This window comes from Ziziphus jujuba, chromosome 4, assembly GCF_031755915.1.
Source record: "Ziziphus jujuba cultivar Dongzao chromosome 4, ASM3175591v1".
In the NCBI taxonomy this organism is placed as follows: Eukaryota; Viridiplantae; Streptophyta; class Magnoliopsida; order Rosales; family Rhamnaceae; genus Ziziphus; species Ziziphus jujuba.
This window is the reverse complement of record NC_083382.1, coordinates 7,552,759-7,615,639: the sequence shown is the minus strand read 5'-3', so window position 1 is coordinate 7,615,639 and position 62,881 is coordinate 7,552,759. Positions and strand designations below refer to the sequence as shown.

Genomic DNA, 62,881 nt, shown 5'->3' with positions numbered 1-62,881 from the left:
TAATATGGACATATAAAAGGAAAAAAAAAAAAAAAAAAAACACTCATATATCTCCTAATACAAATAAATGATTTTTTTTCCTTTTTCTTTTTTTTAAATGTGGTCTGCCATTTGCCATATCTAAAAATTCGGCAATTTGTACTTTTAATTTTTTTTTCTAACAATATTAAACTCATTACAGTTATAAAAAGTAATATCATTCTAATTAAGTTTGAACTCTAAATTTAAAAATATATTTTCAATAATTTTTGCCATCGCGACAAATCTACAAATACAATTTCCACGTTGCGATACAGCAGCACTATTATTATACTGCTATTTTGTTAAGTCTCCCAGGTTCAGCCTATGGAATGTGACAATCTATAGATTTTAGAATGTGAAAAAAATCTAATTAATTTTTTGTATGGTAAATTATACAAATATAGTATTTTTGTACGGCTTAAGGTTATTTTATCATTATTATTTTTTTATATTAATATGTTTCGTTTTTTACCTATATATATTTGTCACACTTCTGCCACCATTGAGATCAAAGGGACAAATTGCAAAATCGAAGCCACATCGACCCTTGATGATGGTGATACATGACTGTCTTCTCCGGCAACATCAAGAGTAAAGAATATGGGTTGAGTTTTAAATCGGCCCTTTCCTAAACTTGATGGTTGCAGCGGTTTGACAAACATACGTCGGAGAAACATAGTGCTGGTGGTGGCTAGGATTTGTTCTATGTACAATTAAATTGAAACTACAGAGCCTCAATTGTAACAAAAAATTTTAATAATAACCCATCTGGCATAGCCAGTCATATGCAATGCATCGTATTTTGGTAATTCCAACAGAATTTAAGGCAGAAGAGTGTATTAAACCATAGAACAAAACTTCAATTTGTGGTAACAACAAAACTTTTCACTAACTATAAAATCAAAAATGACATTATGATATGACGGTCAAATAAGAAAATATTAATTGGAAGATAACAAAGTAGGTGACGACAATCTTAGAGATATCTTTCAAGGACTCCAATTTTTATTTTTATTTTTAATAATTAAGGACTCCAATTGGTCTCCTGGTGGTAATCAACAATTGATCAAATTAAGTTATAATTATTATTATGTTTTTTGAAATAGAAGGTGAGAAGATTAGGGATTGGGGGATCCCGAGGGAATAATTTGCTTTACCATTAAACTGTTCCAAAATGATAAATTAATTAATGCTTAAGAGAGAGAAACCGAAACACAAAAAGAAAAAAAACACCAACTGCGAGCCCATAGAAAATACAAGAGGATAGATCTATATAGTAAAAATTAATGAAATTTTCGGAAGAACTTGCAGAAAAGATTGATATAAGAAGTTACTGGCTTCATCATTATAAATCTAATGGAGATGGTCCCTCTCTATATATTGTACCCCTATATATAGTATCGAGAAAGGTGGCTGTCATCTTCCTGCTAGCTACCTTTAATTATACGCACATCATATTATGAAGAGAGAGACATAGAGAGTGACAAAAGTAAAAACAACCCTTTTAACTTCCTCAAACTAAAGGCCGTTTGTACCTAAAAGCTTCCCAACTAAAAGTGGAATGATGTGAAGAGACAACTCTATGATCCAAACTTTAAAAACACATATTTATAAAAAAAATAAATAAATAAAATAAAATTAAAAACACATTAACATTTGAGCATTTGAGCATTAATAGCTCGTACGAGACACTGGATTATATTGTATTAAATATGAGCGATCCTATCCAATGCAATGCGGTTGGCTAAGTTTATTTTACTTTTATAAAAATCAAAATCGAATAATTTGAAGCATTGATGTACTTGAGTCTTAGTTCAATATAGAATCACTCAAAATATGCATTTAAATTGGATTCAAAATTTGAATTAGGTATCTGTTGCAAAAAAAGTAATAATAAAAAAAATAAAATAAAAAAGAACGATCATGCAATATTAGTATGGTGAGATTTTTTACCAGAACTAAGTCTATGATAAGTACTTATCATGAGATAGCTAGCTTTTTTATATTGATCAATACAATTAATGGCATATCGTTATGGATTTAATTTGGCATGTGGTTTTGTATAAAATTTGATGAAAAATCAATATTATTATCAAGTACATTAATTTTGCTTTTTTATTTCTATTTTTCGACGTTATGTAAAACTAACACCAACCTTCCATTGTAATAATTTATCCTAGTTACCACCTCCAACTAACTGCAAAGAAGGCCCAAATATGCGATTGCCCCTATATATATCTTGTAATTAATAATAATTAAACATCAACATCTAAATGTGCCTTAACTTTCTATATAAACAAGTTAGACAGCCATCTCACATCATCTGAAAAAAAAAAAAAAAAGAACCATCTCGTATTGTCCGTCACATACTGGAGGCCCCCATCTACAAAGGAAAATCTGATTTAATGGCTAGGGTAATTAATTAAAAAGAAATTGTTAAATTCCTGTTTACATCAAATCAGCCCCATATGTTAATATAGTTTTGATCTATAGTAACATGTTTTCATTTTGTAGTGAGAATCATACTACTTAGTCAGCTCACATCACATAATTACTTAAAACTAAAATATAAAATGACAACTTTTGACATTTATCATTTTAATAGATTTTTATCACAAAGAGAGTAGCTTTCAATAGCCGGTAATCAAATTGTATATTTGTATACAACCAAACTTACATTTAATCTCTTTTGGTTGGGCCCCAAGGACGGCCAACAAGTTAGCGCACAGGGTGGGAAAATGGGCAGCCAACCAAAATTTGAGTGGCCCAATTGACCCTCATTGGTTATCTTTCCCTTGTATCCAGTAACCAGTGTGAGACTCGGATAGTGCACTTTTGGAAACTTTCTGAGTTTGGATCAATCTTTTGGTTTCATTGTAAAATTAAATAAAAAAAGAAAAAAAAACAAGAAACTCACATTCAACCTAATAGTTTTATCATCAAGAATTCATTTATTAACCATTAGATCGATTCAAAATATAATATTTTAAAAAAATAATATTTTCCATCGTTGTACCTATATATTTGGTGATAATTTCAATAATTATCACTGAAAGATTTATTTTTTATAAATTTGGTATAAAAATAATAGAATTAAATGATATAATTAAAATTTATTACATAAACTAGTAATTGACAATAATAATAACAAATAGTAATATTTTATTTAAAAATATGTTCATGGTTCATTGAATTTTTATAGATTTTACATTTTATAAATAGTATTTTAATATATCATTAAATTTATATTATGTTATTAATTAATTTTTAAAAGCCAACATTTCATTCAACCGCAATTATCTTTGTTTTTTAATAAATTAAGTAATTGATTATTCTTAACGTCTAAACTACTAGAGCAGTATTATTTAATGGTAGACTTAAACATGCTTGAACATTGGAAAATCAGTCGAAGAAGACTGTCTACATATATGGCATTTCTTTTCTCCTCTTTCCTTCTATTTCTTTTTTTCGTCTTTCTGCCTGCATCGTTCAAAGAGCCATGGGTAATTTGCTTAAATAGCTTGCTTGTCCTCCATTGCTTCACCTTCAAGGATAACAGCAAGGATAACAGCACCTATCTTCTTACTTCTAATTTAGCTTCCTCTTTTTTCTTTTTCTTTTTTTCCTTTTTTTTTTCTCTCTCTCTTTTGTGATCATAGAGAAAGCTTGTTTGACATTGAAGAAAGAGGCTGTTTGCACCTAAAATCTTCCCAACTAAAAGTGGAATGATGTGAAGAGAGAACTCTATGATCCAAACTTTAAAAACACATTAACATTTGGGCATTTGAGTATTAATAGCTCGTATGAGACGCTGGATTAGATTGTATTAAATATGAGCCATCCAATCCAATGCAACGCTGTTGGCTAAGTTTATTTTGCTTTTATAAAAATCAAAATCCAATAATTTGAAGCATTGATGTACTTGAGTCTTAGTTCAATATAGAACCACTGAAAATATACATTTAAATTGGATTCAAAATTTGACTTAGGTATCTGTTGCAAAAAAGTAATAATAATAAAAAAATTAAAAAATAAAAAGAACGATCATGCAATATTAATATAGTAAGATTTTTTACCAGAGCTAAGTCTATCATAAGTACTTATCATCAGATAGCTAGCTTTGATATTGATCAATACAATTAATGGCATATCCTTATGGATTTAATTTGGCATGTGGTTTTGTATAAAATTTGATGAAAAATCAATATTATTATCAAGTACATAAATTTTGCTTTTTTATTTCTATTTTTCGACGATATGTATAACTAACACCAACTTTCCATTGTAATAATTTCTCCTAGCTACCACCTCCAACTAACTGCAAAGAAAGCCCAAATATGCGATTGCCCCTATATCTATCTTGTAATTAATACTAATTAAACATCAACATCTAAATGTGCCTTAACTCTCTATATAAACAAGTTAGACAACCATCTCACATCATCTAAAAAATAAAAAATAAAAAATAAAAAAAGCATCTCATATTATCCGTCACAGACTAGAGGCGCCCATCTACAAAGGAAAATCTCATTTAATGGCTAGAGTAATTAATTAAAAAGAAATTGTTAAATTCCTATTTACATCAAGTCAGCCCCATATGTTAGTATAGTTTTGATCTATAGTAACATGTTTTCATTTTATCGTGAGAATCATACTACTTAATCATCTCACATAATAACTTAAACTAAAACACTAGAAAATAAAGTCACAACTTTTAGCATTTATCATTTTAATAGATTTTTATCATAAGGTGAAAGTAGCTTTCAATAGCCAGTAATCAAATTGTATATTTGTATACAACCTAGCTTACATTCAACCTAATAGTTTCATCGTCAAGAATTCTTTTATTAACCATTAGATCACTTCAAAATATAATATTTCAAAAGAAAAAAATTATTTTTCATCATTGAACCTACATACTTGATGATAATTTAAATAGTTACTATTGATGGATTTATTTTTATAAATTTAGTATAAAAATAATATAATTAAATAATATAATTAAAATTTACTATATAAACTAGTGATCAATATCGATAATTACATATAGCAAGATTTCATTTAAAAAATATATTCATGATTCATCCAATCTTTATAGATTTCGCTTTTCACAAACAGTATTTTAATATATCATTAAATTTATATTACATTATTAATTAATTTTTAAATCTTTAACTTTTAAAAGATTTAAGAGCTAATAAAGAATAAGTAATGCTAAAAATATTGGATTGACTTGATATGAGTTCCACTCTCTCTCTCTCTCTCTCTATATATATATATAAATATGAGATGTATATTATAAATATATATGTTGTAGAATACATGCCAGTAGTATGTTCTAACATTTTACACAACCTCAAATATCTTTGTTTTTGAATAAATTAAGTAATTGGTTATTCTTAACAACTAAACTCGTAGAGCAGTCTTATTTAATGGTAGACTTAAAAAAACTTGCTTGAAAATTGGAAAATCAATTGAAGAAGACTGTCTACATATATGGCATTTCTTTTCTCTTCTCTTTCCTTCTATTTCTTTTTTTCGTCTTTTTTTTGCTTGCATCGTTAAAAGAGCCATGGGTATTTTGTTCAAATAGCTTGCTTATCCTCCATTGCTTCAACTTCAAGGATAATAGCACCTATCTTCTTACTTATAATTTAGCTTCTTCTTTTTCTTTTTTATTTTAAATTTTCTTTTGTTATCATAGAGAAAGCTTGTTTGACATTGTATTTAATTATTTTCTTTCCGGTCAATTGTATTTACTTGGTCATAAGAGCATATATAAAACAATTTCTTAAACATGACCAACAAAAGAGGCTGACGCCCCGAAATTGAACTTGGCGAGATAATCAAGGTTGTTGAATTGGGCTTGATCCTGTTATGGATGGGAGAAAATTTTCTGTGCATCGGTGGTACCAGCTCAACTGATACCACTCCAAATGATTTGTTGACATGTGTTAAAAAAAGTCATATCATAAGCCAAGTATTCAAAACTCAGTACTTCTCCCTTTCATTTAATGACATATGGATGATTTCCACGTCGACAGCATTCCCCCCAAAAACTCATTAACGCCGTTGGGCACCGTTTCTTTTTTGTGCCTTGGCTTCTCCGCCTCCTCCGTTGAAGCTGCTGCATCCTCTATGATAAAAGGAAAGGAAAGAAATAAAATGAAATAAAGTGGTAAAAAATAATTAGAGTACATCAAAAATTAATTCGGTGGGCACTATAAAATTTATGAGTACATCTATTGCCTCTGAAGCTAGTTCAACACACACCTTCTCATGATCTTTCTCTGAAGTAGTGAATGTTCATGGATTCAAGAACAATTGGAACACCTCTTAAGAAAAAAAATATATATATATTTGTTTTCCAGGCGTAGTCATTTTTGGCACCACAAAAAAAATTACTCCAGCTCCGGCGGACTTGGTTTCAACTCTATTTCACCTCCTTAAGTTTCTGGATATTGTAAATCTTAGTTGTTAACAAGAGACAATTACTTACCGTGAAAATGTTTTTTTTTCAGCTTTAATGGAATTTACAGAGAAATTAGGGGAAAAAAAAATCTAACTGGATCCATAGCCAATTGTCCACTGATTTTTACTCTTTTTTTTTTTTTTTTTCCCCCTTTCTTGATAATGGGGAGACAGCTATTCACCCAAAAATTAAAAAAAAAATTATAATAAAACAATGAATATATATATATATATATATATATATATATATATATATATATGTATGTATGTATATATATAATATAATTAGGCAGCAGTTTGTTCCACAGCACAGAGAATGCAGCAGCTTCAATGCACGAGGCGGAGAAGACAGGCGCAAAATAGAAACGGTGCTCAATAGGGTTAATGAGTTTTTGCGGGAAGACAATCCAACGTGGCAATCATCCACATGTAAGCAAATTATTTGGAGTGGTATCAGCTGAGCTGGTACCACCGATGCACTGAAGATTTTCTCTAATGGAGCTTGCTCATAAAGAGCAATCAATTGTCTCCAAGATCAAGTTTTGGGTAACATACATTTTCTTTGTTTTGGCTAAATTTCAAAAAATCCCGATTCATTTCGATGTTTTTGCATATTAGTCCCTTATTTTAAAAAAAATTACACTATCATTTGTATTTTCAATTTAGTAACATTTTAACATAAAATGACTAATTTAACCTTTATTTAATTAAATGCATAATAATTTAAAAAATAAGAAAAATAATTTGACTTACAAAATGTGCTTGACAATGACAATGTTCTTCGATTATACAAAAAAAACCTTATAATGTCATAAATTAAAGTTGTATAGCTGAGAAAAAATAAAAATTAAAGTATGAATAGGACGGTTAAAAGTGTCATTTTGGGGAAAAAATGTAATTTGACTAACAGAGAGGTTATATTGAAACAAAAACGAAATGCGAGGGGCCATAGTGTAGTATTTTCAAAATAGGGAAATAATCTGCCAAAACTTCAACATACAAGGGGCTATTTTAAAATTTACCCTTTTTCCTTTTAGTATCGATTAAATTGAACTAATGTACAATTGGTTTGCATGTACTGGTTACAAAGCTGATATTGACCCCAAAAAAGAAACGATAGGTACAGCTAGTCCGTGAACAGCTAACCATCGCACGGTAAAAATTGGATAGGTTCTATCTATAGTCATTGGGGTCTCCTAAAAAGATTTACTAAATTCATCAAGTTGTTCCAAAGGATCAAAACAGCCAGTTATTAATGGAATTTCTTGTCGGCTCTCTGTAAAATACAAACAGTTTCAAGCTATTGTTGCTAAAATATATAGAAATGAGTCACTACTAGCTAGTTAAAAAATTATGTGACATATGGTAAGGCAGCATGGAACATGAACTAGAAAGTGAAAACCAATGGATAAGTTTTTGTCATGTAAATATCTTGAATTGAATTAAATTATGGATTCTTTAATAAGAAACAAGTATATTGGTAGATCTTTTATTAGAAATATTTTACTTGGTTAAATCAAGATGTTATCTGATAAACATTTAACCACTAAATAAAATGATAATTAATATTTAAATTCAAATTTAAAACCTCACGTAGAATGTGATTATTTTTAACATTTGTTATATATTCATTCTTTATTAATGTTAGAGTTTCTTACTATACAATTATTGTATCTATATAGGATACAATTAATTAATACACGCATATATAAGATATCTATATCACACAAATTATAGCAGCTACTGCTTGCGTAAGGAATAAGGATATCTCAGATCTCATGCATGATTCATAGCTCACTCCTTATCGTCGAAATCAGCATTTTTAACAACTTGTTTACTGATATTGCGATAGGAGAAAAGTCCAACGAGCCGCCGAAGCAACGTCAAGTCTTTGAACAATGTCTTCAATGTAGACAATCTGTGGTTGCGGATGTGAGGTAGCACATAGTCCAAAAATTTGTGCTAGGTATGGTCATAATCACGATGTGTGAACCCCATAATGTGAAGCCTCTTGAATCAGGTCTCGAAGAGATTTCGAAGTCCTTCTGTTTGGATAACGGTAAAGTTATAGTGAGATTCTAATTTTTTTGAAAAAGCAATAACTTTCTTTTATTTAGATATTTATTATGAGGTGGAAAAAACGTAAACCCAAGAAATTAGATTCCTATCAATATAAGAAAATATATGCGAAAATTGCTTCGGTTATAAAGATATTATTTTGAAAATCTTAGAGAAAATAGTTTTGAAATTTTTTTAAAATATATGTTTTCTCATAATTTATTATATAATATTAAATATAATTACTTACAAACTCAACTTTCTTATTACTCTCTAAACATATAACAAGAGAAAAATTAATTCTTATGAAATTAATTTCTAAGAAATTAAATTTCAGAAATCAATTTTCCTTCTAATTTTGATACTTTTCAAACAAGACGAGGCTGTGGAAGCTTGTATTGAGAGATCATTCCACACACCACAACGCAACCATGATCTCTCATGTTCGCGAGCACTGCATCCAGAAATTCCTCACCCACTTGCTCAAAGTAGAAGTCTATCCCATTTGGAAAATACCCTTTCAATGCTGCCTCCAAGTCCTTCTCTTCCTTGTAATTGCAAACCTCATCGAAACCAAACTTATTCTTTCGAAATTCCACCTATTTTAATTATATAAATCACACATTCACATCATAAATATTATGTTAATTAAAATTAAATTATTTCATAGGGTGATCATATACATGATCTCATATATACTAGAAAGGTTTTATTTATAATTATTAGTGAGTGGTTATTAATGTGAAATCTCGGATAATAATTAAGTAGTTAATAATTCAAAAAAATTACTTTTAAAATTTTGGTGTAAAAAATTAATAGAATTAAATATGTTAATTAACATTTATCAAACAAATTGATAATAATCACTGATAAATTAATAATAACAAATAATAAAACTAATTAAAAAAAATCTATATATATATGCGCACGCACATACATACATACATACGTATTGACCTTTTCTTGATTCCCATTGTAAAATTCCACATCGGTTGGAAAGATGAACGAAGTATGCCTTATAAGAGGGTATGGATACCTTTACCTTGAAAGGTCTTCCTGTGAGGAAGCAAAGCCGTGAGGTGGTAAGCTAAAGCGGATAATATCTCAATAAGGTCTTGGAAGCCCGTCCCAGTGGGACTGGCAGATGAAGGGGTGGGACCCCTAACCACTGAGAGGCCTTTTAAAACCGTACGAGCTGGGCCTAAAGCGGACAATATTTTATGCAGATTGGTATCAGAGCCGGGTCCAGATCGGTGTGCTAGCGAGGATGCTAGATCCCAATGAGGGTGGATTGTAAAGTCTCACATCGGTTGGAAAGGGTAAAACCGTACGAGCTGGGCCCAAAGCGGACAAAATCTCATGTGGGTTGGTATCAGCGGACAATATCTCATGCAGGTTGGTATCAGAACCGGATCCGGATTGGTGTGCTAGCGAGGACGCTGGATCCCAATGAGGGTGGATTGTGAAGTCTCACATCGGTTGGAAAGGAAAACGAAGCATGCCTTATAAGAGGGTGTAGATACCTTTCCCTTGAGAGGCCTTCCTGTGAGGAAGCAAAGCCGCGAAGTGGTGAGCCAAAGCGGACAATATCTCGGTTGGGTCTAGGAGGCTTGGGCTAGTGGGACTGGCAGGTAAAGGGGTGTGACCCCTAACTACTGAGAAGCCTTTTAAAACCATGCGGACTGGGCCCAAAGCGGACAATATCTCATGCGGACTGGGTCCAAAATGAACAATATCTCATACGGATGGACTGGACTGTTACACCCAACAACATAACAATCTTCCAATTTAGCAAATTGACCAAGCTGCCCACTGCCTCGGATGCTGCTGAAACGAACAGTATTATCCTTTCTTCGGCTTATTACTCACTTCAAAGAAACTGCATATGCAATCTTCCCCGACATACCTATGTATATATATATATATATATAATTAGTATGTACCGACAATTAGTTAATTGATAATTGTTAATTTGATCATTAATTAATATGATACGTACGAAGAAGCCATGTATAGTCCGAAAGAGGTACATCGCTGTGGTGGAGGGCTCATCTGCAGGAACCTCCAAAGCTATATCGATGGTTGCCACCAACATGTCAGACTTGAATGGAAGAACCAGCATACTTGGGCACCTGCTTGTTGCTAACTCTTCTCGCGGCCATTACCATATATTTGCCAATTACCAACCTGCTCTGTGATATCTCTCTCTTTCTCTCTCTATATAAATATTTTACCGCTTTAATTTGTTGTTGCAATATTAAATTTATGTAAATAATATATAGGTTTTTCCAGATGGTCATTATTCATATGATTGATTACTGGTGACCTTAATTTTAGTTTTACAATTTTAATATATTCCTTAATCTGGGACGTAATTGCTAACGAAATTAGATAAATAGTGTTTGGCTGTATTTTATATTATGATGGGTCATCCAGTGCGTGAGTAAATTGTACACGTTCCAATGCCATAAGACTGGTAAAAACAAATCAACTAAAAATTTGACATATAGTTTGTGTTATATTTGGAAAGAGATATCATAGTCAAGGACCCAGCCCAATTACGAATGATTACTACCCATTGCCGTACGTTATGGTTGGGCCTCATTCCCAGCCTCAGCGGTGACAGACAACCTACACCCAATAATGACAATGGGCCACCCGTCAAACCCCTCCTTTAACTACAGTATGCGCATCCACCATCATTATCAGTCAAATCCTCCTTTCTCTAAAATAATAATAATAATAATAAATAAAAAAGGTCGTGCCCTCCACTTTCTAATCCAGTAAATATTCCGCATGAAAATGTAAGGGCCAGTTTTCCATATATATACATATCCTCCTCTCCTCAGGGGATTACGAGTAAAATTGAAGTGGAATTATGGCCAATTTTTCATATATACATACATATCCACCTCTCCTCTTCTCAGGGTTAGGAGTTTAAATTGAATTGGGATTATCCTGCATAGATATTTTTAGGCTTGTCAACAATGGCAGACCTACATAGGGCATTGCACTTAGCATGTCAGCTATACATGCACACGTTAGTTTTATTTTGCATATGCAGGTATTATATCCAAAATACATGCGTATTATATTTTCTGTTACAAAAAAATAAAATGCATATATATTTTTCTTTATTGTTGTTTTTTAACTCTTTTTTTTTTTTTTTTCTTTTCCCTCTTTTGACATCTTTTTACTTTTATTGATGTAAGTGTTTCTCTTAAAAATATTTAAATTAAAACTAGAATATTCCTTTGTAAGTAGAATGAATATATTAAACATACTAATATCAAGCAAATTGATTTATAAGTAAAAGATTACCAATTCAAATTAATTATGTAGATGTACAAAATTGATGTGCTAAATTTTAATGAATTGATAAGTTTAATCAGACTAACTAACATAGCTAAGGTGTACGCTAGACCTGCCAAATCATTTCTCAATTTATATGTCATTTCTCCACTTTCTCTTTTTTATGCCAATGTTGGTAACTCTAGTTAATACTCTTAAATTTTACCAAGGATAAAGCATTTAAATTTGTTAATTTAGTTTTGACCTACACAACTCTAGACAGATAAAGCATTTAAAAAGGTATGTCTATCAATCGGGTAGGTTAGCTCCTCAAAGGAAAACAGACTCAAGACTTTGGCTATTTTCCATATGTTTTTAGTTTAAGAAATATAGGAGCTAATAACCGTTTTAATTACTTATCTAACTCCCATTTTATTGCTCAATGTGTAATCTAATTATGGGTTTTATTAAATTTGTTTTTCATTTTAGATTTTTGAATCAAAATTTTATTATCTTAACTAATTCTTATGTAGGCTTGATCTTGCAATAAAAACCATTAAAAATACACTTGATTGACATTGTATACCTATATATATACAACTAGGCTTACATTAAATCAACTTAATGGATTTACCATCAATTTTTTTTTCTTTAATCATTAAATTACTTTAAAAAGTGAAATTTAAAAATTCATTTATACTTTACCATATTTTTATTAAGATCACTTTTTCTATATATGATTTTAATATGTCCTTAAAATTCATATTAGGTTATTAATTTATTTTTAAATTTTAATTTTGAAGCTTTTTAAAAGGCTAATAAAGAAAAAATTAATACTAAAATTGTTAAATTGATCTAACGTGAATTGGACTCTCTCTCTCTCTCTCTATATATATATACACATATATATATAGGGAGTGTCTAATATGAGGACCGTCCGTATGGCTCCTGTGCGGTCCAAAAACATGTTAAATTTACCTGCCCTTCGATTGTAAGACCTAGCACGAACGATGGAGATTGAACATTCCCTCAGTTGTGGGTTTTCGCACATTTCTCCCCTTTCCATTCCCACATTTCTCCTCTTTGATAGAACCCCATTTCCTTTTTTTTCTGTGAATTGAAAGCCTCAACATGAAGAATTGAATATTTCCTTGTAATTTCCTCCATATCCATATTCAAATGCTCAATTGCCCATGAAAGAATTGCTTTCTCTGTTGGATACTTGAAATTTCATATTCCATTCCAAAACTTCGCCTGCATACACTACCTGTGGTATTCAGAGCAATTCCTTCCCTGAACAATTCTATAACATATGGAGCAACCGAAGAATAACCTTCTAATTCTTCCAAAGATTCTTTGCCTAGCCAACACTTTGTGACTTTCATTTGGTTCATGGTTAATGTACTTGTTTTGTCCGTACAAATGGTAGTGGTAGAGCCCATTGTTTCGCAAACAAAGAGCTTTCTCACCATTGCTTTATCTGCCATCGTTCTCTTCATTGAATAAGCAAGAGTTAATGTAACTGCTAATGGCAGGCCTTCTGGTATTGCGACCACACAATGGTGACAACAACTACAATAAATTCCACTGAAGAATTCAAAATGTCATCGAACGGTGGAGATTGAATTTTGGCAAAGTCCTTTCGAGCTTGTGAGAGCGGGAATGTGACTGCTACGAGCGGGAAGGACTCAGGGAAAATTTGGCCAAAGATCTCATGTGAGAATTGCAATTGAAGTTGGGTTCAATCTCCACCGTTCGTGCTAGATCTTACAATCGAAGGATAGAAAAATTCAGCATATTTTTGTACCGTACAGGAGTCATACGAACAGTCCTCATATTAGACACTCCCTATATATATATATATATATATATTATAAATATATATCTTATAGAATATGTAGTAGTATGGTCTAACATTTCACACAGCCTCAAGTTTTATTTAAGTATCTTCTTCTTTTTTTTTCTTTTTTTTCTTTTTTTTTTAATTTCTTGAGCAGACTTAACCATAATTGAAAATTGAAAAATCAATGGAAGAAAACTGTTTACATATATTGTATTTCTTTTCTATTTTCTTTTTGGCTTGCATCGTTCAAAAGCTACGGCCATCGGCACTCTGCTCGAACGGGCTGGCTTATCTCCACTGCGTCAAGGATAACAGCACCAATCGTCTGACGCAATGGATGACAGCACCAATCTTCTTACCTATAATTTAGCTTCTTCTTCTTCTTCTTCTTCTTATTATTATTATTATTTTTTTGGTTTGTTGAGAAAGCTTGTTTGACATTGTATTAAAATTTTCCTTTTTTTTTTTTTTTGGGTAAATTGTATTTAATTGGTTATAAAAACATATATAAACAATTTCTTAATACATGACCAAATAAAAGCTAAGGACCTCGAAATTGGACCTGGCGAGATAATCAAGGTTTTTGAATTGGGCTTACTGACCCAATAAAAAAGGGGCTGTTGAATTGGGCTTGAAGCTATTATGGATGGAGTTGCACATAAGTCGTGTTTGATTCTCTCCAGGGTCAAGTTTTTAGTAATATACGTTTTTTAATAAATTTCAAAGCAGCCCCTTGCATTTTGATTATGTTTTTGCAGATTGGCCATCTTTTTATAAAATTTACACTATAGCCCCTTAAAATGACTAATTTGCCCTTATTTAACCAAATGCATAATAATTTTTAAAAAAAGAAAAAAATCTGACTTAAAATGTGTTTGGCAATAACCATGTTGTTAGATTATACAAAAAAAATATAATAAAATAATTTAATGTTTTATAATTGAACCCAAAAAAAAAAGTATTATATGTAAAAAATAGGAGAGTTAAAAGTGGCATTTTTAAAAAAAGAAAAAAAAAAAGGAATTTGACTAATAAAGATTGTTAAATTGAAAAAAGAAAAAAGAAAAAAAGAAATATGAGGGGCTATTTTGTCATTTTGTTAATAAAGGGGTTAGTCTGCAAAAACTTCAAAACACAAGGGGCTATTTTAAAATTTAAACATTTTTTTTAAATTAAATTAACATATATACAAGTGGTTTGCATACATTGGTTACAAACTTTCTTTATAGTTGCTAGATATAGATATAGCTTAGATATATATATATATATATATATAGGAATGAGTCACTTCTAGTTAGTTAGTAAATTATGTGGCATATGGCAAGGCAGCATGGAACATGACCTAGAAACTGCGGAATCCAATACCATCACCATCAAAGAAACGATTAGTTAATGCCTCAGCTTATTCAATTAATATATATTTAAATACCTTCAATTCACTCTTCAAATCGTAGTCCCGTCATATTTAATTGATAAATTTAACTAATTACATTAAATATGACCATCATTTTATCAATATATATATATATATAACCAATATTATTGCGAAATCAAGTTTGAAAAATCCACCAAATTAAATATGAGATATGTGTATTTATAATATTGCATTGGTTTGACAAAGTGCCATCATATCTATATATTGTGGGCATCATCACTAGGAAATAGTCTAATAGAATATTGTCTAGCAACAAACCTATAAGGAAAGGGAGGCGTGGATTGTAATTAAAATTTGAAAATCGCATGCTTGTAAAGCTCTCTTAGCCAATGAATTTATGAAGGTATAAGGAATATTCAAGGTATAACTAATTTTGAAGGTTTGGAACTAAGCTTCTGATTAAGCAAATTATTATCAAGTAAGTTTTGTGCGTGATGAAAATTCTCAAATAAGGGAATATGTTGTTTTATTAAATCAAAAATATTTTATATAGCAAATAATAAAAATTATCACATCCCATCTAAATTTTTAAATTCAATTTTCAAATGGCAAATGCTAATGCATATCTTAATTAGGCATTTATGATATATGCATACTAATTTGATGAAAACAGGATCCCTGTTAATAAGAAACTCACTCTCATATATATGCATATGTTCAAATTGGGGTTAGTACACTCTAATTTCAAAACATTAAAATTTAAGTCTTTGGTTTTAAAGCTTGCATTGAGCTCTTGATTTTTAGTTTGGTGCACTGAGTTATCTAAAAATTTATTTATTATGATTTTTAACCCCTAATGCCATCATGGAGTATGGCTGCAACCTTTACATACTAAATTGGATGTTTTCCACTTTGTTAAGTTAGGTGGAGCATCCTAAACATAGTTTTTTATTGACTGTCAAAGAAAAAATATAAAAGAAATGAAGTATGTCATTATTTCTTTTATATTGGTTAATATACATACCGAGGAATTTGGTCATAATTGGATTAAATATGTACGAAATAAAAAATAAAAGTTTCAGTATGTTGAATTTTAAAACGAATGTCCGAATTCACTACATTCGGAAACCAAAAAAATATCAAAATATAATTAAACCTATAAATGTTTATGTTTTTATGTTTTGGCAGGAAATAAATCAATGCCACCTGATCATATGAAATATAGTAGCTATAAATCAACCTAATGTTAAAAAAGATTATGAAAAAGACAGCCAAATTACGAAATTATAAATTAATACATTTATATTATAATTAAGATTAGAAAAATAATTGTTATAAGAATGATAGTTAATAATTGCAAATTAAACTTAAGGCAAGATACAAATCAACTGCGTGCTATATATATATATATATATATATGTATATTGGCATGGATAAGCAATAGGCAATAATAAGCAGGTGGAAACTAAATATGGGGTTTATTTTAGTCCAATCCTCCTCAAGAGGAGTAGTAGAGAGGAAAATGTTAACCAAAGGCTCCTTCTCCTCATCCTCAGCCTACATGAGACTAAACCACCGTGCAGAGACATATGGTAGATCAAGATCATCATCAGGAAAAGTTCGAAAAGGGTATGTCCCGGTGCTCGTCGGAAGAGATGGAGCGATGATGGAGAAGCTATGGCTGCCAACCAAGCTTATCGGCCATCCTCAAGTTGTTGCACTTCTTAACAGCTCTGCGGATGAATTCGGGTATTCCCAACAAGGCTTGCTCAAAATCGATTATGATATCGTTCCCTTCAAACGAATGATCGAAATCATATCCAACCACAACTAATCTCTCTCTCTCTCTCTCTCTCTCTATATATATATATATATATATGTACTACTTCAATCTTGATCATGTATTAATATTTTGTACTCACCTATAAATATACGTACATACACTATGCCATGCACACATGCTTTATATATTCGTCATCAAATAAGCTAACCATAGCTCTAGCCAAAAATGCTTTTTTACCAGCTCTTTTTTGCCATTGCAGCAGTTCTCGACTTAATTAGTTTCGGTTATAATGGTGTTCAAAAAGGATGAACTCTAATATTGAATTTTTCAATGTCAATATATATATATATATATATATGTTGAATTTATCAGAACAATGGAAGAGTGTTTGTTATTTTTTTTAGTGTTGTTTATGAGAGTTTATTAGTGCAATGTTCAATCAAGTAAGGTAGGGTATTGATTACTTCTTCTTTATTTATTTATTATCTTTTTTTTGGGTGATTTCACTATCCAAGCAGTAGTTGGACTAGAGGGATTAGAGTCTCCGCTTTCATCGGTTTAATTAATCCAAACCTCTCGTGAATTAAACTTTAACTACGATCTTTTTTTCTATTTGTTTAGTTGGTGATGACGCCCATGTTAAGATTAATAATCTAAATTAGCAACGATAATGAATAGGATGCACATTAGTTAATTTTTTATTTAAAAAAAAAAAAAAAAAAAAAAACTAGCTTTGTAGTACTTGCTGTGCAATTTCAAATAAAAACTTAGTTAGTTATCAAATTAGATCATTTTCCTCCTCCCTCTTTGTTTTTTCTATGATCAAAAAAATAAATTGAGAAACTTTCATTTTTTACTTAAAAAATAATAAAAATTAAAAGGTAATGCATAACATTTATTATGTTATTCATTTATATTAGAGTTAATTATACTTTAGTTGTGAAGTCTCACATCGGTTGGAAAGGGGAATGAAGCAAACCTCATAAGGTGATGTGGATACATTTTCCATATGACGCGTTTTGACAAAACCTTGAGGGCTGGGTTGTAAGAGGATTCCCCAGGCCCAAAGAGGACAATATCGGACGCGGGTGGTCTAGGCTGTTACAGATGGTATCAAAGCCAGTACCCGAATCGGGACAGGATTGTGAAATCCCACATCTCTTGGAAAGGGGAACGAAGCACGTCTTATAAGGTGGTGTGGATACCTTTCCCATATGACGCAAAAAGGACTGTTACGTTACATTAATACTCTCTAGTTTGACATAACTATATTTTAAACTTTTAAAATTAAAACATTACAAATTAATTAGATCTTTAAATTACAATTTATTGCATTTTGGTCTAACTAATTTTTTTATCAAACTGATGTTGATTCAGAATATAAATTAGAGAGGATTAAAATGCAAATTTCTAAAACTAGAAGATTTAAATTGTAAAATAATAATGATAATAAGAAGAGAAGAAGAATAAAATTGGAAGATTTAAATTGCAACACATTACATTAGATTGAATATTAATATTTGGTCAATTGGAAGAGAACCTTTAGTCAAAAAATATAATTGAACAAAAAACAACAAATTAAATTTCAAGGTTTAAATAGCAACTATTCCTAAACTAAAAAGTATTAAATGAAGTGCAAGTAATCCTTTATGTTATTTTCTTTGAATATGTAAATAAGATGATGGTATAGAACAAGAAGTTACACAGAGCATATTTTCTGAGATTAAGGGGAAAAACTTGTGTACCACAAGAAAGGTGCTATAGGACAAAAAGTTACATGGAAAATATATCTGCTAAGAAATTTTGTAATTTATTACCCTTTCTCTAATTAACGTATGTACAATATTTAAACCTCATCATTTTTGGATCCTTAGATTGTATAGTTGGAATAGCGAAGATACTCAATCCTAACCAACTTGATATCAAGTTTTCGAGTAAAATATCAAAAACCATCTTGCATTGGTGTCAAATATCCAAAACAATCATCAAATATACTTTCCCATCCTAATGTACGTCAACAATTGGAAAATGTGGCACCCAATGGCCAATTTGTTGGGCTTTTTTTATTTTCCTGTAGATTTGAAAATCAATGCATAATCCAAAGGCATATGCTGCCTAGTTCTATATACACCGCAAAAAAAACTTTATACACCAATGTACATTTCTAAATTAATTACCAGGAGAGGAAGACAAGTTGAAGCTTTCCCCTACTCGATCGTTTTTTTTTTTGTTTTTTTTTAATTAATTGTATTGTAATACTTTTTAATTTGAAAAGGTTGTATTTTGGACTTTCAACCTTGAATGTTCCAATTAAGCCTCCAAGGTTGTTTGTTGCATCTAAGTCCAATTAAATTTTTTAGCTAACGGTGGTTAGGATATTAAATATGTATCTATATATATATATATATATATATTTGAAAATAAAGACATACACAAATAATATTAAAAGGCTTAAACTACAACACGTTGTATTTTAAAATTGGTTATATATGATAGAACAATTAATTGTCGTTAGCCATTTGCCGAAAAAATAATAATAATAATAATTGTCGTTGGCCAAAAAATTTGACTACACCAAAGTGGAAATAACTAAAATTTAAAAATCTAAATTAAAATATTTTAAATTTAGAATTTGTACAAATTTTTTTTAATTTTTTTTAAATTAAAGGATATTAAAGTGTAACCATCACAATATATATATATATATATATATATATATATATATATATTTAACTTTCTACTTATTTTTCATGTTCTATCCTTTGAAAAAGCCTGAAAATTGCAGAATAACATGCAAGAGGGGTAGTGGGTTGGCTGTATGACGTGTGAAAAGGCACTTCAAATATCTCACAGAATATGACAAAACGTAATCAGCCAAAAAATAAAGGCCAAATGTTAGACCAAAATACTCAAGTAGAGGAGCGCCGTGTGTATCGTCCTGCTACTTGCATTTGGTGTTTTTTATTTACCATTCAGCCGAAAGAACTTTAATTTTCCTCCTTAAGGAAATGCATTATTTATTTGAAGATACATGTATATATATAATTTCCTAGTCACGATCTGGACAGTTTTTTTATCCAAAATAATTTTATTACCGATAATAATAATAACAATAATATAGTGGAATAATAGATGAGATACTGTCTAGCTTACAGCAAGCATGTAGCGCCCAATTACAGATTATATTATCAGAATTATCAAAATTATATGTAATCAAACGATAGCTTGTGCCATGGAAAAATTTCATATACAGTTAAGTTTTATTTTTTTTTTTAATTTTAAAAAAGAAAATTATATATCTATATATATATATATATATGTATATAATCCTACAGTCTTTTAAAAGCTACAAATTGTTACGTCATGGACCCATGGTACAAACTATCACTTCTAGGTGCAAGTAGATATCAAAATGGAAGCACATGAGAAACTGGTGCATGTTACTGTGATAAAAGCCCTACCACTCACCCATTGTCCACACGTAAGTCCATCTAGCACTTCACACTTTATTTTCTAATTATGCTTTCGTTTAACTTTCATCAAAATTGTCGATATATCTATCCTTTCCTTTTCATATATGTATATATATATATATATATAAACGGTTCTTAGCCTTCTTTTTCTGTGAAGAGCATTGGCTGAACTAAGGATTAAATTGGCTTTCGGTCGTCAAAAAAACAAAAAAAAAAAAAAAAGAATTAAATTGTCATCATCATCATATATATATTATATATATATATATATCTCTAAGGATGAGTTAGAAGAAGAAGTGCATGGTTGATAATGAATGGCACTCCTTAATATGTTTTTGGAACTTAGGAGAATTTCAAAAAAGACGCAGGTGAAAGCAAAATAAGAAAGAGATAAAATAAGGCGGTAGGATATTCATTAATCAACATGGATTTTATCTTCTTGAAAATTATATTTCAATTTATGTTATAAAATATTACCAGATAATAAATATTAAAGATTACCACATTCTAAATTAGATTTTTAATTTAAAATTATTAGGTAAAGTTAAAGTGTGTCTATCATACAAATTGTCTCGTCATTATATTGCTTACCTTATAAACTCAAAGGAAGCTTTAAGCTTGAAAATAGTTTGGAAACACACACACACACACACAAACACCCCGAGTTTTGATATAACAATGATTTCATAAGAAATTTTTGAAAAGTTACATATCATAAATAATTTGTGGTAGCTGCCACATAAGAAAATAATTTTCAATCAACTTTAAAAAAAGAAAACCAGCCGTTAATAATAATAAAAATAATTATTAATATTGAATTTCATTTATATTTTCCGAATTGCTGTTTTGATTTCATATTTAAAATTTATTTTTAGAAAAATTAAAAAAACAATAAATAATGTGGGATAACATAAGAAACCACGTTAAAATCCCCATTTTTTTAAATCCCTCGCAAAGTTACCAATATTGACAAAAGGTGAATGAAAGGAACATAAGGACACATAACGAAAAGACAGATACTAGGCTCATTTTTCTTGCAGCGCACTCTGAGTCGCAATTCCATTCCATGACTTTGATTGACTTGATATCATGTGTCTCAACGTGTCCTCATCTCTTAGAAACCATAAAACAATGGGAGTGCTAATCACTGCCACTTTTTTGTACGACGTTTTAATAAAAATAATTGAAAAAAAAGGTGATACCGCCATATTAAAACCATATTAAAAGAACATGTGATTTGCAAGACAAAATGTTTATGAATTCTCGATTTTATTATTTATTTATTTTTTGAAGGGGAAAGATCGGAATTTAAGATGATTATCTGAAACTTGTTTCAAAAGAGCGCATATATATATATATATATATATATATATATTTTTTTTTTTCATATTAAGATAAATTGTAATTTATTGTAGAGAGGGTGAATGATACAAGCATTAGGTAAAAGAATATTTCTAGAAACAAAACAAAAGTTGAGTACCTTTTTTTTTTTTTTTTTTTAATTATCCTGATAATGCAATAGTCGAGTTCTCAATAGAGAGAGAAGAGAAGGACATGCATAAAATGTTGAGTGGACACTAGACAGGTGATGGCTTGATGGGAATGGTATATATCTCCATCCATAAAGAATATGGGCAAGAAGCAACCAAAAAAAAAAAAAAAAAAAAAAAAAGGAAGCTATAAATGGGGTTTGCCTCCATTTTCCTGCCTCGCAAACCACACATAGCACAGTTGATGATGAATAAAAATTGGCATACGGGAATCAAAATCGTTATTTGTCACCAAAATATCAATGAACCCTATTGTTAGAGATTCATCTTTTCATATTTTTAAGCCAAAAAAAAAATATATATATATATATATATCTTTTCATATTTAAAAAGTATATACATAATATATTAGAATGAAAGATTTGGACTTGAAATAAATTAACATTCGAATAAATAGTGCCTTCACCGTGATTAGCTTTGCAATTAGTCGTTCTCAATTCCTACAGTGAGCTGCCGTCAAGTAATGATGATAAATTGAGTTCATTATTGGAGGAAATAGTAGCTTTAACACTAACTGTCCTTGCAGGGAACTTTCACTTGCTGTGGTCCCACTAGGTAGTACCAAATAGAAAAAAAATATATTGGAATAGCCATCTAATTAGTTCTAACATGTTCATGAGTCTTCCTTTGGGCATTATCTATTTATAAATATAATATATATATATATATATATATATATATATATTATCCAAATTTGTATTATTGGAAACATGGACCATTACAAGTACACGTATCTGTGGGCCAAAAAAATTTATGTATCTTTAATCTTTATATTATACGGTTGGATTCGCCGCCGGATTTATCAATCAATTTGTAGCATCTTTACCAATTTTTTTGGTGGATTTGGATGTGTTGGATATCTGTTTTCCTTGTGTGATGTTGCCTTGTACATCGCCTTCGAAAACCATTAGGAAAAAGAAAGACAGAAAATTAAAAGAAAGTATACATTTTAATGTTGATTATCTTGATTATAAGAGTGAAAATTATAAATGAAAAAAAAAAAAAAGAAGGAAAAAGTGTAATATGTATAATACTAAAAAATCCAACAATTTATATATATGCGGCTAACAATATTCTAATTGAAAAGAGCAAATTAATAAACAAAAATTAATAATCCAAATTATTTCTAAAATTTCTTAATTAAATGTAATAGTATGTATATATAATCTTATATAGCTAGCTAGTAACTTTTGGCTCCAACTGAATAGTGTAGGGAAAGGGAAGAGTTATATATTGTTTTATTAATTTCATTGTAGTATTTCTAGTCGAAACAGATTTGTGTATATCCAAATAAAGGTCATTATTCTTTTCTTCATCTTTTCACTAGTTATGTGCACATTCTTATATTAAAGGAGGTTTGGGTTAATAATTTACAATATACCTTATCCTAGAAATACCTAATTTGATTATATGATTAATAACTTAATTTAAACCCCAAAATAAAAAAATAAAAAAATAAAAAAGAAATTTCGTATTGGACAGGAAACTAAAATGCCCATAAAAAGCTAACAAATATAGCATGATAACATGTGCAAATATCACATGCACTGTACACATGATAAAGACCAAAGTGCATTGAACCTATAGCTAGTTCCCATACCTAATATATAGTTCCCAAATGCACTTTTAGGCCTCGTCCAATTGCACTTTTTTTCGCAATTTAAAAGAAAAAGAAACACACTGCTTGTTTCACCTGAACTTGGCAAAAGTAATCCAAAGATATACATACCCTCTTTATGAACTTTAAGCACTTGCTTCTTTAGCAACAAGTTTATTGGTCTCAAAATTCCCATTATCCCAACTAATTAAACTCTATTAATTAATATTGTGAATCAACGATATAATATTTAAATAGATAAAATATACATATAATCAATTGCTCATATCAGATTAATTTGACAATGGTTTTATCATCAAAATCTATTTTTTTTAATTAACCTTTAAACTACTTTAAATATTAAACTTTAAAAAAAAAATCCATATAAAATTTATTTTACCCATATAAAATTTTAGTATTTTTAAATTCAACCCTTTAAACAATTAAAAAATACATTCTAAATGCTAAAATTTTTTATGATGTGAATATAACTTTCTAAATATCAATACTTGAATCTCGTAGTCAAAGTACATCAGAATCTATATGTATATATATATATATATACATATTGAGTCTCATAGTCTGGCATAGAGCCTTTAAATTTGCTTCTTTTTTCTTCTAAACGATGAGGCCTAATGGAATTGAATAAATCCAAAAACTATAAAACAAATCCTTACTTTAAAGGATCTCATATACACCATGTGCCAGCTCTTTTTGAGCCCATATGTAATTCCGTGTTGTACTACTAGATAAAGTATAATATTTTGTATAACCCTTCGTTTTCTCTCTCTCTCTCTCTCTCTCTCTCTCTCTCTCTCTCTCTCTCTCTCAAACACACACACACTTTTCCACAGCCTTTCTTAATCTTTCACGGTCCCCATATGTGTTTGTACTAATTTCAGCAATATTAGGTACATGTTATTTTCATAAACGATCCACAAAATGTACAGTAAATCTATCCTCTTGACGTGGCCTACTCTCTCTGGAAATACCTACTTTGGCCCCTTCCTCCTCTATCTTATCGCTATAAATATATCCACTAACATTTGCTAACTTTGTATTATATATCAATATCACTTTCTTCCTCTCTCTCTCTCTCTCTCTCAAGTATTTTCCTTCTCAAATTTTCTTCTTCTAAGTTCCTTCAAAAACATTACAAATAATGTCTTCAGATATATCCGAAAACATGCAATATGCCATTGATGACAATGATCATGAGGTTGAAGAACTTGAGGCAATCACAGAAATGGATGGAGCCCTTCTTAGAGACTTGCTTGAAGAATTGGAGAACGAAGAAATCGGGAAGAATAATAATAATAACGTTATTAATGATCATAAAGATATTGCTGGGAATGAAGGTACTTATGGGAATGTTTTCCTGAAGCAACAAGACCAGTTACAGTACTCTTCTTCATCATCCTCCTGCAGCAACTTCTACGAGTCAGATTGCATGGTGGATCTGATGGAAATTGGTGATGATAATAATAAGAATAAATTGCCAAGTGATATTGATGAGATTGGTGGTTGGTATAGAGAAGAAGATGATATGGTTGGGATGGTGGAGTTTGGATGTAATTATGTTATTGGAGGAGATTATGATTCTCAGTTGTATTATAATCATGGGGTTCCTCCTACTGCATCCTACACTACTAGTGAAATTACTTACACTTGCTTGTGGGGAGATAGTTGATATACACACACATAATATTATATGTATGTTAATCTAGTTTTACTGCTATCTATGTGTGGACCATGGATGTTATTAGGATGCATGATTAGTAACATTGTACAAGCATGTGATATATAAAATCAATGTTCTGGTTCTAATGGGTTTTTCATTTATTTGGCTTCTCAAATTTTAATATTTGTTTGGGAAAAAATATTTATGAGAAACCCAACTCAAGGAGATGGGACAAAATTATAATTGGGTCATTGGAGGGCCTTGAGACGATTGATAATATTGGACATATATAACCCTCATGACCATGCTTTATATATATGGACCACATGATGCAGAGAATGTTGCGTGAGTATAAATGCGAATGAACAATTCAAAATAAATATGACTTGAATAGCGATCTTATATATGTTCTTATATATATTATAAGGAACATATAGATACAATATATTGAATTCTAATGGAAAAGTAAGATTTTTATAATCATACTAATATGTTTTTATTTTTTCTAATTTTAAGTTTTTTTTTTTAATACATTATTAAGGGATTCGAATTCAGATTACTTTTTGAAAATATAATAGTTGTATTACTGGACTATCTACAAAGACTTTCTAATTTCCCTTGGAGAGAATGAAATTCAACAACATTATTTCTTTTAATGCAAGCATCCAATTACATGCATAAATATGCAGGCATTCATTTTTTTTTTCCCCCAAAAAAAATCAACTGCATTTTGTTTTGGGACAACAAAAACAACATCCAACATGCATGTTACCCTTTATACCATTGCTCATAATATTTAAAAAATAAATAAATTTACATTTTAATTTCTCTGATCAAAATTGTTAGCGACGAGCCATCATTTTCTATTCTATATTAAGATGAGGGTGGTGACGTCCATCTTATCTTTAAGCCTAAATTTTCAACAATGACACCAAACTTTAACTTCTAGAGTTTGAAATTTGATACTCCGGTAATAGTCTTTAATACAAACTCCATGGATTCAGAATATTATATACATGAAAACTTTCGATTATTTGTGTCGGCTTTCTAGACATTTTGATACTTTATTGTTTGACCCTTGATTCTCAACATTTTATATTTTTCAGTTTTCAATTAAGACCTTTGATTTTTCAATTAGTTTCAATTAAGGACTACTCATAATTGGATTAACAAACACAGCACAAGGGTGAACCTACCATTTGAGGTCTTAATTAATGGTATATATTCGAATTTTGAGTGTCCCTAGTTGAAGCCGATAGAAAAATCAAAACTTGTTTGGAGGAGGAGGAGGAGGAAGGGGTGTTGGGGGCTGGGGGTGGGGGTGGTGTGGTGGGGGAAGCCAAGCAATTGTGCTTATAAATATAATCTTTTTGAAATTTTATTATCAGTTCAACTTTCTTTTAAATTTTCATTTAGGCTGAAGCATCCAAAGATAAACTTTTTAAGTTTTGAAAAATCAAAAGAACAAAAACGTTTTGAAACTTTGTCACATGAGCACTACACGTGAATGCTTAACAAAATGGGTACCACATCATCGTTTTGATAATGAAATTTAGCAATGATTAGCTTGTGAGTCTCCATACCAATTCGACCGAGCCACAAACAGAGCCACATGAAACATCTTTATATAGTTGATCCAAGCACAAAACCTACTTGCAAAACCATCAATCACATATTTAACACAAACCATAGGCTTCACAGATTTTCATTGTAGTTGTTGGGGCCTTGATAACTAACATAAATGGAAATTCATGATCAACATTTGGTTTTGACAGCAAGAGTTTGCGGTGGTTAGGATTTCAACAGAGACTGCAAGGAATTTGTTTTCAAAAATGATGGCATGGCAACACATGTAAGTGACCGATAGGTTGAAGACGACGACACAAATATACAGTATCTTTCTAGATGTGTCCATGATTCAATGGATAGCAAAGGTTTGCAAGGTATTAAAAACATATTAGACAACAAAGCAAAATTTGAGGAAAATTTTAATGAAACAATTCAGTGAAGCAAAAAATCTAAATTCGATGAACATGTGTGAGAAACGTCTGCATAACAGTTTTACAACTATTTTAGATGTTGTGCTAACCTAAGAAAAGTGGGCAAAGAGCAAAGAATATGATATGTCATTAATTATCCTAATAGCTCTGATCATTTCAGGGATCTTTGGAACCAACAATAAACTTGGCAATGAAAAATCCGATAGTGTCAAGAGAAGAAGATGGATCAAACCTCTGAACCAATTCCTCCTCACCAGGTTGTAACCATTCCCTGTGCATCAAGTATTAAAAGGACTTTAGTTGATACTCATTTTGTCAAAAGTGAAAAAAATAAATAAGTGAACAAGAAATTGCACATGATAAAATAGCCATTAATGAGAATAAGATGATTTAATCATCAAATGCTTCAATAAAAAGCGAAGAACAAGCTCTCAAAAGAATTTGTACAGTAATACTAAAAGCAATAGATGCATAACTTTTCACATAAGGACCAGTGATCGAATACTTCAATTTTCAATAGAGAAATGACCATGTAAATATTGCATATAAAAAGGCATAAAACAGTAGAAAATAACTTACTCAATATATCCATCAGGAAATTCAAAGTGGCCAACAAGACCAGGTCCTCCAATTCTGGGATGCTGAAATGAAATATCCAGACAGGAAACTACGTTACATTTCAGTAGCATACCAAATTTTCAGCAAATTAACAACGTAAATAAATAAGCTGAACTCCAAAACTCCACAACTATTTAACCGGTGCCAATTGATTAAATAAAAATATGTCACTTAACCTGTGAATCCTTGATAAATAAATCAGAAATTAAACATAATAGTCTTGACAAAAGAAAACACGGTATTTTATCCAGAGGAAAAGATTGAAGAGAATAGTCTCAACATTGTATATAGTACCATAAAAACAGTTAGTCTAATATATTAATCACTAAGTGCATTTGTGGTGCGTAAATTTTACAGATAGTATAAATTAAGTGCTGTTCCTCAATCCCCATTTCTAAGAAAATGTGTAAGACATCAAAACAGTGCACATCCAAATCTAACCTGTGGTGCCAACGAGAGGAACTTATAAGTATCCAAAGCATATCGAACCAATGCTTCATTTTCTCCAGGATTTATTGTACATCTAAAGATAAAATATACATTAGTACAGGCATAAAGGGTAAGATGAGATACACAATAACCAAGGTATAAATAAGTAATCCAATCTGTTGTAATCAATTGCTACAACATTAGAACATTGCTGCCCATAAACTTTTGTGGAAAAGAGATCAACTGCATGAGCAATGTATGAGCCACGAACCTAGAAAATTGACTTGGAATTGATTTAGAACTTGAAGCTTGAAGATTGGTATTTTTTATATTTTTTCCTATTGCCATGTCATAATATTTGCTTGCTGCTGAATCATGCAACATTTATGCAAACATACATAAACTAAGAATAGTATGCAACTCATCATACACTTTTAAGGGTTTATTTTCTCAAATATGGATATAGAAATCTAATTCAAATTAGTAAGAAGCCAGAGTCTTTGCTACTCTTCCCCTAGGAAGCAATTTATTGAAATCAAAACATTGACCACTTTATCACAAAGGTGATTGAAACCTTCCACGCAACCAAAAGCAAAGTATTAGAGAAAGAGAGAGAGAGAGAGTAGGATCTTCTTACGCCAATTAAGGAGGCAAGACTGTAAGTATGGGAAGGAATTGAGAGAGATTAATTTGATAGTATAATGAAGATAGAAACACAAACCACTGATTCAACTTATTGATCAAGTATTTTTGCGGCAAAATTTTATCAATATGTAATGGAAACAATAAAATGTTTTATCAATATGTAATGCAAACAATAAAATGAACAAGAAAAAAAAGACAGAGTCACTCACGTCGAATACACAATAACTCCACCCGGACGAACTAACTGAACAGCCTGATCAAACATTCTCCTTTGATACTTTCCATGGTTTCTTAAGGATTCAATTGTTTCCTAGCAAGGTAAACGCCAATCAGTATCCCCGAATAACAGCCATTCAAAGATAAAAAGGAAAAAGAACAACTTATTTAAAAAAATATTAAAAGGTATATGTATGATGACAACAAATACATACAAATGATGACACCAAAAAAAATTAAAATAAAATAAAATAAAATACTAAGATTTTCACGTTTTAAGGTGAATATCTTTTGTTTCAGAGAAAATTTTATTGACATTAATATCTCCATTGATATTTCTATGAATTTGGAGTGCCCATATATCCACCAACATCCACATTTTGCAAAATAGTAAAGAAAACTATTTTAAAAGAAAGGTAAAAGTAAATTAATTAGATTTTATTACCTCTCCAGCAAATAGACGAGGTCTCAAACCAAGGGCAGAACAGGGAGCATCAAGAAGGACTCGATCAAAGCTGTTAGGGGAAAAACCTTTTGAGTTCTCAACCCTACCACCTATGGACTGATTTCTTCCTGGCCCATTCCGCATTCTTCTTATATTCTTCCTGGTGTCAGCTTTGCTAATGTAAGTTCTCTCATTCGCTTTTTCATTGCTAACTAAAAAATTAAATTAATTTAGATTTTATATGTCAGAAGCACCAAAAAAATGTAACTGTTTTACTATGTATATTATTCAATATATGTACAACACAAAGAACCCGTCATCACACCCAATTTTATGAACATTAACATCTAAGGGTACGATAAATCAAAGAAAATGAGCAAAAATTTACCTACCACTTCCATTGAGAGCCTCATCAGCAGTCAACCCTTCTAGAGCAGTTTTCTGCACTTGTAACATCACTGGATTCGAACTTTGCATGCCATTGATATCATCGCAGCAAGATAGATTAGATGCAGCATCACATTCATTCCTTCGACGAACAGCTTTAAGAGCATCCAGTTTATACGTTGTTATACAACTCAGGCCCATTTCCACTGCCAATTTCTGAATATCCAGCACCTAAAGATATGGATAAGTTATACAAAAAATCAATACCCTTGAGACAGAGAAACTAAAAGTGACTTAAGTGAATATGAAAAAAAGCAAAAATATTTTAGGAATCAGACCTCTTTAATAAGAAATTGAATCATTTCTTGTTCATGTTTTTAGTATCATAGAACACCCAAATACAACTATCAACAGCTAGTAACAAATTGAAATCGGAAATCATAACATGTTAGTTCCATATTTGTACCTTATTATGGGACCTATCAACAGCTACAATTTCTCCTTCATCTTTCATTAGAATTGCAATTGCAGTTGTTTTCCCTCCTGGTGCAGCACACATGTCTAATATTCGCTCACCTTTCTGAGGATCTAAAGCATCAAACAAATGATAACTGAATATGTGAGAGATAATCCATTATTCCACAAATGAGTGGAATGCTAAATACTAAGCAAGGGCCTATATTTGACAACCATACAAACACCATCCATGCAAATAAGAAAATATACCAGTAAATACAACGAATACTACTAAAGATCATTATTTGTATCATCTATAAAAGATTTAATACATATTTAGTTTATATTATTTTCCTACAGAAAAACAAGCAAATTTTCAAATACAAAGATCACCACTAAGGATGGACATACAGAAATCATATTTGATGTTACAAACTTCAATATGTACCTAGTGCATGAGCAGTGACAATACTAGGCAGATTTTGAAGAAATATTTCCCCCTCAAGCACATCTGGTAGCCAAAAACAAAAGACGATAGCTGTCACTAGGAATTTTGAAACAGCGTCAAACTACAAAACAAACCAAAGTGGAAAAAGTAAAAAGTCAAACTACCAGCTATTACTTCGAAGAAAAGATATATATATATATATTTAATTACTACAAGAACCAATCAACTCATTAAGAACCAAACGGGTATCAAAATACCATATCGTCCACACGTTAAAATAAGATGCCTACACCAATTAACCTTAGGTTAGAGTTGGTGCAAAGCATAGGAAAAGTATTTTATACTTTACCACACTGCTGCATTTGCCTTCAAACCATTAACAACTCATTTCGATACTTTACATTGTTCTAAGAGCCAACCCTCCAACTGGCTGGGCCATCTTCCAAACAGCTAGTCCAAACAAACCAGCTTGTAAAAATTTCAGTTCCCAGTATAATGGTTCAAATTCAATCTACATGTAACGATTGATCAAGAAGTTTTCTTGTACCATAGATAACTAAGATTCAAGTTTCATAATTTGATGGGTCATTTCAGTATAGAAGGACATCAATGGAATAAGAGATGAAAGGATATAAATTACAACTATTTATCAGCATAAATAACAAAATTGCATCAGCAGAATCCATAAATACCTCACCACAGACAATAATAGACTAAAGGATTTAAACATGCAACAGCTGCTTAATTACAAAAAGTATTGGAAGAGAAACACAACGATTTTTTGGTTATAAAGATACTCTTTTTTCCATAGAATCAATAAATTTATGAATAAGCACAAATCCATACCATGAAATGAAGGAAGTTGATATACTCTACTACATATGTCCACAGCAACTCCTTGTGTAATACGGAAGATACCAGACCTTGACATCATTGCTTTTCCTTGGCCAATATACAGGCCACTTCGTTGAAAATAGTAAGGATCTATAGTGAATAAAATTGCAAACAAACGATCAATTTGCTAAAGTTTACATAAAAGGAACTTTGAAAATAAACTGGTCAATACTTAATATGAGAAATATAACCAAACTTAGTTCCATAATATGAATGCGGTTACCACCTGTCTGCAAACCCTGCATGACAGTCCCTCGTGTTATGCCAATGCCCCAACCACCATCAGCACTGGGCTGCTCCACAGCAACTGAAACTGCGACTACATCTCCTTTCTCAACATGAGCACTGCAAGCCATTACTCCAGGAACAAAGACCTACAGGTAAATCACTTCTCAGGAAATAATTAGATGAGAAACAAAATTATCTTTTAAGTTACTTTTTAAGAACTATGCAACCCCCTTCCAAAAGAACAGAAAATTAAAAAGAGAGAGGGGCGAAAAAAAAAAAAAAAAATTAAACTGGAAACTATCAGTCATGAACAACAATTCAGGTCAAAGTAAAACTATAAAACTTGCAAAAGATTTCCACTAGTTTATATTCATGTTTACCCACACCATAATTTTAACAACTTGATTTGATAATTCAAGTTTTTTAATAAACCAACTCCCAGTATCCATCCAAAATGATTAACATTGGTAAAATTAACATGAAAAGCATTAGACAACATATAACTGAGAAGTGGAAAATGTAAGACTCTTATAGTCTAGTGTATTACCCAGGAAACAACAATTATTTTTCGCTTATTTATTCATTTTTTAAAAAGAGCACTTACAACTTCAATTCAAAAATAAATACTGGTTAGAAAAAATAGAGGGGAAAAAAAACTACCTGAGCACCTCGAAGAACTGCCTCAGCACATTTGCGACTCACAATTACCTCCTTAGGAGGTATACCATCAGCATAACCATAATCAATTTTGTGTGGTCCTGAACCCCTGACAAACAGAACATAGTCTAACCCTGGAAACTGACACTTTGAAATGGAACTGCTGTGAAAGCTCTCCTTGAACGTATTTGTGACGCCATCTTGTTCTGAAGCTGCCTTACCACAGTTATGCAAACTCTGGGAATTGCAATTGGCGTCGGTTTTGCTTAGATTTACATTGTTAGTGGAGTTTACATCCCCCTTTTCTTTTAAAATGGCAAGCAACTTCTCAATAACAGCATCAGGTGTGGATTTAAGTGTATTCACACGTACACAAGAGTAGCAAGATGGGCGCCTGATATTAAAAAAATAAAAATAAACAGCATTATAACTTTCATATTAAGTTCGTACAAGTAACAATTTTACCATGCAACAAACTCATAAGACTGCATTATAGTAATCTATATAAAAGGTTAAAAATCCTCCGTGCTTCAGCTACATAGTAGATGACTTTACAGGCACATCTTAATCTTACATGATAAGCAAGCGAATGACAGTGGAGAAAGTAAAATATCCAAGGTTCCAAAACATTATAAATGAACAACCAAAGAATGCCACAATATGTCCTCAAGTGATGCCAAATAAGAAACTTTAACTTTTTTTATTCTCCTCTCCTTGGCTACAAACAAAAGTAGGGTAGTGTATGTTAACCCTTTTTTTTTTTTTTTTTTTTTCAAAAAAAAAAAAAAAACATTTCCTACCAAATACAGAGCGTAACACTAACACTGTCCGAGTATGTATAGACAAGACATCATTCAGGACAGCATTTTTCCAGCATTAATCTCTACTCCAAAAGAACTAATCTTCTAATTTATGCTTGGCAGCCGAGTAAACAGAGAAGGTAAAGTTAATTACTCCTATTTTCTCCCACACGAAAGGGTAACCAAACGATTCACTTAAAAATAAATAAATAAATAAATAAATAAAGAATCCAGTATCAGAGTAAGTGATTAAAATAATTTACGTGAGAGCTTGGGAAATGCGGGAGAAATGATCGGGTCCGTAAGCTCTGACGAAGTAGTCCTCCACCTGAGGGTTCCATCGCAGAATTGGTTTGAAACAGTATCTCTCTGATATGTCCTCCATCTGTTTGCATTTTTACCTCCTTCAGATACATATATATATATGTGCCAATATAATACCCAAGAATTTGGAAGGTAGAGAAAGGAACCTGAGGAGTGGGCCTTAGAAGAGTGAGAAAGCTGCTGCTTCTGAGGATTGTTGCGAGGAAGAAGAAGTCCCTCGCTTTCTTCATTCAAAAGAGGCGAAATGCAAGGGTTTTGCGCCCCAACTGTGCAGTTTTTGGAGCTCCATTTCCTGATGCCTTAATGGGTCGCAACTTTAGACAATACTAGGCCCAAACTTAAATTTCCAATTTTTTTTCTTTTTTAATTTTTTCATTGGAAATTTTTTCTTTTGTTTATTACGCTTTTTTTTTTTTTTTAGATATTTGTTTATTACACTATATAAATTTCATTTCACATGTTAAAATTTTTCATTTAAGTATATTTCTCATATTACAAGCAAATATTATAGAAACGTTGGTTCACAGATATCAAACATGGTATATTCAATACCTTGAATAAATTTTTAAAAATAGTTATCAAATAATAATAATAATGCTAAAAACACATGATATATAGAAAAATAATGTGGTAGATTTTATTTATATCTTACATAAATTTCTCAACCATTGAATTGAAAATCATATTTGGTAAACTCAATTTTTGACAATTCCATAAAAAGATATTATGTATCATACCAAAAAAAAAAAAAAAATCCTAATTTTGCTATTCATTCTTTAGCTGAATATATCTTAATTGTTTTTTTTATATTATTATTATCATTATATTTAAATTGTTCAATCATACAAGTTCCAACCATATGAGATTATTCCATCAATCACTAACACTAACTTTTAATCAATATTGAGTTCTGCTGCTCATCCACACTTGTAAAGTGTATGCTTATTTGGTAAATATATATTGGCTACCTTTAATATATATATATATATATATATATATTTTAAACTAAAACCTTGGAGTTTGAAAGAATAAAGCAGGACTATGGCATAAAAATGTATGTTAAAATAATTATTGATAAATAAAAAAGAAAAGAAAAGAAAATAATTATAGATAAAAATAAATAGATAAAATAATAATAATAATATTGAATTATTTGTCCAATGAAAATAAAGAAAAGGAAAACAGAAACGTGCCACTTGTAGGTTGTTAGTGCCTCTACGGCATTACCAACTTTTTGTTTTGGCATAAATACTCCGACGAGTGCGCTGCCACTTTCAGTCACACGCTTCGTCACTGGCGCGCACAACTTCCAAAACACAAACATCACCATTATTCAGCCACAACGAATCCATTCCATTTCCAATCGCTCTCTCTCTCTCTATCTTTCTCCGCAAGCTCTTTGTTCTGGAGTGCCCAGTGAGGGGGCACTGGATCAGAGACGTAGTATATAATAAACCAAAAAAAAATAAAAATAAAAATGCTGGCCATGAATCTCATCCGCTGCTGCTTATCTCTTGCTCGGAGATCTCCTTCCCATTTCCTGAATCTCTCCTCCTCGCAAACCCTAGCCTCTTCGTCATCATCTCGCTCTAAGTTGATCACCTTCCAAACCATGGTCTCGCGCGCTTACACGACGCGGTCTCATCCTTCCGGGAAGCTACTCTTCCGTCAGCTCTTCGAGAAGGATTCCTCCACCTATACTTACTTGCTCGCCGATGTCTCTCATCCCGATAAACCTGCTCTGGTTAGCTTTCCTTTCCATGTCAAATTGATCTCTAATGTTGATTAATGTTCTTTCAGATATTTATTTTGTTTTTTTTTTTTTACTCTTAGAAAGTTCGCATTTTTATTATTATTATTATTATATTTTTTTTTTTTGGGTTTCCCGCTTGTTTATGTTTTGATGTAAAAATACTTAGTAACTTGCAAATTTATACATATTTAAAATGTAGGATTGTGCCATTTCAGAATTAGCATCGAGCATCGATCACTTTTTATGATTATTATTGCAATTTTATTTTAGGCTCAACAATGTAAATTTTACGTTGTCCTGTTCACGATCGAAGCTCGTAACTTCTTAATAAGGATTCACGTCATTGAGGAAATTTTTTGTCCTGAAAATATGCTGTAAGAATCTTAGACCTGCGTACGCAAATTTGATGCATTCGTATTACATGTGTTTATTTGATTTGCAGTTGATTGACCCAGTTGACAAGACAGCGGAGAGAGACCTTTCCCTTGTTAAAGAGTTGGGACTCAAGTTAATTTATGCTATGAACACGCATGTCCATGCTGACCATATAACTGGCACTGGCCTCATAAAGGTTTGATACCACTTACCTACATAAATATGATAAGTAATTTTGCCTTTTGTTGCTTTGAATATCTTCACCGAAGTGCTAGTTTATCATTAGAGTTTGTTTCTATTTGATGCTGTAGAAACAAAAATGGAATTTTACCTTTTTCATTTTCTTTATGCATTCCACTATATGTAAATTTGTTTATTGTAGACCAAGGTTCCAGCTGTGAAATCTGTCATTTCTGAAGCAAGCAAATCAAAAGCGGACCTCCTGATTCAAGCTGGTGATAAGATATATTTCGGTGACCTGTTTTTGGAGGTTTGACCAAAGCTGCTTGTTAATTATATAATTAGTTTTTTACAAAGTGGAACAGAGAAACTTGTTGTTTCTGTTGTTATTTTATTTTATGGAGAACTATATCATACAGAAGCATGCAAACTTGTTTCAGTTACTAAAGAAATTGAGAATATTATTAGGTTGTGAAAAAAATGTCTGCTCATATGCATGGTGAAGCAATAGCCATAATTGTTCCCAGTTTCTTTCTTGAATCTTGAGCACTGTTTCAGAAAAGCCCATCATCTATTTGTTGAGCCTGCTTAGTTTTCAATCTACATGATTTATTTATTTATTTATTTATGTATTTGTTGTTAAGAATCTGGAACATGACTTCTTGGGCTTATTTCCTGGGCTTGTTTTATGCTAAAAAGGTTTCAAGTAAATCCATCTGTGTGAAGCGAGAGTTGATGCATAGCAAATCTTTGCTGTTCTAAAAGTGTTTTTACTCGAACCTTAAGGAAAGTCACATTTAAGTTTATAGAATTAAATAAATCCCGAAGTGTATGCTGATGCATTCCATTTCTGGTGCAACAGTAACCAGTGATCCAAAGAGAACCTTGCTGGTGACAGCTTGTGTTGTGTGTTAGTGGATATGGGTGTGGGTGTGGATGTGGACACGTCTATAGATGTGCATATAGGTGTGTTTATAAGTAAATTTTGTTGCAGGTTCGATCTACTCCAGGCCATACTTTAGGCTGTGTTACATATGTTACAGGGGATGGCCCTGATCAGCCCCAACCAAGGATGGCCTTTACTGGGGATGCCTTACTAATACGTGGTTGTGGAAGAACTGATTTTCAGGTTTAGTGTGTCAAATCCTCATTCTTAACATCTTCAAAATGTTTTTGACAGTTTTTTCAGAAACAGGAAACAGAAAACTGTAGATGGCCTTCCAATGTACTTCTTATTTCATTCTTGAAATGAGGAGTGTTGATTAATTTATAAGGTAGCTTGATTTAATTTCTTTTATCTGCTTGCAGGGTGGGAGTTCACATGAACTGTACAAGTCAGTGCATTCGCAGGCAAGGATTTGAGATTAGGAAGTAGGAAATTGTGTTTCCATGATAAAGAAATTGTTAAATACATTTGGCCTTTTAGACATTTCACCAGGAAACCACTAATTCTCTTTTTGTGTTATAAATCCAGATCTTTACATTGCCCAAGGATACACTAATCTACCCTGCTCATGATTACAAGGGATTCACCGTATGGAATTATCCACTGTTTCTTTTGCGTTGTTTTTATTTTTTTAATTTTTATTTTATATATATATATATATTTCCATTTTTTCTTGGGTCTGTTTCTTATGCCATATGCTACCTTGATTACAGGTTAGCACTGTGGGCGAGGAGATGCTCTATAATCCTCGGCTCACAAGAGATGAGGTAAATTATTTGCCCTATCATGTGAATATCTTATTGTTTCTTAGAAAGATTTCAAAGTTGCTATCTGGAAAATGATTGTACCATTGTATTGATTTCCGAATCCTTGGTAGAAAGACTTTAATTAAAGATGCCATGGCGTGCTAGTTCCCTGTGTTGTATTAGATTCAATGGAATCAAACCAAGCATTTACTTGACATATTTATCAATATTTTTTTGAAAAATCATTTGAAAACTGCTGATAGTTCACGCTGGTGTTATAAGAACTCCAATGAAACAGAAGAGAAAAAAAATGAAAGAGGATCGCATAGATTGTGTTAATTTGGATGACAAATAAATAAATAAATTGAAAAAAAAAAAAAAAAAAAAAAACAGCTTGTTAAGAGCTAGATAAAGCTGAAATTCTTGAATTGAATTTTGCATGTTTTTAATCTATATGTAAGACATCATTTTGGTTTGTCTCTGTTTTTGTTTGTCTCTGTTTTTGTTTATATTATACCTAATGTCGGTACTTTTCCACTTCATTACTATCTGACCTTGACAACTTTAATCTTTGCTGTACAGGAAACATTTAGAAATATCATGGAAAGTAAGTATAATTATCTAGCATTACCAACATTCAAAATGACAGCTGCAATTTTATTTGTTTTACTTATATTCTGTGAGTTTGTATTAAGTTAAAATGACTGTTTCACAGATCTGAGCCTTCCTTATCCAAAGATGATTGATCTAGCTGTCCCTGCCAATATGGTCTGTGGGTTGCAGGATTTATCAGCAAAGCCTGTTGAGGCTATCTCAAATTGAACATGGTCAGGTATGGCTTATATGTTATTGGTCGACAACAGACTGCTCAACTTGTCTGGAACTATGTGTTGGATATTTCTTTGTCCTTGTCCGTGTATAGGCTGCTATTTTTGTAAATTCTATAAGTTCTTTTCAAGGTGTTAGTACCACTGCTTTTATATAGTTCTTCTTGTGGGGTTAAGTTAAAGATCTAGCTATTTGTAGTTGTAGAACCCGAATGAATATATGCACTAAAATTCCCTTTTCTTTTTTTAAAATAAAATTTAAAAAAAAAAAAAAAAAAGAACCCTTCCTCCCTAGAATTTAGGTTTCTCATGTTTGGATAGTTTTTGGTTTCATTGGACTTAGAAAGTATCTTGAATCTTCCGTACAACTTGAAAGGCTCATTTTGTTATTATTAGGTGGCTACATGGATTTGCACACCTTCGAATCGTAGTGAGCAACACTCATACATAACAGCATTTTCTTGTGTAGCAGAAGAAGAAAAGAGCACAATGTACAACCGGAACTACTTCTCACCCAACTTTCTCTAAGCCTGGTTGGTGCTCACATATGACCGGCCGCAACTACTTAGAACTTTTCTTTTATAAAATAAACGACAAAAAGCTAGTTGGAAAAATATAACTGGAACTTCTTGCGAGAACTTTCAATAAGTATTTCCAAGCCCTTCCACAACCAGAAACACTTTTAATAATAATGTAATTATTGGTAAATTAGGACACACAAAAATAGTTAGTTCTATTCTATACCTTGGATTGGTAAATAATGAGTTAAGAGGTAATATGAGATACAGAACCAAGCGAGCTTGTTTATAAGTCTTCACTAGAACTAAAAGGAAATCTGTGTGAAAAAATTCCAAATGAGGAACAGAATAAACAAAAAGAAATTTTGTGATTAATGGGGTTAGCAAGTGTCATTTTACTATAATTTTCCGATTCAATTTAATATTTTTTTCCATTTTTTTTATAAATTTACTAGTTCAAGAATCTATTAATATAAAACTCATAACATGATAATTTTTCTGGTTTTTGAAGATAAAATGAATAGAATATGTAATGGGGAATAAATTTGTATGATCCATTTTCTGTCGGTCTAAATTTAAGTTTTATACAATATAACCGCCACAGTGTTGGCCTAATATTTTTAATGAAGGCTTTGACAATTCCTTATTCATCCAAAGGAAAATACGGTCTTGTTCTCTTTATACATTCCATTCCAATAATGGACATAATTAATTTTATAAAATGTGAGCCTTCTACATGCATGACTGGTCTTTACTCTGCATTTCACAAAAAAAAGTCTTTGCTATGCCCGACAGACTACACAACGCTATACAAACAAAGAATGGCTGCTTCCAAACATAGTATACAGAAACTTGTCCAAGCTTTCCAAATGGCAAGAGTAATGTGATCAGCTTTCGCCTTCTAGCACAAGCTAGATATCCAACGCAAAGGAAGAATCTTCAATGGTGTCTGCAACAAGTCAAAATTTCACTTTGATTAAGTTGTAAACATGAATTTTCCCTGTGTATAAATGAAATACAATGATTTTCATTCTACTTACTTTTCACTTGAAGACATTTTTCAAATGCTTTTTGTTTCCATCTTCACATAAACAGTTATCAATTTCCAAATGCGTTTGATTTCTACTTGTTCCCATAGAGGCTCCAATTATGATTTGAGGTATTCCATGGATTTCCCATATAACCACGAATAGCAAGGTCACTAGTTTGCCGATCTAAATATATGTAGCATCTTGTCAGACAGTTCTGATCCTAAACAGTAAGAAGCTGAAGAATATTCTGCCATGAGTGAGTATTTTGGAAGAAGAGAAAACAAAAAAAACGTTAGGCTGAAAAATATACTTGAATTCAATATTTGTATAATTGTTTTGTAGGATTTACACACGAAGTAAAATAACGTAGAATGTCTATACAAGAAAGCCCAAAAATATAGGTAATCAAATCAAGGTAGACAAGGAAACAAATTGCTAAACTAAAGGAAGATCAATTCCTAAATTACAGGATGACAGCCGTCTAATTCATCTTTTCAATTTATTGGGTTTTATTAGTAGTTTTCATAGTTAAAGGTTTTTGAGATCCAAGTGATAGTAGACATAATTAAGGTATGCTAACGGATTATAAAAACTGTTTTTAACTCTTCTATCCAAAAAGAACATGTTTTTGGAGGAAATCTTTCACATGCTGTGAAGCTATTGTTAGACGGCTAGAATATAAAGTCTTATGATCTTAAGCAGCATTGCATAGTATATCTCTAGGACATTTTCTTCTCATTGTGGCTACATGGCATTACTTTCATAAGGTTAATCATGCCTCAGATTCAAAAATGAAGTTTCAAAATCCCAGAAGCAGTTTGAAACAATTAAAGAGATCATGGCAGTATGGAGTAGTTACCAGGAAGCTTGGCATTATATTGAGTCCAGCTACTATGACCGCATTAGATAGAACTTGGAAATGAAACCCCTTACACGAGTTAACTGGTGCACATTAGTGTTTGCCAGAGGGATAAAGAATGGATCTGCACGGTATTGATTAATATTGCATCATATAATACATAACAGGCTTTAAATGAAAGAAGCAAGTGTAGCTACTTTTGTTTAAGCACAAGAGAAGTGAAAAATTAATCTTACCCGGCTTTTTCCTTTATCAGAAAATGTGAGGAACCTACAATGACAATAAGAGCATTATATACAGAAATATTACACTTTCAAATATAAAATTCGCGAAGTGAAAACATTTTGAAATTGAAAATTTAAATTGTGGACCTCAATTTCTTGCCATGTTAGAGGACATGTTGTAAATGGGACATGTTGTAAATGAACAGTCACATAAGCAAAAGATGCGGAAAGAAGTACTTCGGAAAAGCACAGCAACAGATTGCAGGAAGAAATTCTCAAGCGTCAAGGTAGCCCTGTCTCTGGAAAATTAAATGAATTAAACGTCAAGGTAGCCTTGTTCTGAGGTTTAAGAATATGAATGAAAAATATGCAAAAGGTACAAAAAAGGCCAGTCCCACCATTTTTACACAAAAAGCATCATTACTACGCATATATACAGACATCAAAATCTAACTAGATTTAAGTGCTTTTGTTTTTGAAAAAAGATTATAGAATCAAGTCCAGAAAGAAGGGTTAAAAATTGTAAATCAAGATCTCTGTCAACAACCAGAAGCAGTTTTAAAATGGAGAAAAAAATAAATAAAAATATTATAATTAATCTTACTGATATTTACTCCTTATTAATGTTGAGGCACATCAATTAATTGTACATAATCATAGGAAGAGGAAATGAAGAGTAACAGATATTTTTAAAGTGAAGTGATAGAGAATGAATATTCATCAAAAAATGAAAACAAACAGAGAGTAAAATTCAAAGCATAATGTCAGAGATTCTAGAAAAGAAAATAATAAATAAATACCTGAACAATTTTGGAGAAGATGGACATCTCTGTATAATTAGTCCATATCATCAAATATAACTTCGTCAACTATCTGTATACAATGGATGTGAGCGATCTTGGGCCAATCTTCCCCTATCTCTCTCTGGCAGCGTTGAGCTACCAAAGGACAACTCTCGATCGACAACAGTTCAAGAGAAGCAGGCAGACCTTCTTCTGGCAAGCACTGGAGCTTAGTGCACATAGAAATTTTCAATTTTTTGAGGGAGGTTAGACTTCGAAAGGCCTTGCTATGTAGGGATCTAAGATTGGGAATATAAAAAAGAGTGAGAGAAGTGAGGGGTGATGGGAAGTTGTCCTTCCTCCAAGAATGAATCCGGCGCTACATTTTGCCCGGAGATTTTTAAAGATGTAAGAGAGGTGAGCATCCCCAGATTCCACTGCATGTTGATATTAGATAGCTTATCGCATCCCCCAATTGAAAGTGATTTTAAATTCGAAGGCCATCCCTCTTCCAAAAGTGAGACCAGTTTTCTGCAACGCGAAATGCGGATTGTATGGATAGTGGAGGGCAATCTCCCTCCTGGAAATGACTCCACTTCTTGACAGTCAGATAATTCCAACACCTCGAGCGTTGGAAGTTGATCAGCTTGGAGTGAAGCCAGCAGCCTTTTGCATCCCGAGATTACAAGAGTATTTAAGGATGGAAGATAATCAGGCAAGCAGGCTGCACTTAGCTTCGGACAATTTTTTAATTCAAGCTGTCTAAGTTTAGGGAAAGCTCCAACTTCTTGCTCACCTTCCATCAGCAACCACTCTTCCCAACTTGACATGTACGAAAATTTTAAGACTTCTAACGACTTAAATGGCCTAGTCATTGAATTAGAAGAAGAACCACCGCAGTAAAATTCATGCCCTATTCTCTCCACCATATCAAACCCTTCCACACACAGCTCTTTGAGAGAGGGAAGTTGCCCAAGTGGCGGCAACAAATAACAATATCTACAATTCTTTAGCTTCATTATTCCCAAACGACAGAACAAATCACGTCCTACCCAGTCGGGAAAGCTTGTACCTCCATAATTTGCAATTGCCAACTCTTCCACATTTATTCGAGGTTCAAGTCTTTCTAATAACCTTTTTGCTTTATGTGAATCATCAACATCATTGTCCCACTCCAAACTCAGTCCGGTAAGGTACTTCTTATCCATTAATGCATTTGCCACTGAAACATCCTCAACGTTTACAATATTCTCTAGCCTTTTGATACCAAGACTACCACGCAAATTTGAAAGCTTTTCTAACTCTTCAATACTCGATCCACTATCTTTGCCTACGATAAAATAACTTAGTTTTTCAAGAAATTTCAACGCAGACATTTGAGGTGGCATCTCCTCTAAATAAGTCCCCTCAATGTTGACGTGGCGCAAGTTGGTCAGTCTTGCCATACTCTTTGGTAAGCGACTAAGGCGACCACAATATGACAATGACAATGTACGCAAATCAGGCAAATTGCATATCGTCTCAGGTAACTGTTTAACAGCGGTAAGAGACAAGTTCAAGTACCATGTCAATATTAAGGTCTGCAAGTTGTACAAAGTACAAACTGTATCCGGTATTGCTTCAAGTCTACTCCAACTTGAATCCAAATACCTTAGAAGCTTTAAATTTCCAATAGAATCGGGCAACGGCGAGATTGGAATTCAACAAAGCACTCTTAGGCATTGCATTGTTTGCATCGGTTCAACATCTAATGATTCTAATCCATTTATTAGCCCAGTGCGTCCATTTGTTAGCCAAGTGCGCAATAACTTATTTTCAGAAAGAGCCTCTAAATTCTTGATTCTACGGCCATATCCCATACATGATAAATGGCGAGCATTACTTGAAACAACTTTTGAGTCATTATCATCCAAATCTCAAACAGAATTCTCCTGAAACAAAACTAGCTAAATCATTCACAAGATCATGCATGATAAAATTATCATCATCACATTGAAAGAATGACCTTGACACTAGATCACTAAAGTACTCATCTCCAACTTCTTCTAGAGTATTGTATTTTTGAGGCTGCAGAAGATCTTCTGCCATCCATAATAAAATTATTATTTCTTTATCAGTACGAAAATCTTTTGGAAAAATTGAGCAATAAGCAAAACATCTTTTTAGATTTGGAGGCAAATAGTAATAGCTCAACCATAGAGCTGGAAGAATGTCACACTTCTTTTCATCAATCAATTCCCATATATCATTCTTGAGTATTTTTTCCCACTCCTTGGAATTGAGTTTGGAGCGCAAAAGACCACCAAGTGAAATTATTGCTAAAGGAAGACCTTGGCATTTTTCAACAATTTTTTTACCAATCACCTCCAAATCTGAATATTTACTTGGCTCCACATTATTATTACTGAATACGTGTTTTGCGAATAATTTCCAGCCATCTTCATCTGATATTACTTGAAGACGATGATTTGGAACATTGCCCATCATTGATCCAATACTTTCACTACGTGTTGTCACAATAATCTTACTTCCACACGCTGCAAATTCAAGTGGACTCTTCAATGCATACCAGCGGTCATAACTCTCATTCCAAACATCGTCAAGAACCAAGAGAAACTTTTGGCCTTCCAAAACCTCCTTCAACTTAAGTTGCAGGTCGTATTGGTCCTCGATAGAGCATGTTCGAGAAGTGACCTTTTCAAGAATTGTTTTTGTCAACATAAAAACATCAAACTCATCAGATACTGTAATCCACATTTTGATGTCAAATAAGTTGTTCACTCTGAAATCATTGTAAGCGAGCTTCGCAAGGGTGGTCTTGCCCAGCCCACCCATGCCTACAATGGGAATTACAGATATCTTATTAACAGTATCAGCATCTGAGAGCAACAAATTAACAATGACCTCTTTATCAGCATCCCTACCATGGATACCAGATTCGTCTTCCAAAGGTGGTACTATTATTGAAACTCTAGGTGAAGATTTGTTGTCAACACGGCCTACTTCTTTCAAACCAATCAGATCCTTATCTTGCACAATATCTTTAAGTGTGTCAAGGATCTTGGCTATCCTTTGGTTAATTTGCTTAGCATAAGATCTAGTAGAGAAGAAGCTGAGTAGATGAGGCTTACCTTCGATCTCGCATCGTAAAGCTTCAGTGTGGATCTCGTACACCAAGTCCTCTGTAGCGTAGACCGTGTGTTTGAGCTCATTCAGCCATTTCCTCACAGCAGGATCAGCGAGTTGCTTCTTCTCAGCATCATCCAACACTTTATTAATAGACGATAACTTGATCTTCAACTTGTTCAGCAGCTCATCATCCACATTCTTTTCACGGACGAAGTCAACCACCTGCTTTGAAGCCATCCTATCAAACAGCAGCTGAAGGGAAGCAGACAGGAAAGCTCCACCAACCACTTCCAGAGCCATACTTTGTGTATGTCTTCCAAGTTCACAGTAGTAGAAAGATATGAATCTGATTGATAGCAAACAGAGAGAAAGAGTTTTTGTGTCTGTGTTTTGTGTTTTGTGTTTGCGCTTTGTGTTTGGTTGTTAGATCTTAAAGTTATTTCTCTCTTTCTTTTTTATTTATTTTTTTCTTTTTATAAATCATTTTCTATTCCTTAATTTAGACTTCGCACGCATGTGACTCATGGTGTGCTCCAGCTCATAAAATTGAATAATAATTCCTGCTTTTGGCAATTAGCAAAACTTTTTTTAAAAAAAATAAAATTGAAAAATAGGACTAATAGTAATACATGTGCTCTAGCTCATAGAAAATGATTAATACACGCTTTGCCCCAGCTCATGTCTTATGTATTCTTTTCATGGTTTGTAACTTCGTATTGATTTAAGTGTTTGAAAATTGATATTATCAAAAAATAAAAAAGCGTCTTAAAATTTGATTCATTCGCGCGTTATTTTGGCAAATTTGGCAAAGAACATGTGGCTTACCTAGTGCTAGTGCCCCATTCGGAAATCATAAAGATTAGACACTGGAAAATTATTTTTTTTTTGGGGGGTAAATAATATATAATATACATAACCCTTTTTCTTTTTCTTTTTCTAGTTTTTTTTTTTTTTTAATTTCAAACAAACTCAATTAACAATCACATTTTATGCACATCTTTATATAGTCTGAAAGGGAAAGTGGAACCTGAGGAGTGAGTCTTAGACTCTTCACAGAGACAGAGAGAGAGAGAGAGAGAGAGAGAGAGAGAGAGAGAGATGATGTTGCTGCTACCTGCTGCTACTATCAGGATAGTTGTGAGGAAGAAGTCCCAGCTTTCTTCATTCAATAAATGCGACTAAATGTTTATCAAAGCAAAGTTCTGCTCTGTTTCATTTTATTTTATTACTGTTTTTTTTTTTTTTTTAATCAATGTCATCAAAATTAAAATTCCCCCCCCAAAAAAAAAAAAAAAAGTCATAAAACTTAATGGGATCCTAAACTCTCTGGTTAATGGAGCCCCATTCATGCAACTTGGTCAAAACTCAGACGCTTGTCGGCCCACATCTGTTTCAGTTTGGTTGCTTTCGGTTTATTTATTGAGCAGTTGCTTCTAAATGCTTTCTTCTTTCTTTTTTTTTTTTTGCTTTAATTTTTCAAAAAAATAAAACGACTACTAAAATGTGCTTTACAATAATTTTATTTTAAATAATATTAAAAAAGAGTTAATTGCATTAAACACTTGCGCATCTTAGTGGCTCATTTTGTTTTTAACTGGGTGGCTACATGAATTTGCACACCTTGGAATCATAGTGAGCAACACTCATTCACAACAGCATTTTCTTGTGTTACAGAAGAAGGAAAAACGCAATGTGCAACAGGAACCACTTCGCACCCAACTTTCTATAAGCTTGGTTGGTGGTCACATATAACCGCTTGCAACTACTTGGAATTTTTCTTATTTAAAATGAAGGACAAAAAGCTAGTTGGAAAATTTAACAAGAACTTCTTGCAAAACTTTCAAGCAGAGTATGCTGAAGCCTTTCCACAAGCAGAAGTACTTTTTAATAATAATGTGATTATTGGTAAATAGGACACTCCACAAGTGTTAGTTCTATTCTATACCTTTGATTGGTAAACAATGAATTAAGAGGTAATATCAGATTGAGAACCAAGCAAGCTTGCATATAAGTTCTCAGTATAACTAATAGGAAATCTGCGTGACAAAAATCCAAATTGGGTTAGCAGAGGTTAAGTAAACAAAAGAAATTTCGTGTTTAATGGGTTTAGCAAGTGTCATTTTATTATTATTTTGCTTTTCAATTTAACGTTTCGTTTAAATTTTGTATAAACTTACTAGTTGGAGAATCTAATAATGCAAAACTCAAATCATGCTTGTTTTTTCCTTTTTTTTCTTTTGAGGATAAATTGAATTCATCTTCAGTACTACCAAAATTAGCAACCTTGGCATTCACATACAAAAGTATCATTAACTTGCCTTAAAAGCACTCAACAATTCATTCCCCTGCTCTCCTTCAGCTTCCTTTTCTTCAACCTTCTCTGCTCTTTCAAGAATTTCATCAATATCCATACTTAAAACAGTCTTTTCTTGCTTTCTTGGTCATTTTTCTCTTCCTTAGGAAAAAGTTCTTCTGCCCCAGATTTTAGGTTCTGCAAGTATGAAAAACCAAATGCTTCTTAGAGTAATTATGCTAGGTGAAAAGAAACACAGCTGTCACTGCAAAGTGAAAGTGCTACATTTCTACAAAAATGTCCTAGATAAGAGAGAGAAAGAGAACTACAAGTAGAACATAGTAAAAATTAAGTTATATTGTCTTGTTTTTTCTTGAATCCTTGCATAATTCAATTATATTCTCCAAGTTCAAAGTAATAATTCAAAACATGTCCTCACTCTGTCAAAAAAACTCCCTTTCTTTGCTTCTTTCTTCTCCAATCTACCCTCTGCTAGATCCCACAAAGGTCAAGAATCTACAGAATAAAGATAAAGATAAGATAAATACTTTGCCCTGAATGATGAGAGAAAAGCAGTTTAAGGCGTATATAATGCACATATAGATATAAATATGAATATTTTATCTATTCGCATACAGTTACCAATTCAGAACACATATACAGTCTTGGTTGTTGTTTAGGTGTTCATGTTCCTGAAAAGGGACTTGTTCCCCTGGTGAAGTGGAGATGTGTGGTTTCTATTTTCCTGGGACTTTAGCCTCACATCTCCTCTGGCAATTCCAGATGGGAGGAATTCTTTTATTTGTCCATAGCTTGCTTTATCAGCCCAAAAATTCACTTCATCTGTTACTTCTTCAGCCTTCATGAATGTGTAGAAATAAGCATACAATTTTTTATGCTGAATAAATCATGTATTGTCAAATAAAAGTAGAATAGTAACTAGTTAATTTTTTTTTTTTTTCGTAATAAAGAAGAGGCAGTTATTTCATTTCTTTTTTCTCAAAGTTACCATTTTCTTGATAAAATTTTTAGTCTGAATTTCCAAAATTTCTCAAAGTCAACATTTTCTTGATTTCCAAGCACATACAAGTTCTTTTTTCTCCTATTCAAATTCTGATGAAAAAGTTCATTAATTCCCTCGAGTTGAACAAACATATGGAGCTAGCGCACATAAATTTCTTCATTTTTCTCCCATGACATGTCACTGTGACCACTACTATTTGCATCATGCTCTATAATATGCAACTACAAGTTTAGAAAAAAAAACACCTGTGAAAAAAAAAAAAAAAAAGAAGAAGAAGAAGAAGAAGAAGAAAGAAAGAAAAGAAAAAGACCCCTTTATTAGAAAATTGATAAGATTTTTTCATGAACATAAGCCAAAAGTCGAAAAAAAGAAAATTTAATATTTTAAGATTCAAGTAGCACAATCCAGTTCGCTGTCATAAACAACCATTTGTTAAGTATGCATCTTCACTCCTCTTTTTTCCCTCCCTCTGTCTTAATACTGTAATTCAAATGTTCATGCACAGTCGCTAAAAGGAGATACATAACTGCATATTATGTAATCCTCAAAATATAATACAACGCCTAACCTCTCCATAGATTTAGATTATGAAAAGTTAGGAAAGTGTTAGGTTTAGATTATGAAAAGTCAGGAAAGTGTCAAACTAATCCATGTACATCATTATCAAACCCATACTTCAAAGTTAAAAAACTCCTAATAACCTTGGTTTTTGACCATGACAGCTCCCAATCTGCTGCTACCTGTAAAAACATGATACTGCGAGACCAACTACAGCAACTAATGGACCAACAATGAGATACCTACATGTGACTCCTACTGCAAGCCGTAGGAGAGATTTGATTGCATCATCAATCCTACAACATAACAAGGGAGAAAAAATTAGACTAACCAATAAAATATATATATATATATTTGAAAGTTATGTAGGTGGTATAGAAGCCAAAAGTATTTCGTTTTCTGAACAAATACCTTGATTCAAATTCAATGGGCATCTTCCCTATGTCAGCCCTAAGCATATCCAGAAATGATACAAATTTGTCGAGCTTCTCTATCTCACGTTGCACAGAAGAAAAATGATTCTCCTGCATCCACAAACACATGACTTTTGATAAGAAAGATAGACAAATCAGAAAACTATAAATATGATAGCAAAATGTACTAAAATTGGAAAACAAAGCTCTAAGCTTCGCAATGGGAATTTAACATCGATGTAAGTCTATGACAAATGAAAAAGAGAATAACTAGATGAATACTAGAATAAATTGCAACATGAATGTATGTATAGACATTTTCTTCCAATGTCCTATAATCTTCCGCGTTTGTTTTCCTACGTTTAATCAGAGAATCAGCTTTGATAATTTGTATAACATTTGATCTTGTCAGAAAACAGTAAATACTATAGTAGTATTAAGTACTAAAGGTTGCTATTTAACCATCTTAAGTTTTCTTTGTTTCAAATCCATCAATTGATGTAACAGCCAATTATAACATGAATTTTTACTTAAACAATCAACAAACACACTTAACACTTGTCACATCAACATACCAAAACATCAAAACTAATACATATATAGAATAATACTCATTCCATCCTCGATTCTAATTGTAAGCATTGCTAATTGCCTACAATGAGAGCCAGAATCGCTAGTAATCCCTAGTCAGCCATATGTCACACCATTTAAAATCTTATCATTAATTAGTTAATTAATGACCAAAAATGAAGTCCTAACTCCTAAACAATGTACTTGGAGACTTATTGGATATATGTATAACCAATACGATTCATATCGGTTCAAAATCAAAATCATATCCTATATCAAAATCATATACTATATACAAACACTCATTATTTTAACACCATTTTACATTTTTTTTTTTTCATGTTGCTTAAAAGGCAAACCCAACAAACGAATAGAAATACAAACACAAACACAATACGAAATGCAAATACAAACCATAAAACACATTACAAGTATAAATACAAAAAGCTGACCTTATGCACTGCTACATTACGGTCGTTCAGAATATCCGTGATAGCCATTGCCTCTCAAACTAGATATTACCCAATTAACCAATAATAATAATAATAAGATTAAAATTAAACTAGTTGTTAAGCTTTGGGGTGGGGCGGTCAAATAAGTTTCTTCAAAAATAAGTAAATTATCGTAAAAAGCAATTGATTTACCGGGGGCAAAGCTATTAATAACGGCGTGATTTACATTGACTTTGGTACAAAGCAGCCTGTAAAGTCCATTGACATAGGAAGAAGATGACGATGAAATTAAGGATTGGATATTGTCAAAGCTGACCCTACCGGAACTAATCCCTAACTGAACCACGTGCTTCAACATCGCCGCCATCTCAGAAATTCACGTTTGGAAGTTGGAAGAAATATTACAAAACTATCCAAAATTCTCATGTATTCGTGTGATTCGAATTCGTGGTTTCTGAGAAGTAGACTGCCAACCTTCTAGATAAATATAAACGAATTTTTTTTTTTTTGGTTAACAATCTTTTTTTTTTATACATATATATATATATATATATGGAATTTTGTTTAGTTTTCTCTGTAGAAATCAGTTTTATAATTATTGTTCTTAACTTTTTATATTTTTTTTGCTTGAAGTTCTTAACGTTTTATAAGACACTTAATTGATAACATCTATTATCTATATCAAAATCAAATGATTTTAGCATAATTACATTTTACACCCTTAAATTATAGAATATATATTTTGTCCTACCAATTAATTTATTCAATTAACTCTAATGCATTTTTACCTCTTAATCATCAAATTTTGTTTAGAATTAAAAAGAGAAAAAAAATATTGACTTAGTTGATAAATCACTCACAATTATGATAAAAACGTTGTGGGTTTGACACATTAAATGATAAAAAAATTATTAAAAAACTTTTATCATAATTGTGAGTGATTTATCAATTTCTGTAAATACAAATAAATAAATAAACTTTCACGATCAAAGTTTCCTCATAGCAATGCAGCCGCGGAATTATGGCCCGAACAGGTGAAGCCTGGACCCGCTTAACCGCTTTGGGCCCCGACATAAACAATGGCCCAAAATTTTTTTCTCTTATATTAAAATTATTTTAAAATTTTTCATTTAAGTATATTTCTCATATTACAAGCAAATATTATAGAAACTTTGGTTCACAGATATCAAACATGGTATATTCAATACCTTGAATAAATTTTTAAAAATAGTTATCAAATAATAATAATAATGCTAAAAACACATGATATATAGAAAAATAATGTGGTAGATTTTATTTATATCTTACATAAACTTCTTAACCATTGAATTGAAAATCATATTTGGTAAACTCAATTTTTGACAATTGCATAAAAAGATATTATGTATCATACCAAAAAAAAAAAAAACAATCCTAATTTTGTTAAAAAATCCTAATTTTGCTATTCATTCTTTAGCTGAATATATCTTAATTGTTTTTTTATTATTATTATTATCATTATATTTAAATTGTTCAATCATACAAGTTCCAACCATATGAGATTATTCCATCAATCACCAACTCTAACTTTTAATCAATATTGAGTTCTGCTGCTCATCCACACTTGTGAAGTGTATGCTTATTTGGTAAATATATATTGGCTACCTTTAATATATATATATATATATATATATATTTTAAACTAAAACCTTGGAGTTTGAAAGCATAAAGCAGGACTATGGCATAAAAATGTATGTTAAAATAATAATTGATAAATAAAAAGAAAAGAAAAGAAAATAATTATAGATAAAAATAAATAAAATAATAATAATAATAATATTGAATTATTTGTCCAATGAAAATAAAGAAAAGGAAAACAGAAAACGTGCCACTTGTAGGTTGTTAGTGCCTCTACGGCATTACCAACTTTTTGTTTTGGCATTTGAGCTAAAAAAAAAAAAAAAAAAAAACAAAAACTTTTGTTTTGGCATAAATACTCCGACGAGTGCGCTGTCACTTTCAGTCACACGCTTCGTCATTGGCGCGCACAACTTCCAAAACACAAACATCACCATTATTCAGCCACAACGAGTCCATTCCATTTCCAATCGCTCTCTCTCTATCTTTCTCCGCAAGCTCTTTGTTCTGGAGCGCTCAGTGAGAGAGCATTGGATCAGAGCCGCTGGCCATGAATCTCATCCGCTGCTGCTTATCTCTTGCTCGGAGATCTCCTTCCCATTTCCTGAATATCTCCTCCTCGCAAACCCTAGCCTCTCCATCATCATCTCGCTCTAAGTTGATCACCTTCCAAACGATGGTCTCGCGCGCTTACACGACGCCGTCTCATCCTTCCGGGAGGCTACTCTTCCGTCAGCTCTTCGAGAAGGATTCCTCCACCTATACTTACTTGCTCGCCGATGTCTCTCATCCCGATAAACCTGCTCTGGTTAGCTTTCCTTTCCATGTCAAATTGATTGACCCAGTTGACAAGACCGCGGAGAGAGACCTTTCCCTTGTTAAAGAGTTGGGACTCAAGTTAATTTATGCTATGAACACGCATGTCCATGCTGACCATATAACTGGCACTGGCCTCATAAAGGTTTGATACCACTTACCTACATAAATATGATAAGTAATTTTGCCTTGTGTTGCTTTGAATATCTTCACCGAAGTGCTAGTTTATCATTAGAGTTTGTTTCTATTTGATTCTGTAGAAACAAAAATGGAATTTTACCTTTTTTATTTTCTTTATGCACTCCACTGATATGTGAATTTGTTTATTGTAGACCAAGGTTCCAGCTGTGAAATCTGTCATTTCTGAAGCAAGCAAATCAAAAGCGGACTTCCTGATTCAAGCTGGTGATAAGATATATTTCGGTGACCTGTTTTTGGAGGTTTGACCAAAGCTGCTTGTTACTTATATAGTTAGTTTTTTACAAAGCGGAACAGAGAAACTTGTTGTTTCTGTTGTTATTTTATTTTATGGAGAACTGTATTATACAGAAGCATGCATACTTGTTTCAGTTACCGAAGAAATTGAGAATATTATTAGGTTGTGAAAAAATCTTAGGGTGAATGTCTGTTCATATGCATGGTGAAGCAGTAGCCATACTTGTTCCCAGTTTCTTTCTTGAATCTTGAGCACTGTTTCAGAATAGCCCATCATCTATTTGTTGAGCCTGCTTAGTTTTCAATCTACATGATTTATTTATTTATTTATGTATTTGTTGTTAAGAATCTGGAACATGACTTCTTTGGCTTATTTCCTGGGCTTGTTTTATGTTAAAAAGGTTTCAAGTAAATCCATCTGTGTGAAGCGAGAGTTGATGCATTGCTATCTTCGCTGTTCTAAATGTGTTTTTACTCAAATCTCGAGGAAAGTCACATTTAAAGTTTATGGAATTAAATAAATCCCAAAGTGTATGCTGATGCATATCATTTCTGGTGCAACAGTAACCAGTGATCCTTGCTGGTGACAGCTTGTGTTGTGTGTTAGTGGATATGGGTGTGGGTGTGGATGTGGACACATCTATAGATGTGCATATAGGTGTGTTTATAAGTAAATTTTGTTGCAGGTTCGATCTACTCCAGGCCATACTTTAGGCTGTGTTACATATGTTACAGGGGATGGCCCTGATCAGCCCCAACCAAGGATGGCCTTTACTGGGGATGCCTTACTAATACGTGGTTGTGGAAGAACTGATTTTCAGGTTTAGTGTGTCAAATCCTCATTCTTAACATCTTCAAAATGTTTTTGACAGTTTTTTCAGAAACAGGAAACAGAAAACTGTAGATGGCCTTCCAATGTACTTCTTATTTCATTCTTGAAATGAGGAGTGTTGATCATTTATAAGGCAGCTTGATTTAATTTCTTTTATCTGCTTGCAGGGTGGGAGTTCACATGAACTCTACAAGTCAGTGCATTCGCAGGCAAGGATTTGAGATCAGGAAGTAGGAAATTGTGTTTCCATGATAAAGAAATTGTTAAATACATTTGGCCTTTTAGACATTTCACCAGGAAACCACTAATTCTCTTTTTGTGTTATAAATCCAGATCTTTACATTGCCCAAGGATACACTAATCTACCCTGCTCATGATTACAAGGGATTCACCGTATGGAATTATCCACTGTTTCTTTTGCGTTGTTTTTATTTTTTTAATTTTTATTTTATATATATATATATATTTCCATTTTTTCTTGGGTCTGTTTCTTATGCCATATGCTACCTTGATTACAGGTTAGCACTGTGGGCGAGGAGATGCTCTATAATCCTCGGCTCACAAGAGATGAGGTAAATTATTTGCCCTATCATGTGAATATCTTATTGTTTCTTAGAAAGATTTCAAAGTTGCTATCTGGAAAATGATTGTACCATTGTATTGATTTCCGAATCCTTGGTAGAAAGACTTTAATTAAAGATGCCATGGCGTGCTAGTTCCCTGTGTTGTATTAGATTCAATGGAATCAAACCAAGCATTTACTTGACATATTTATCAATATTTTTTTGAAAAATCATTTGAAAACTGCTGATAGTTCACGCTGGTGTTATAAGAACTCCAATGAAACAGAAGAGAAAAAAAATGAAAGAGGATCGCATAGATTGTGTTAATTTGGATGACAAATAAATAAATAAATTGAAAAAAAAAAAAAAAAAAAAAACAGCTTGTTAAGAGCTAGATAAAGCTGAAATTCTTGAATTGAATTTTGCATGTTTTTAATCTATATGTAAGACATCATTTTGGTTTGTCTCTGTTTTTGTTTATATTATACCTAATGTCGGTACTTTTCCACTTCATCACTATCTGACCTTGACAACTTTAATCTTTTCTATGCAGGAAACATTTAGAAATATCATGGAAAGTAAGTATAATTATCTAGCATTACCAACATGCAAAATGACAGCTGCAATTTTATATGTTTTACTTATATTCTGTGAGTTTGTATTAAGTTAAAATGACTGTTTCACAGATCTGAACCTTCCTTATCCAAAGATGATTGATCTAGCTGTCCCTGCCAATATGGTCTGTGGGTTGCAGGATTTATCAGCAAAGCCTGTTGAGGCTATCTCAAATTGAACATGGTCAGGTATGGCTTATATGTTATTGGTCGACAACAGATTGCTCAACTTGTCTGGAACTACGTGTTGGATATTTCTTTGTGCTTGTCCTTGTATTAGGCTGCTATTTTTGCAAATTCTATAACTTCTTTTCAAGGTGATAGTACCACTGCTTTTATATAGTTCTTCTTGTTGGGTTAAGTCAAAGATCTAGCTATTTGTAGTTGTAGAACCAGAATGAATATATGCACTAAAATCCTTTTTTTTTTTTAACCCTTCCTCCCTAGAATTGAGGTTTCTCATGTTTGGATAGTTTTGGTTTCATTGGACTTAGAAAGTATCTTGAATCTTCCGTACAACTTGAAAGGCTCATTTTGTTATTATTAGGTGGCTACATGGATTTGCACATCTTGGAATCGTAGTGAGCAACACTCATTCGTAACAGCATTTTCTTGTGTACCAGAAGAAGAAAAGAGCACAATGTACAACAGGAACCACTTCTCACCCAACTTTCTCTAAGCCTGGTTGGTGCTCACATATGACCGGCCGCAACTACTTAGAACTTTTCTTTTACGAAATAAAGGACAAAAAGCTAGTTGGAAAAATATAACTGGAACTTCTTGCGAGAACTTTCAATAAGTATTCCCAAGCCCTTCCACAACCAGAAATACTTTTAATAATAATGTAATTATTGGTAAATTAGGACACACCAAAGTAGTTAGTCCTATTCTATACCTTGGATTGGTAAATAATGAGTTAAGAGGTAATATGAGATAGAGAACCAAGCAAGCTTGTTTATAAGTCTTCACTAGAACTAAAAGGAAATCTCTGTGAAAAAATTCCAAATGGGGAACAGAATTAACAAAAAGAAATTTTGTGATTAATGGGGTTAGCAAGTGTCATTTTACTGTAATTTTCCTATCCAATTTAATATCTTTTTCCAAATTTTTTATAAATTTACTAGTTCGAGAATCTATCAATATAAAACTAGTAACACGATTATTTTTCTGGCTTTTGAAGATGAAATGAATAGAATATGTAATGGGGAATAAATTTGTATGATCCATTTTCTGTCGGTCTAAAATTAAGTGTTGTACAATATAACCGCCACAGTGTTGGCCTAATATTTTTAATGGAGGCAACTTTGACAATTCCTTATTCATCCAAAGGAAAATATGGTCTTGTTATCTTTATACATTCCATTCCAATAATGGACATAATTAATTTTATAAAAGGTGAGCCTTCTACATGCATGACTGGTCTTTACTCTGCATTTAACAAAAAAAAAGTCTTTACTCTGCACAACAGACTACACAAACAAACAAAGAATGGCTGCTTGCAAACATAGTATACAGAAAGTTGTCCAAGCTTTCCAAACGGCAAGAGTAATGTGATCAGCTTTCTCCTCCTAGCACAAGCTAGATATCCAACGTAAAGGAAGAATCTTCAATGGTGTCTGCAACAAGTCAAAATTTCACTTTGATTACGTTGTAAACATGAATTTTCCCTGTGTATAAATGAAATACAATGATTTTCATTCTACTTACTTTTCACATGGAGACATTTTTTAAATGCTTTTTGTTTCCATCTTCACATAAACAGTTATCAATTTCCAAATGCGTTTGATTTCTACTTATTCCCATAGAGGCTCCAATTATGATTTGAGGCATTCCATGGATTTCCCACATAACCACAAATAGCAAGGTCACTAATTTGCCGATCTAAATATATGTAGCATCTTGTCAGACAGTTCTGATCCTAAACAAAAGGAAGCTGAAGAATATTCTGCCATGAGTGAGAATTTTTGAAGAAGAGAAAACAAAAAACACGTTAGGCTGAAAAATATACTTGAATTCAATATTTGTATAATTGTTTTGTAGGATCTACACACGAAGTAAAATAACGTAGAATGTCTATACAAGAAAGCCCAAAAATATAGGTAATCAAATCAAGGTAGACAAGGAAATAAATTGCTAAAGTAAAGGAAGATCAATTCCTAAATTGTAGGATGACAGTCGTCTAATTCATCTTTTCAATTTATTGGGTTTTATTAGTAGTTTTCACAGTTAAAGGTTTTTGAGATCCAAGTGATGGTAGACATAATTAAGGTATGCTAACGGATTATAAAAATTGTTTAACTCTTCCATCCAAAAAGAACATGTTTTTGGAGGAAATCTTTCACATGCTGTGAAGCTATTGTTAGACGGCTAGAATATAAAGTCTTATGATCTTAAGCAGCATTGCATAGTATATCTCTAGGACATTTTCTTCTCATTGTGGCTACATGGCATTACTTTCATAAGGTTAATCATGCCTCAGATTCAAAAATGAAGTTTCAAAATCCCAGAAGCGGTTTGAAACAATTAAAGAGATCATGGCAGTATGGAGTAGTTACCAGGAAGCTTGGCAGTATATTGAGTCAGCTACTATGACCGCATTAGATAGAACTTGGAAATGAAACCCCTTACACGAGTTAACTGCTGCACACTAGTGTTTGCCAGAGGGATAAAGAATGGATCTGCACGGTATTGATTAATATTGCATCATATAATACATAACAGGCTTTAAATGAAAGAAGCAAGTGTAGCTACTTTTGTTTAAGCACAAGAGAAGAGAAAAATTAATCTTACCCGGCTTTTTCCTTTATCAGAAAATGTGAGCCACCTACAATGACAATAAGAGCATTATATACAGAAATATTACACTTTCAAATATAAAATTAGCGAAGTGATTACATTTTGAAATTGAAATTTTAAATTGTGGACCTCAATTTCTTGCCATGTTGGAGGACATGTTGTCAATGGGACATGTTGTAAATGGACAGTCACATAAGCAAAAGATGCGGAAAGAAGTACTTCGGAACAGCACAGCAACAGATTGCAGGAAGAAATTCTCTAGCGTCGAGGTAGCCCTGTCTCTGGAAAATTAAATGAATTAAACGTCAAGGTAGCCTTGTTCTGAGGTTTAAGAATATGAATGAAAAATATGCAAAAGGTACCAAAAAGGTCAATCCCACCATTTTTACACAAAAAGCATCATTACTACACATATATACAGACATCAAAATCTAACTAGATTTAAGTGCTTTTGTTTTTGAAAAAAGATTATAGAATCAAGTCCAGAAGGAAGGGTTAAAAATTGTAAATCAAGATCTCTGTCAACAACCAGAAGCAGTTTTAAAATGGAGAAAAAAATAAATAAAAATACTATAATTAATCTTACTGATATTTACTCCTTATTAATGTTGAGGCACATCAATTAATTGTACATAATCATAGGAAGAGGAAATGAAGAGTAACAGATATTTTTAAAGTGAAGTGATAGAGAATGAATATTCATCAAAAATTGAAAACAAACAGAGAGTAAAATTCAAAGCATAATGTCAGAGATTCTAGAAAAGAAAATAATAAATAAATACCTGAACAATTTTGGAGAAGATGGACATCTCTGTATAATTAGTACATATCATCATATATAACTCTGTCAACTATCCGTATACGAGGGATGTGAGCGATCTTGGGCCAATCTTCCCCTTTCTCTCTCTGGCAGCGTTGAGCTACCAAAGGACAACTCTCGATCGACAACAGTTCAAGAGAAGCAGGCAGACCTTCTTCTGGCAAGCACTGGAGATGAGTGCACTTATAAATTTTCAATTTTTTGAGGGAGGTTAGACTTCGAAAGGCCTTGCTATGTAGGGATCTAAGATTGTCAATAAACAGTAGATTGAGAGAAGTGAGGGTGATGGGAAGTCGCCCTTCCTCCAAAAATGAAACCAGCGCTACATTTTGCCCGCCGATTGTTAAAGATGTAAGAGAGGTGAGCATCCCCAGATTCCACGGCATGTTGATATTAAATAGGTCACTGCATCCCCAAATTGAAAGTGATTTTAAATTCGAAGGCCATCCCTCTTCCAAAAGTGAGACCAGTTTTCTGCAACGCGAAATGCGGATTGTATGGATATTGGAGGGCAATCTCCCTTCTGGAAATGACTCCACTTCTGGACAGGAAGATAATGCCAACACCTCGAGCGTTGGAAGTTGATCACCTTGGAGTGAAGCCAGCAGCATTTTGCATCCCGAGATGTCAAGAGTATTTAAGGATGGAAGACAATCAGGCAAGCAGGCTGCACTTAGCTTCGGACAATTTTTTAATTCAAGCTGTCTAAGTTTAGGGAAAGCTCCATCTTCTTGCTCACCTTCCATCAGCAACCACTCTTCCCAACTTGACATATCTGAAAATTTTAAGAATTCTAACGACTTAAATGGCCTAGTCATTGAATTAGAAGAACCACCGCAGTAAAATTCATGCCCTACTCTCTCCACCATATCAAACCCTTTCACACACAGCTCTTTGAGAGAGGGAAGTTGTCCAAGTGGTGGCAACGAATAACAATTTCGACAATTCTTTAGCTTCATTATTCCCAAACGAAAGAACAAATCACGTCCTACCCAGTCGGGAAAGCTTGTACCTCCATAATTTGCAATTGCCAACTCTTCCACATTTATTCGAGGTTCAAGTCTTTCTAATAACCTTTTTGCTTTATGTGAATCATCAACATCATTGTCCCACTCCAAACTCAGTCTGGTAAGGTACTTCTTATCCATTAATGCATTTGCCACTGAAACATCCTCAACGTTTACAATATTCTCTAGCCTTTTGATGCCAAGACTACCACGCAAATTTGAAAGCTTTTCTAACTCTTCAATACTCGATCCACTATCTTTGCCTACGATAAAATAACTTAGTTTTTCAAGAAATTTCAACGCAGACATTTGAGGTGGCATCTCTTCTAAATAAGTCCCCTCAATGTTGATGTGGCGCAAGTTGGTCAGTCTTGCCATACTCTTTGGTAAGCGCCTAAGCCAAGGACAATATGACAATGACAATGTACGCAAATCAGGCAAATTGCATATCGTCTCAGGTAACTGTTTAACAGCGGTTCTAGACAAGTCCAAGTACCTTAGATTTTTCAAATTGCCAATTGAATTAGGCAAACATCTAAATTGGTAACAACCTATCAATATTAAGGTCTGCAAGTTGTACAAAGTACAAACTGTATCGGGTATTGTTTCAACTCTACTCGAACGTAAATCCAAATACCTTAGAAGCTTTAAATTTCCAATAGAATCGGGCAACGGCGAGATTGGACGGCAACGAAGCACTCTTAGGCATTGCATTGTTTGCATCGGTTCAAAATCTAATGACTCTAATCTATTTGGTAGCAAAGTGCGCCATAACTTATTTTCAGAAAGAGCCTCTAAATTCTTGATTCTACGGCCATATCCCATACATGATAAATGGCGAGCATTACTTGAAACAACTTTTGAGTCATTATCATCCAATCTCAAACAGAATTCTCCTGAAACAAAACTAGCTAAATCATTCACAAGATCATGCATGATAAAATAATTGTCATCACATTGAAAGAATGACCTTGACACTAGATCACTAAAGTACTCATCTCCAACTTCTTCTAGAGTCTTGTATTTTTGAGGCTGCAGAAGATCTTCTGCCATCCATAATAAAATTATATTTTCTTTTTCAAAACGAACATCTTTTGGAAAAATTGAGCAATAAGCAAAACATCTTTTTAGATTCGGAGGCAAATAATAATAGCTCAACCATAGAGCTGGAAGAATGTCACACTTCTTTTCATCAATCAATTCCCATATATCATTCTTGAGTATTTTTTCCCACTCCTTGGAATTGAGTTTGGAGCGCAAAAGACCACCAAGTGAAATTATTGCTAAAGGAAGACCTTGGCATTTTTCAACAATTTTTTTACCAATCACTTCCAAATCTGAATATTTACTTGGCTCCACATTATTATTACTGAATACGTGTTTTGCAAATAATTTCCAGCCATCTTCATCTGATATTACTTGAAGACGATGATTTGGAACATTGCCCATCATTGATCCAATACTTTCACTACGTGTTGTCACAATAATCTTACTTCCACACGCTGCAAATTCAAGTGGACTCCTCAATGCATACCAGCGGTCATAATTCTCATTCCAAACATCGTCAAGAACCAGGAGAAACTTTTTGCCTTCCAAAACCTCCTTCAACTTAAGTTGCAGGTCGTATTGGTCCTCGATAGAGCATGTTCGAGAAGTGACCTTTTCAAGAATTGTTTTTGTCAACATAAAAACATCAAACTCATCAGATACTGTAATCCACATTTTGATGTCAAATAAGTTGTTTACTCTGAAATCATTGTAAGCGAGCTTAGCAAGGGTGGTCTTGCCCAGCCCACCCATGCCTACAATGGGAATTACAGATATCTTATTAACAGTACCAGTAACTGAGAGCAACAAATTAACAATGGCCTCTTTATCAGCATCCCTACCATGGATACCAGATTCGTCTTCCAAAGGTGGTACTATTATTGAAACTCTAGGTGAAGATTTGTTTTCCACACGGCCTACTTCTTTCAAACCAATCAGATCCTTTTGTTGCACAATATATTCAAGTGTGTCAAGGATCTTGGCTATCCTTTGGTTTATTTGCTTAGCATAAGATCTAGTAGAGAAGAAGCTGAGTAGATGAGGCTTACCTTCGATCTCGCATCGTAAAGCTTCAGTGTGGATCTCATACACCAAGTCCTCTGTATTGTAGACCGTGTGTTTGAGCTCATTCAGCCATTTCCTCACAGCAGGATCAGCGAGTTGCTTCTTCTCAGCATCATCCAACACTTTATTAATAGACGATAACTTGATCTTCAACTTGTTCAGCAGCTCATCATCCACATTCTTTTCACGGACGAAGTCAACCACCTGCTTTGAAGCCATCCTATCAAACAGCAGCTGAAGGGAAGCAGACAGGAAAGCTCCACCAACCACTTCCAGAGCCATACTTTGTGTATGTCTTCCAAGTTCACAGTAGTAGAAAGATATGAATCTGATTGATAGCAAACAGAGAGAAAGAGTTTTTGTGTCTGTGTTTTGTGTTTTGTGTTTGCGCTTTGTGTTTGGTTGTTAGATCTTAAAGTTATTTCTCTCTTTCTTTTTTATTTATTTTTTTCTTTTTATAAATCATTTTCTATTCCTTAATTTAGACTTCGCACGCATGTGACTCATGGTGTGCTCCAGCTCATAAAATTGAATAATAATTCCTGCTTTTGGCAATTAGCAAAACTTTTTTTAAAAAAAATAAAATTGAAAAATAGGACTAATACATGTGCCCTAGCTCATAGAAAATGACTAATACAAGCTTTGCCCCAGCTCATGTCTTATGTATTCTTTTCATGGTTTGTAACTTCGTATTGATTTAAGTGTTTGAAAATTGATATTATCAAAAAATAAAAAAGCGTCTTAAAATTTGATTCATTCACGCGTTATTTTGGCAAATTTGGCAAAGAACATGTGGCTTACCTAGTGCTAGTGCCCCATTCGGAAATCATAAAGATTAGACACTGGAAAATTATTTTTTTTGGGGTAAATAATATATAATATACATAACCCTTTTTCTT

At 32.5% G+C, this 62,881-nt stretch overlaps 7 protein-coding genes across 16 annotated transcripts; 3 read left to right on the top strand and 4 right to left on the bottom strand.

Moving 5' to 3' along the window:
• The first annotated feature begins 24,517 nt into the window (after window positions 1-24,517).
• On the top strand, window positions 24,518-25,289 carry LOC125421909 (uncharacterized). The gene has a single exon (XM_048472014.2). It carries the CDS (start codon window positions 24,625-24,627, stop codon window positions 25,150-25,152), a length of 528 nt encoding a protein of 175 aa, XP_048327971.2. The 5' UTR covers window positions 24,518-24,624; the 3' UTR covers window positions 25,153-25,289.
• A 1,859-nt stretch (window positions 25,290-27,148) lies between these two features.
• LOC107416119 (rRNA (cytosine-C(5))-methyltransferase NOP2C) lies at window positions 27,149-34,007 on the bottom strand. Of its 4 annotated transcripts, none has more exons than XM_060816663.1 (13): window positions 33,837-34,006; window positions 33,630-33,751; window positions 32,570-32,960; window positions 31,908-32,055; window positions 31,634-31,771; window positions 30,788-30,850; window positions 30,350-30,471; window positions 29,885-30,114; window positions 29,497-29,656; window positions 29,045-29,145; window positions 28,203-28,284; window positions 27,723-27,784; window positions 27,149-27,414 (listed from the first exon to the last, which is right to left on the bottom strand). In XM_060816663.1, exons 1-13 carry the CDS (start codon window positions 33,918-33,920, stop codon window positions 27,300-27,302), a joined length of 1,818 nt encoding a protein of 605 aa, XP_060672646.1. In that variant the 5' UTR covers window positions 33,921-34,006; the 3' UTR covers window positions 27,149-27,299. The 4 variants fall into 4 exon arrangements, with proteins under 4 accessions (XP_060672646.1, XP_060672644.1, XP_060672645.1 ...); XM_060816661.1 differs by having other exon boundaries at window positions 29,497-29,708; window positions 29,889-30,114; XM_060816662.1 differs by lacking the exon at window positions 28,203-28,284 and having other exon boundaries at window positions 29,497-29,708; window positions 29,889-30,114; window positions 33,837-34,007.
• Window positions 34,008-34,969: 962 nt separating this feature from the next.
• On the top strand, window positions 34,970-38,522 carry LOC132799370 (persulfide dioxygenase ETHE1 homolog, mitochondrial-like). Of its 3 annotated transcripts, XM_060816492.1 has the most exons (9): window positions 34,972-35,434; window positions 35,886-36,014; window positions 36,201-36,308; window positions 36,993-37,127; window positions 37,307-37,348; window positions 37,473-37,532; window positions 37,658-37,711; window positions 38,273-38,297; window positions 38,406-38,522. In XM_060816492.1, exons 1-9 carry the CDS (start codon window positions 35,168-35,170, stop codon window positions 38,510-38,512), a joined length of 927 nt encoding a protein of 308 aa, XP_060672475.1. In that variant the 5' UTR covers window positions 34,972-35,167; the 3' UTR covers window positions 38,513-38,522. The 3 variants fall into 3 exon arrangements, with proteins under 3 accessions (XP_060672477.1, XP_060672475.1, XP_060672476.1); XM_060816494.1 differs by lacking the exon at window positions 36,201-36,308 and having other exon boundaries at window positions 34,970-35,434; XM_060816493.1 differs by lacking the exon at window positions 37,307-37,348.
• Window positions 38,523-39,830: 1,308 nt separating this feature from the next.
• On the bottom strand, window positions 39,831-45,531 carry LOC125421972 (putative disease resistance RPP13-like protein 1). The gene is made up of 6 exons (XM_060816489.1): window positions 41,950-45,531; window positions 41,297-41,448; window positions 41,162-41,195; window positions 40,926-41,049; window positions 40,076-40,313; window positions 39,831-39,984 (listed from the first exon to the last, which is right to left on the bottom strand). Exon 1 carries the CDS (start codon window positions 45,358-45,360, stop codon window positions 43,837-43,839), a length of 1,524 nt encoding a protein of 507 aa, XP_060672472.1. The 5' UTR covers window positions 45,361-45,531; the 3' UTR covers window positions 39,831-39,984; window positions 40,076-40,313; window positions 40,926-41,049; window positions 41,162-41,195; window positions 41,297-41,448; window positions 41,950-43,836.
• Window positions 42,231-43,653, bottom strand: LOC132803515 (putative disease resistance RPP13-like protein 1). The gene is made up of 2 exons (XM_060816712.1): window positions 43,582-43,653; window positions 42,231-43,460 (listed from the first exon to the last, which is right to left on the bottom strand). The coding sequence occupies exons 1-2, from the start codon at window positions 43,651-43,653 to the stop codon at window positions 42,231-42,233; spliced, it is 1,302 nt and encodes a 433-aa protein (XP_060672695.1).
• Window positions 45,532-52,395: 6,864 nt separating the features above from the next.
• LOC132803443 (persulfide dioxygenase ETHE1 homolog, mitochondrial-like) lies at window positions 52,396-55,436 on the top strand. 2 transcript variants are annotated; one of them, XM_060816490.1, is made up of 8 exons: window positions 52,400-52,948; window positions 53,136-53,243; window positions 53,925-54,059; window positions 54,238-54,279; window positions 54,404-54,463; window positions 54,589-54,642; window positions 55,187-55,211; window positions 55,320-55,436. In XM_060816490.1, the coding sequence occupies exons 1-8, from the start codon at window positions 52,538-52,540 to the stop codon at window positions 55,424-55,426; spliced, it is 942 nt and encodes a 313-aa protein (XP_060672473.1). In that variant the 5' UTR covers window positions 52,400-52,537; the 3' UTR covers window positions 55,427-55,436. The 2 variants fall into 2 exon arrangements, with proteins under 2 accessions (XP_060672474.1, XP_060672473.1); XM_060816491.1 differs by lacking the exon at window positions 53,136-53,243 and having other exon boundaries at window positions 52,396-52,948.
• Window positions 55,437-55,637: 201 nt separating this feature from the next.
• On the bottom strand, window positions 55,638-62,454 carry LOC125421973 (putative disease resistance RPP13-like protein 1). Of its 4 annotated transcripts, none has more exons than XM_060816485.1 (6): window positions 58,826-62,440; window positions 58,173-58,324; window positions 58,038-58,071; window positions 57,803-57,925; window positions 56,955-57,192; window positions 55,638-56,863 (listed from the first exon to the last, which is right to left on the bottom strand). In XM_060816485.1, the coding sequence occupies exon 1, from the start codon at window positions 62,262-62,264 to the stop codon at window positions 58,863-58,865; it is 3,402 nt and encodes a 1,133-aa protein (XP_060672468.1). In that variant the 5' UTR covers window positions 62,265-62,440; the 3' UTR covers window positions 55,638-56,863; window positions 56,955-57,192; window positions 57,803-57,925; window positions 58,038-58,071; window positions 58,173-58,324; window positions 58,826-58,862. The 4 variants fall into 4 exon arrangements, with proteins under 4 accessions (XP_060672468.1, XP_060672469.1, XP_060672470.1 ...); XM_060816486.1 differs by having other exon boundaries at window positions 56,955-57,180; XM_060816487.1 differs by lacking the exon at window positions 58,173-58,324 and having other exon boundaries at window positions 58,826-62,454.
• Window positions 62,455-62,881: the final 427 nt, after the last annotated feature.

Coding starts and splice junctions, on each gene's coding strand:
- LOC125421909 (XM_048472014.2), top strand. CDS start 24,625: ATGTCTTCAGATATATCCGAAAACATGCAATATGCCATTGATGACAAT.
- LOC107416119 (XM_060816661.1), bottom strand. CDS start 33,920: ATGAAGAAAGCGAGGGACTTCTTCTTCCTCGCAACAATCCTCAGAAGC. Junction 33,752..33,836: donor TTCTAAGGCCCACTCCTCAG/GTTCCTTTCTCT, acceptor AAATGCAAACAG/ATGGAGGACATATCAGAGAG. Junction 32,056..32,569: donor CAGTTCTTCGAGGTGCTCAG/GTAGTTTTTTTT, acceptor ATTTACCTGTAG/GTCTTTGTTCCTGGAGTAAT.
- LOC132799370 (XM_060816492.1), top strand. CDS start 35,168: ATGCTGGCCATGAATCTCATCCGCTGCTGCTTATCTCTTGCTCGGAGA. Junction 35,435..35,885: donor ATCCCGATAAACCTGCTCTG/GTTAGCTTTCCT, acceptor TTTGATTTGCAG/TTGATTGACCCAGTTGACAA. Junction 37,533..37,657: donor ATGATTACAAGGGATTCACC/GTATGGAATTAT, acceptor CCTTGATTACAG/GTTAGCACTGTGGGCGAGGA.
- LOC132803515 (XM_060816712.1), bottom strand. CDS start 43,653: ATGCCTAAGAGTGCTTTGTTGAATTCCAATCTCGCCGTTGCCCGATTC. Junction 43,461..43,581: donor GGAAATTTAAAGCTTCTAAG/GTATTTGGATTC, acceptor GCTGTTAAACAG/TTACCTGAGACGATATGCAA.
- LOC125421972 (XM_060816489.1), bottom strand. CDS start 45,360: ATGGCTCTGGAAGTGGTTGGTGGAGCTTTCCTGTCTGCTTCCCTTCAG.
- LOC132803443 (XM_060816490.1), top strand. CDS start 52,538: ATGAATCTCATCCGCTGCTGCTTATCTCTTGCTCGGAGATCTCCTTCC. Junction 53,244..53,924: donor TCGGTGACCTGTTTTTGGAG/GTTTGACCAAAG, acceptor ATTTTGTTGCAG/GTTCGATCTACTCCAGGCCA. Junction 54,464..54,588: donor ATGATTACAAGGGATTCACC/GTATGGAATTAT, acceptor CCTTGATTACAG/GTTAGCACTGTGGGCGAGGA.
- LOC125421973 (XM_060816487.1), bottom strand. CDS start 62,264: ATGGCTCTGGAAGTGGTTGGTGGAGCTTTCCTGTCTGCTTCCCTTCAG.